Source organism: Somniosus microcephalus, chromosome 28, assembly GCF_052327205.1.
Source record: "Somniosus microcephalus isolate GS21.2 chromosome 28, FLI_Smic_1.0, whole genome shotgun sequence".
Classification (NCBI taxonomy): Eukaryota; Metazoa; Chordata; class Chondrichthyes; order Squaliformes; family Somniosidae; genus Somniosus; species Somniosus microcephalus.
Genome location: NC_141014.1, coordinates 40469445 through 40540218, shown reverse-complemented (window position 1 = coordinate 40540218; position 70774 = coordinate 40469445). Strand labels below are relative to the sequence as shown.

At 49.4% G+C, this 70774-nt stretch overlaps 2 protein-coding genes and 1 non-coding gene across 3 annotated transcripts; all 3 read left to right on the top strand.

Annotated features, from left to right (window-relative positions):
- Positions 1-16768: 16768 nt before the first annotated feature.
- On the top strand, positions 16769-23188 carry rpl3 (ribosomal protein L3). Its single transcript, XM_085968993.1, has 10 exons — positions 16769-16850; positions 17668-17860; positions 19113-19281; positions 19541-19676; positions 20759-20945; positions 21249-21409; positions 22054-22155; positions 22239-22334; positions 22710-22829; positions 23047-23188. Exons 1-10 carry the CDS (start codon positions 16848-16850, stop codon positions 23089-23091), a joined length of 1212 nt encoding a protein of 403 aa, XP_085825119.1. The 5' UTR covers positions 16769-16847; the 3' UTR covers positions 23092-23188.
- Positions 21084-21176, top strand: LOC147099640 (small nucleolar RNA U83B). The gene has a single exon (XR_015074138.1). It is a non-coding gene; the product is annotated as a small nucleolar RNA U83B (small nucleolar RNA).
- A 5170-nt stretch (positions 23189-28358) lies between the features above and the next one.
- On the top strand, positions 28359-43268 carry ift27 (intraflagellar transport 27 homolog (Chlamydomonas)). Its single transcript, XM_085968992.1, has 7 exons — positions 28359-28526; positions 30023-30102; positions 32526-32585; positions 32705-32764; positions 40271-40388; positions 40540-40649; positions 42477-43268. The coding sequence occupies exons 1-7, from the start codon at positions 28493-28495 to the stop codon at positions 42573-42575; spliced, it is 561 nt and encodes a 186-aa protein (XP_085825118.1). The 5' UTR covers positions 28359-28492; the 3' UTR covers positions 42576-43268.
- Positions 43269-70774: the final 27506 nt, after the last annotated feature.

Here is a 70774-nt window from a genome sequence, read left to right as displayed (position 1 = left end):
TGTTGTAAGCGTTACTTGGCTGAGCGTCTTGTTAAAATTCATTCCTTCTCCAACCGCCCCCCACTGAAAATTATCATTCTTCCCTCACCATCTATCGCCCCTCCCGAGCAATTTGCACAGTTGCCTATTTCCATTTTCAATTGCCTCTCCTGTCTTCCTTGAAGACCAGAGATAGAGGCCAGCCGTGATTTAATTGAGGGGATAAATAGCCTACACCTGGCTCACGCCAGGGTACAGCTGCCATGGGTGCAGGCAGCTCTGTACCTCGGCCGGCTGACCGTCTGTGACCTAAACAGGGAGTTGCCGCTGGCTATTCGACTATGGAGGGCAGCACGCCCAAGCCAGATCCTGACCTTGCCTGACATCCACAAATGTGGCCTTTCCCCGCACCCCCCCAGCAGAGCTCACTGGGTAGCAGTCAGGAACCCTGCCTGACTTTCTTCCCTACCTTGACCCCCCCACCTGCCGCCCCCTAACCAAGGTGATGAGGCTAGTGCTCAAACCTGGTATACTCTGGTCCGCATTGCTCAGTGCCACATCCTAAAAGGGGGTTGGCAGGAATGAAAATCATCAGAGAATAAAGGAGGGAAAAGATTATTTCCCCTAATTAGTAAATCAGTAACAAGGGGCCTTAAACTTGGGATTCGCAGCAGAAGGGGAAAAGGGGGAGAGATTAGAAGGAAATATTTTCATGCAGGCAGGATCTAATTACACATTCCAGACAAACTGTAGGGTGTGTCTTATCCTCCAAGGGGACCAATCAGAAATCTGGTGTTGCCAATAGAGGCAGCCGAGATAATTCTGTGGAATCCATTACCACACGGGGCAATTGAAGTGGAATCAAGCGCTGATGTAAAAAAACTACTGAGCCCTTGGTTTGAGTATAAAACAAGGCTTTAATCAACTGTTTCACAACCATGAGATTCTAGTTACATCACTAGTTCCTGGTTACAAAAACGTCCTGAGCAAGCTGGGCCCACGCCCGAGTTGTTATACTCCTTGGACGGCGCCACCAGCTGGCCGCCCAGTGTTATTTCATGAGTCATTTCTCCATGAATGATAAGATTCACGACAAGCACAACATTTAAGAGTGGAGTACATACTGGAAAAGAAGAAAAATATGAAAGAGCGAGGGTAAAGAGTAGAGAAAAGGGGTTAGCGAAGAGAAGTCAGTTGAAGAACTATCACTTCTACGGCATTGGTTTCCATGATTCTGCAGCATGGGGAGAGAGCAGGAAATGGGATTACAGTCCATAGTACAGGTGCACGACCCCTCATCCGCACTTCCGAAAACCGAAAAGCTCCGAAAACAAAAATTTTTTTTGTGGAGCGTCTCTCGGTATTTCCAATGTAAAAGCTTGAGCAGCTTGCACGGGAGGGGCCTGCACCAGCGCGATCAGAGATCGCGAGTGCCGGCAAAAGAGCCCGGCACCGAAAAGAAGTGCCGGGCTCTTGGGACACTGCCGGCACTGCCCGGGGGCTCAGGAGGCCGGGGACGGCGGCGTGAGGAGGTGCAGGCAGGCGGCCAGTAAAAAAGCATTATCCGTTCTGAAATCCGAAAAATTCCGAATTCCGAAACTCAGCTGGCCCCAAGGGTTTCGGATAAGGGATCGTGCACCTGTACTAGAGGGAAAGCTAGCACCAGTTCAGGTGCAATGGGCCGAACGGCCTCGTTCTGTGCTGAAGTTTCTCTGACAGTTTAGTTATAATTTGGTGTCAATGCTTCTAATGATGTATAATCTTTGTGCATCTACAAATTGTGCTTGCTGAATTTTAAATCTTGCTCCATTTGTCATAATGTTTCTGATTCATCTGTAGTGAAAGCAAATTAATAAGACCCTTAAAATGCTTCCCACGCATTCTCTAGAGACAACAGGGCATTTTTTTCCATTACAGTCAAAATATCCTTTGGATTCCTTGAGAATAAGCTCGGTACAAAGGAAGGAAGGAAGGGAGGGAGGGAGGGAGGGAGAGAGAGGGAGAAAGGACTTGTATTTCTATAGCGCCTTTCACAACCTCAGGACGTCCCAAAGCGCTTTACAGCCAATGAAGCACTTTTTGAATTGCGGTCACTGTTGTAATGTAGGAAACGCGGCAGCCAGTTTGCGCACAGCAAGCTCCTACAAACAGCAATGTGATAATGACCAGATCATCTGATTTAGTGATGTTGGTTGAGGGATAAATATTGACCAGGACACCGGGGAGAACTCCCTGCTCTTTCTTGAATAGTGGCCGTGGGATCTTTTACATCCACCTGAGAGAGAGCAGACAGGGCCTCGGTTTAACGTCTCATCCGAAAGATGGCACCTCCAACAGTGCAGCACTCCATGAAGGCAGTAAGTCTGTGTCTCAACTCTGTCTAACCATCTTGACATCCATCTAAATTCCTCTGCTTCCTTCTTTGATGTTGTCAGTCCTGCGAGGGTTTTTCTCCAGCATGACTCTGCCAGTCCTGAAACACCGACCTGCCTTTCTTGCTTCAGTGTGTCAGCCGTGGCTCAGTGGGCAGCGCTCTCGCCACTGAGACAGAAAGTCGTGGGTTTGAGTCCCACTCCAGAGACTTGAGCACACAAATCCAGGCTGACACTCTAGTGCAGTACTGAGGGAGCGCCGCACTGTTGGAGGGGCAGTGCTGAGGGAGCGCCGCACTGTCGGAGGGGCAGTACTGAGGGAGCGCCACACTGTCGGAGGGGCAGTACTGAGGGAGCGCCACACTGTCGGAGGGGCAGTGCTGAGGGAGCGCCGCACTGTCGGAGGGGCAGTACTGAGGGAGCGCCACACTGTCGGAGGGGCAGTGCTGAGGGAGCGCAGCACTGACGGAGGGGCAGTACTGAGGGAGCTCTGCATTGTCGGAGGGGCAGTACTGAGAGAGCACTGCACTGTCGGAGGGGCAGTACTGAGGGAGCTCTGCATTGTCAGAGGGGCAGTGCTGAGGGAGCACCGCACTGTTGAAGGGGCAGTACTGAGAGAGCGCCGCATTGTCGGAGGGGCAGCACTGAGGAAGCGCTTCACTGTCGGAGGGGCAGCACTGAGGGAGCGCCGCACTGTCGGAGGGGCAGTACTGAGGGAGCGCTGCACTGTCGGAGGGGCAGCACTGAGGGAGCACTGCACTGTCGGAGGGGCAGCACTGAGGGAGCGCTGCACTGTCGGAGGGGCAGTACCGAGGGAGTGCCGCACTGTCGGAGAGGCAGTACTGAGGGAGCACCGCACTGTCGGAGGGGCAGTACTGAGGGAACGCTGCACTGTCGGAGGGGCAGTACTGAGGGAGCGCTGCGCTGTCAGAGTTGCCGTCTTTCAGATGAGACGTTAAACCGAGGTCCCATCTGCCCTCTCAGGTGGACATAAATGATCCCATGGCACTATTTCGAAGAGCAGGGGACTTATCCCTGGTGTCCTGGCCAATATTTATCCCTCAACCAACATCACTAAAACAGATTATCTGGTCATTTATCACATTGTTGTTTGTGGGAGCTTGCTCTGCACAAATTGGCTGCTGCGTTTCCTACATTACAACAGTGACTACACTTCAAAAAGTACTTAATTGGCTGTAAAGCGCTTTGGGACGTCCTGAGGTCGTGACAGGCACTGGAGAAATACAAATTCTTTCTGATGGAAACAAATTATTTTGAAGATAAAGGAATCTGACATAAAAACCCCATGAACATTGAGCCTTTTTGCCTGCTTTGGTTGATTTAATATTTCCGTGTGAAAGCATGCGCAACGATGACATCATCGGAAGAACTGCCCTGAAGCATTCGGAGAGGCCCAGAGAGCACGAGGGATTTAAATTAAAATCTGCAGAGCCGACCATTAATCCGACATGCTTCACCGATTGTGTCATTTTAATGGTGTATATATTAATTTAAGTGCCTCACGATATCAGCCTCGATTACTTCGCAAAGCCTGTGCACCCCGAGGAAAGGAGCAGTGGTGTAATTGAAGAGTGTGAAATCACCAAGGCTTCACATTCGTCACTTCGCTGGGACTGATTTCAGTCCCGGGCTCCGCAGCTCAGGAAGGATGTATTGGCCTTGTGGGGGGGCGGGGGGGGGGGGGGAGTGGGTGGCAGCAGATTCACCAGAATGATACCCGGTGTTATAAATCTCATCATCAAGAAACTACTTATGAAATAACGCTGGACGGCCAGCTGGTGGCGCCGTCCAAGGAGTATAAATACTCGGGCGTTGGCCCCAGCTTACCAGGGACATTTTGTAAGACAAGGAACTAGTGAAGTACAACTAGACCTCCATGTTCTGAAACAAGTTGATCAAAGCCTTGCTTTACACTCAAACCAAGTGTGTAGTGAGTTTTATTACATCACCCGGGGCTTAGAGTACAGTTTGCATAAACTAGGCTGCATTCCCTCGCATATAGAAGATTAACGGGTGATCTGATCGAAGTGTTTAAGATGATTAAAGGATACGATAGGGTTGATATTTCCTCTGGTGGGGGGGAGTCCAGAACAAGGGGGCAGAACCTTAAAATTAGAGCCAGGCCGTTCAGGGGTGATGTCCGGAAGCACTTCTTCACACAAAGGGTGGTGGAAATCTGGAACTCTCTCCCCCGAAAGGCTGTGGAGGCTGGGGTCAATTGGAAATTTCAGAACTGAGATCGATAGATTTTTGTTGGGCAAAGGGTATTAAGGGAGACGGAACCAAGGCGGGTAGATGGAGTTAAGATACAGACCAGCTGTGATCTCATTGAATGGCGGAACAGGCTCGAGGGGCTGGATGGCCTCCTCCTGTTCCTAGACCAGAGCAGACTGCCCACTCCACTGTTATCTCAAACCTACCTCTGCTTAATCTGCATCTTGTACATGACCTTAAGGGAGCCCTACCATTGCTAGACTAAGACTTCTGAACAAAGGCCAAAGTGCTCTTTGCCCTTTCTGACGGTAGTCCTCAAGGATTGTGTCAGGATAGCGTTAGTACCTGCCTGTGCTCGAAGCACTTATATGAATCAACAGTGGCAGCAGTACCCCCTGTATCTCCCATTTAGTAGTTTTTGACAAACTCTCAAGCTGTGCAAAGCCATAATGCTGCACTTCAAGACACCCACCATCATATTCCACTAACTATCCGCTTGCTCATTTAAAAAAAAAATTATTCGTTCGCCCATCCCTAATTGCGCTCGAGAAGGTGGTGGTGACCCGCCTTCTTGAACTGCTGCAGTCCTTGTGGTGAAGGTGCTGACTTTGTTGTAGTGGTTTTGTACGACCGAGTGTCTCGCTCGACCATTTCAGAGGGCAGTTAACAGTCAACCACATTGCTGTGGGTCTGGAGTCACATATAGGCCAGACCGGGTAAGGACATAGAAACATGGAAACATAGAAGATAGGAGCAGGAGTAGGCCATTCTGCCCCTTGAGCCTGCTCCGCCATTTAATGAGATCATGGCTGATCATCCAAATTCAGTACCCTGTCCCTGCCTTCTCCCCATATCCCTTGATCCCTTTAGCCTTAAGAAATATATCTAACTCCTTCTTGAATATATTTAATGAATTGGCCTCAACTGCCTTCTGTGGTAGAGAATTCCACAGGTTCACCACTCTCTGGGTGAAGAAATTCCTCCTTATCTCTGTCCTAAATGGCTTACCCCTTATCTTTAGACTGTGGCCCCTGGTTCTGGACTCCCCCGCCATCAGGAACATCCTTCCTGCATCTAGTCTGTCTAGTCCTGTTAGAATTTTATGTTTCAATGAGATCCCCTCTCATTCTTCTAAACTCCAGCGAGTATAAGCCCAATCGACCCAATCTCTCCTCATACGTCATTCCTGCCATCCCAGGTATCAGTCTGGTGAATCTTCGCTGCACTCCCTCCATGGCAAGAACATCCTTCCTCAGATAAGGCGACCAAAACTGCACACAATACTCAAGGTGTGGTCTCACCAAGGACGGCAGATTTCCTTCCCTAAAGGACATTAGCGAACCAGATGGGTTTTTCTGACAATCCGGTACTTTCATGGTCACCCTTAGCTTTTTATTCCAGATTTATTTAATTAACTGAATTTAAATTCCTCAGCTGCCGTGGTGGGTGACATGAATCAGTCATTCATGAAAGAAAGACTTATGAAATAATACTGAGCGGCCTACGGCTGGCGCTGTCCAGGGAGAGTATAAATACTCGGGCGCGGGCCCAGCTTGCGCAGGACATTCTTAACAGGAACTAGTGAAGGACACAACTAGACTTCCATGTTGTAAAACAGTTGATTAAAGCTTTGTTTAACGCTTAGACCAAGTGCCTAGTAGTTTTCTTATGTCAGTGGGTATTTGAACTCACGTTACCGGATCATTAGTCCAGGCCCTCTGGATTACTAGTCCAGTAACATAACCACTCTGCGGACGTACCCCTCATGATAGCGAATGGACTGTCCTAGATCCCGAGGTGAGTCCAGCAACAGCACAGTATCATCTGTGAATAGGAGGGCTGCTACGCTTTCAGACATGCCTGGAGCAGACAATCTGAACCCACCTCTTACGATGCAACCTAATGCATCATTGATGAAGACAGTGAAAATTGGCTCCCGGTGAAGCAGCGCCTCGATTTCAAAGTTCTCATCCTTGTTTTCAAATCCCTCCCTGGCCTCGCCCCTCCCTATCGCTGTAGTCTCCCACAGCCCCACAACCCCCGCCGAGATATCTGCGCTCCTCTAATTCTGCCCTCTTAAGCATCCCTGATTATAATTGCTCTATCATTGGCGGCCGTGCCTTCTGTTGTCTGGGCCCTAAGCTCTGGAATTCCCTGCCTAAACCTCTCCACCTCTCTCTCCTCCTTTAAGACGCTCCTTAAAACCGACCTCTTTCACCACGCTTTTGGTCACCTGCCCTAATTTATCCTTATGTGGCTCAGTGTCAAATTTTTTGCCTTAAAATACTCCTGTGCTGCGCCTTGGGACATTTTACTATGTTAAAGGCGCTATATAAATACAAGTTGTTGTTGTTGAAAAGGATGGGTAGGGCAGGACAACCTAGCCTCACTCTTCTATTGAGAGAAAAAGTTAATTGAGGACCCCGTTTAATTTACCTGGATTTTAGGGGCACTTCAGTTGGCCTCGGGAGCCCAGGGTGAATGAGGGTTCTGCACCCTATTGTTACCTAGTGACCCCTTCAAGAAAATGCGTGTGTGGATTTCGGGTAAGGATGCCCCTTCCCAACTCTTGTCTTTCTATTCACGAACTACAGTCAATGGTAGTTGACAGCCAGTGTTAAGAGCTGGCTAAGAGTGGCCAAGTATTCAGGTTTCCACTCTCCCTGCTCAGTGCCTCCCTCTTTGTGAGTGCGGACCTCGGGTGAGGATAGGATTGAGCCTGGCTGGTATGCCCTACGTGGTTGAATAGCCTACCAATATTTACTCTGAGGAATGGCCACTTGCGGTACTGGGGGCTATGGAACTGTACCCCAGCAGGAGTTGGTGCCTTCAGGAGAGAAAAGGTAAGAAAGTTTCAAAGTATTTACAGCACAGAAACAGGCCAGTCGGCCCAACAGGTCTATGCTGGTGTTTATGATCCACACAAGGCTCCTCCCACCTTAATGAATCTCACCCTATCAGCTTTTCCTCTGTTCCTTTCTCCTTCATGTGTTTAACTAGCTGCCCCTTAACATATCTATGCTAATCACCTCAACCACTCCATGTGGTAGCGAGTTCCACATTCTCATGAGTTAAAGAAGTTTTGTCCTGAATTGCTTATTGGATTTATTAGTGCATATTTTATATTAATTGCCCCTCGGTTTGGTCTCCCTCGCAAGCTTTACCACATCCTTCGCTCTGAAGAAGGTCCATAATGCTCACTTCACACAGTTACACCTAGCCATTCAAATATTCTCTCCTATCCTCCGAACTAATTATTCCGTACATATAAAACACTAGAATCCGAATGCCCATTTACTCCATTGTATTCAGTTCCTGTATAAGCAGCTCCTTCAATTACACAGACCTGGAATTTTACAGCACAGAAACAGGCCCTTCGGCCCAACTGGTCCGTGCCGGTGTTTCTGCTCCACATGAGCCTCCTCCCTCCCCTCTTCATCTCACCCTATCAGCGGATCCTTCTGTTCCTTTCTTCCTGATGTGTTTATCCAGCTTCTCCGATGTAAACTTGAGGTCATCCAAAGCTTGGCTGCCCGTGTTGTAACTCGCACCAAATCCCGTTTGCCCTTCTTCTTCTTCTTAGGCAGTCCCTCTGTAAGGTTCGCAAGAATTTTGGAAAATTTCTACAGCCCCCGAAGATTATTTTTTTGATTAAAGAAAACCTGGGTGGAATATACCTTAAAAACCCAGGGTATCAAAATGGCTGTCAGGCCTCGTGGCAGAAGACAAAGGCAGCCTGCCTGAATATCTCCCATTGCTGGCTGACAAAAGGATTTGAAAACACCAGCCTGTGTGAATTTGTTGAATTACTTGAAACTATCAATCAACTGCAGTTTAGGAAGTTTCACTCACAGGACAAAGGGTTGTTTGTTTATAAGCCCTCTACAATGTTGACTCAAGGGCTTAAGTACTTAAAGCTGTCAATCAGTTGCGGTTGGGCGGTGACCGCAGGACAATGGATTGTTTACAAACCACTTGAGTGCTGTTGACTGAACACTTAAGGATTCAGTGAGACATTTCAAACTGGTCGCAAACCAGTTAAAATGAATGGGTAACACATTCAAACCCATTACAGTCAATGGGGACAGTTCGGTCCCTCTTGTATAGCCCAGATACATCCAGATTTGGGCGCGAAGACAACGGCTCCCAATGGGGTATAAAGATAGTCCCTCAGGAAGCCATTCTCTCTCTGCCGCCTCGCCTCCATGCCCTGCCTACAAGGCAAACAGCTCAACAGCCCGCCCAAAGAAGTGGAATACCAGCAGTTACTTCTGAATTACTGGGGTATCTCTACTTCGGGACGGTGAAGAATCCAAGACAGACCGCAGGGACACGGAGCAGGCGTTTACTGGTGAGCATAAAACTTTCTGGCCCTTTACAAGGCAACCTAGATAGGTATTAGGGGTGGGAATTAAAGGGGGATTTTGTTAAATTGTAATTTTAGTCAATTTTCCCTCGATGTGTCCATTTCTCCTCTCCTATTAAGTAAAAGAGTGCTGTATTCATCATTATTTTCAATTTATTCTTATTTTCAATAAATACTGGTCTTCTTTGCACCCAACCATGAGTCTCGTTTTGTCTACATCGCTACTGAAATAAGTCCGGCAGTCAGAACCAGAAAAGGGGAGCGATTCAAAACCGCACGGGGCTCTGGAGCAGCTCAGATACTTCTGACTGGCCAGAGACAATAACCCCATTACACCAAAAACACCCCCTGTATTTTCTACAAAATGGCGACCGCGGCAGGACTGTTGGCAACAGTATGCGATGTAGCAGACGGTGGTCTTAGTCTGGAGAAAGCAGCAGTTATTGGTTTTCTTTTTATCCCACTGATCTGTTTGTGGTTATGTTCCCGCAAGCTTAGGGAAGTTAGAGCAGAGAGTTGGGATAGGGAAATGGAGATTGAAGAATACCAGGCCAAGATAGAGTGCCTGGTGGACCAGCTTAGCGAGGGCAAAAGCCACACGAGATATGAATTAGAGTACCTGAAATGCCTAGTTGCAGAGGCCAAGAGCAATGAGATGAGGGTGTGGGAGGAGAACGCCCGCCTCATACAAGAAGTAAAAGAGCAGGAGGAAAAGGTTAGGGAGGTAAAGGCAGCATATAAGCTGGCCTGCGACCAAGGGTTTGAGGAAGCAGATCATGGCCCCTGTAGGGAAGAGATAGAAAGCTTGAATATGGCTTTAAAAAGGGCAAAGGGGATGATATGTCTTATCAGCCCGAAGGCAGGTCAGTCGGACTTTACCGGCAACCCAAATAGAACCGTCCCACAGGCAACACCCAGAACAAAGTTGGTCAGGGAATCAGAGGCCCCACGACCGCCATCCACAGCTCCGAGCTTTCAAGAGTTCTGGCAGCAAAGTGGGGTGGAGGATGAGGTGGTAGAGGAAGCACAGCAGGCCCCGCTAGATAGGCCGGGAGCAGGACCAATGTACCCCCTCCAACAACGGAGGTACGGTCTGCCCGTTGATCAAGATGACCCAGGGGCCATCCAGAATCAGTTTGTGGTGCCGTATGGCACCCACCAGCTCAGGGACATGGTTAGCCACATCCCCAAGCTCGCTAAAAAGGGAGACCCCTCACTGCACTTCAGGGAGATAGAACAAGCAGCTTGTGTTAATGACTGCGATGACGCAGAGCAGGCAAAAATGCTGTTGTTTTCCCTGGGAGGTGATCTCCTCCAGGCCCTATCTGGCGAGTGCAAAAGGGGGCAGAAGGATTATGAGGATCTGAGGAATGAGATATTGGAGGCCACGGACTCAATGATTGTAGTCCATTTGCCCGGGTAGAAAGAACGGTGCAGCTCCCAGGGGAGTCCCTGCAGGCGTTCGCAGACAGGCTGTGGCCAGTCTACCGGAGCGCATGCCCGGGAATGCCTGGGCGGGCAGCACTGAACCCAGTCCAATTGACTCACTGGCTCCGTTGTCTTATGACAAACAGCCTACTCCAAATCCAAGCCCAGGTCGCGGCTTGGTTTGACCCCCGAAACCCCCAGACCACCGAAGAAGCGGTGATCCGTCGGCTCACAGTAGCCTTTAGAAACATGAGGTGTATCGAGGCGCCCCAATCCAAGGGAAAAGTCCATGAGGTTAAACCTGGGAGCCAGAGTAAGAGAGAGTGGCACCAGGAGGGGAACCGTCCCTCCCAACCTAAGTTAAATTGTTATGGGTGCGGGAAAGATGGTCACTGGAGAAAAGACTGTAAGAATCCCTGGAAGGATAACAAGGGAAAGGATCCCACAGCCCCAGCCCAAAAGGCAGGGCCAGATATCCCTCCCGCTGCGATCGAGTCATTTTTACAGTCCCTACGGTCTCTTCTGACTGGCCAGGGGAGAGTAGCAGCCACCACCGGTGCTTTGACCCCGTCTGCCCCAACCCACTCCCAGCAATGACTAGAGCCAGCACAGCCTGTTGACCTGTGTCCCCGCGAAAATGCTGAGGGGAGCAGACCCTATGATAAGATGGGGGTGAAGACGGTGCAGGGGAGATATTCGGTGGACACTGGAGCTTCCAGCACGGTGGTCCACTCGGAAGACCTGGCCAATTCACCCCGGTCTAACAAGGTCCCATTTAGCTTAATGGGACCCACAGGGAAACGGGCAGCTGGGATTGAACCTGAGGTCAGAAATCCTCAGCCCGCAGCGGGTACAAGCTCACAGGCTGCACAGGCTGCACAGGCAGGCGCTGTGGCTTGTGTTAGGGGAGAAGCCATTCATGACCAGTGTAAGTTGTTTAAGCAGGGTGACAGGGAAGGAGAGTTCTGGGACCCCTGTAGAGCAGGCCCAGTAGCAGCAATCCGGGACAAGGGAGGCACACAGGGGATAGTTTTGGCCCCGGACCAAAAGCAGGTCCAAGCCCAAGATTCCGCTTTTAAGGCCGCCCTGGTAAGGGAAAAGGATTTAGAACAGGGTTACTGGCAGGCTGCCAGTTATAGTAAACAATGCAGGTTGTTTAAGCCAGAGGCAGGGAAACGGGCAGCTGGGATTGAACCTGAGAATAGAAATCCTCAGCCTGCAGCGTGTACACTCACACAGACTGCACACGCAGGCGCAGTCGCGTGCGTGAGAGGAGAAGTTCCCCAGCACTTGGCCCGAGCGATTCCCCCTCTCTTATGGGACTCCGGGGAGGAGCCTGAACCAGGTTTTAGACCTGAAGGGGAGAACTCTCAGCCACCGGCAGCCAGTGGTGAGGGATTGCCTGTCCCCAGCCCAGGTTTGGGAAGGGAGGGACCCGAGGGAGAAGGTCCCCAGCCAGCAAGGGCTGTGACCCGAGCTAAGGGTCTGCTTGCCAGGGTAGCCCCACCAGCGACACTCCCTAGGAGGTCTCTTCGGGTACCCCAGCCCAAGAAAGTATGGTCACCAGCTTTCCAGTGGAAAAGGGTGGACTCCCGAGTCAGGGAGAAGCTAAAAGACAGAAGTCCCCAACCAGCAGCCATAAGCTGCGAGGGACTAGAAGTTGGGACCAGTCCAGCCACGCCGCAGGGAGCAGCCTGTAACAGTCCAAACAGGGATTAGGCTGGCCGCCCGGAGATGGGCGGCACTTGTATATAGCTTTGTTTAAATAACGTGTATAGAGAATTAAGTTAGAATGTGTTAATTTTAACTTTATATTGCAATTCGGTAGTGTTAATTATTTGAGTATAAGTTTTAAGTATGATACCGTTCCAGAGTGTTGCCCATGTGAGCCGAGGTCGCGGGACCTGATCACATTCCCCTGAGCCAGGGAACCTGGCTAGATGTATTTTTTTAAAGTCTTTTTCAGAGTTTCGGAAGGTGCAGAGGACCATCGTGTCTTTGGATGCTCGGGGAAGGGAGCACCCCTAGCCCACGAAGGGAGGGGTCTGCAGGAGGCAGATGCCCACAGCTATTAAACTGTTATTGGAAATCCAGATTAAGATCAAGAGTTTACAAAAGCTTGTTAATTATTTTATGTTTTGTATTATGTACTGGTCCCAACTCCAAAGGAAATAATGTGTGAATTTAGTTCCTAACTATGAGATTGTACTACTTGTTTAGAGTCAGTTGAACAAATTACATATGCCTATGAATTGTTGTGTCCATAGATTGTGAAAGTTTGAAATACATTTATGGCTGAAGAATGGTGCCATTTATTGAAGTGTCAGACAATTGCATTATAAAAAAAGGAGGCTCGTTTTCTTCCATTTGTATTTTTAACAGATATGTTTTGGCTTGGTGGTAATCCCATTAAAGATGTTGTATCGTGTTAAAACTATGTCACAAGTGGTGCAGGGGCACTGGACCCCCTCTATGCTTGAATTATTGTAACTAATCATGTTTTTCTATCGATAGATGCCTACTGTGTACTGCGATTCTCTCTGGGTAGGGGAGATGGAGGTGTCAGGGGATCAGAGATAGATATAGATAAGTATGAGGGAAGGTTGTTTGTGGGGTTCAGAAATTATTGCTCACCTTTAAACAGGATACTACAAGCAAGTTTTAGTATCCGATGAGGGACTGTAAGGTTCGCAAGAATTTCAGAAAATTTCTACAGCCCCCGAAGATTATTTTTTTGATTAAAGAAAACCTGGGTGGAATATACCTTAAAAACCCAGGGTATCAAAATGGCTGTCAGGCCTTGTGGCAGAAGACAAAGGCAGCCTGCCTGAATATCTCCCATTGCTGGCTGACAAAAGGATTTGAAAACACCAGCCTGTGTGAATATGTTGAAGTACTTGAAACTGTCAATCAACTGCAGTTTAGGAAGTTTCACTCACAGGACAAAGGGTTGTTTGTTTATAAGCCCTCTACAATGTTGACTCAAGGGCTTAAGTACTTAAAGCTGTCAATCAGTTACGGTTGGGCGGTGACCGCAGGACAATGGATTGTTTACAAACCACTTGAGTGCTGTTGACTGAACACTTAAGGATTCAGTGAGACATTTCAAACTGGTCGCAAACCAGTTAAAATGAATGGGTAACACATTCAAACCCATTACAGTCAATGGGGACAGTTCGGTCCCTTTTGTATAGCCCAGATACATCCAGATTTGGGCGCGAAGACAATGGCTCCCAATGGGGTATAAAGATAGCCCCTCAGGAAGCCATTCTCTCTCTGCCGCCTCGCCTCCGTGCCCTGCCTACAAGGGGAACAGCTCAACAGCCCGCCCAAAGAAGTGGAATACCAGCAGTTACTTCTGAATTACTGGGGTATCTCTACTTTGGGGTGGTGAAGAATCCAAGACAGACTGCAGGGGCACGGAGCAGGCATTTACTGGTGAGCATAAAACTTTCTGGCCCTTTACAAGGCAACCTAGGTAGGTATTAGGGGTGGGAATTAAAGGGGGATGTTGTTAAATTGTAATTTTAGTCAATTTTCCCTCGATGTGTCCGTTTCTCCTCCCCTATTAAGTAAAAGAGTGCTGTATTCATCATTATTTTCAATTTATTCTTATTTTCAATAAATACTGGTCTTCTTTGCACCCAACCACGAATCTCGTTTTTGTCTACATCGCTACTGAAATAAGTCCGGCAGTCAGAACCAGAAAAGGGGAGTGATTCAAAACTGCATGGGGCTCTGGAGCAGCTCAGATACTTCTGCCTGGCCAGAGACAATAACCCCATTACACCAAAAACACCCCCTGTATTTTCTACACCTTGGAACCGAGGATGACTTGCTTCCACACTAAAAATGGGTTCTCAGGTGACTGATGAGTCCAATGCGGGACTTACAGTCTCTGTCACAGGTGGGGCAGATTTTGGTTGAAGGGGCGGGTGGGTGGGGTGCTTGGGTTGACGTGCGCTCCTTGCGCTTGGCTTCCGCTTGCTCTCGGCGAAGAAACTCGAGGTGTTCGGCGCCTTCCCAGATGCTTCTCCTCCACTTTGTGCGGTGTTGGGCCAGGGATTCCCAGGTGTTGGTGGGGATGTTGCACTTTTTCAAGGAGGCTTTGAGGGTGTCTTTGAAGCGTTTCCTCTGCCTACCTGGGGCTCTGTTGCTGTGTCGGAGCTCCGAGTAGAGCGCTTGTTATGGGAGTCTCGTATCGGGCATGCGGACAATGTGACCCGTCCATCGGAGCCGATTGAGCGTGGTCAAAGCTTCGATGCTGGGGATGTTGGCCTGAGCAAGAACACTGACGTTGGTGCGCCTATCCTGCCAATGGATTTGCAGGATCTTGTGGAGGCAGCGTTGGTGGTACCTCTCCAGTGCTTTGAGGTGCCTGCTGTACATGGTCCATGTCTCTGAAGCATACAGGAGGGCGGGTATCACTGCTGCTCTGTAGACCATGAGCTTAGTGCCGGCTTTCAAGTCCCTGGACTTCTCTGGACATCAAGACTAAGCTAATCTGTTGGACTACAGTGCAAGGCTCAGCTGCTATGACTCTGATCTTCTATTCAGTTGCTTAAGTTTTAAGTTTTAACCCTACAGAGATCGCCCATCATCCCCTGTGCTCGCTGACCTACATTGGCTCCTGGTTAAGCAGCGCCTCGATTTCAAAATTCTTATCCTTGTTTTTAAATCCCTCCATAGCCTCCTCGCCCCTCCCTATCTCTGTAATCTCCTTCAGCTCCACAACCCCCCGATATATCTGCGCTTCTCTAATTCTGCCCTCTTGAGCATCCCTGATTATAATCGCTCAACCATTGGTGGCCGTGCCTTCTGTTGCCTGGGTCCCAAGATCTGGAATTCCCTGCCTACACCTCTCCGCCTCTCTTTTCTCCATTAAGACCCTCCTTAAAACCTACCTCTTTGACCAAGCTTTTGGTCACCTGCCCTAATTTGTCCTTATGTGGATCGGTGTCAAATTTTTTGTCTTAAAATACTCCTGTGCAGCGCCTTGGGATGTTTTACTACATTCCTCTTTTTGTTAGAACCGATTAACTGTAAATTAACTGTAACTTAATAAAACTTTAACTAAAACTTAACAAATTAAACTAAAATTTGGTTTCCCGGGGTGACGATGCACTCCAGTCCCCGCGGCGGCCACTGGTCTCGGAAGGCCTCAAGTGTGCCAGCGGACACTGCGTGTTTACTACACTAAAGGCGCTATATAATTACAAGTTGTTGTTGTTGTAATTGTTGAATGCATCTATACTATTCGCCTCAACCACTCCCTGTGGTAGCAAGTTCCACATTCTCACCACTCTCTGGGTAAAGAAGTTTCTCCTGAATTGCCTATTAGATTTATTAATGACTGTCTTATATTGATGGCCCCTAGTTCTCCCCCGCAAGTGGGAAACATCCTTAATTGCATCTATGCTATTCTTAGAAGCATAGAAGGAGCCCATTTGGTCCGTCGAGCCTGTGCCGGCTTTTTGCAAGAGCACTTCAGGTTGTCCCACTCCCCTGCCCTGAAATTTTTTTTCCTTCAGGTACTTATCCAATTCCCTTTTGAAAGCCATGATTAAATCTGCCTCCACCATCCTTTCAGGCAGTGCATTTCAGATCATAACCAACCGCTGAATAAACAGGTTTTCCTCATGTCACCTTTGGTTCTTCTGCCAATCTGTGCCCTCTGGTTCTCGACCCTTCCGCCAATGGGAACAGTTTCTCTCTATCCAGACCCTGCATGATTTTGAGCACCTCTATCAAATCTTCTCTCAACCCTTCTCTGCTCGAAGGAGAACAACCCCAGCTTCTCCAGTCTATCCACCTAACTGAAGTCCCTCATACCTGGAACCATTCTTCTAAATCTATTTGCCTCAACTACTCCCTGTGGTAGCGATTGCCACATTCTCATGAGTAAAGAAGTTTCTCCTGAATTCCCTATTGGATTTATCAGTGACTATCTTATATTGATGGCCCCTGGTTCTGGTCTACCCCCACAAGTGGAAATGTCTTCTCTATGTCTACCCTATCGAAAACCTTCATAATCTTATAAATCTCTTATCAGGTCAGCCCTCAATCTTCTCCTTTCTAGAGAAAAGAGCCCCAGCCTGTTCAGCCTTGCATAAAAGTTTAATCTTTATAGCTAAAAGAATGTTAAAGAATGATCTTTTGTAAAATTAGACAATGAAATATGGGATTCTGGCCAATGGGATGTCAAGGAAGGACAACGGAAGTGACGTTGGGCTTAATAGATAGACTTGGAGAGTAAATATTAAGAAACAGAAAAGTAATATTTTTTTCAATGCGAGGGAAATACTTGAAAATTTAAAAAGTGTAATTTATGTTGTAGGATTAGTTTAGATTATGGGATTCATTAAAAACTAAAGGAAGGACTTTGGTTTCCAGGAAGTGACGTCCTCAGCCGTGTATAAAAGGCGAGACGCGGGACGGTTGCGCCCTCTTTCAGCTCAGATTGAGAAATGGTGAGTTGTGTTTTTAATCTGATTTATATCCCAGCCATCCGAGCATATCGGACCTCACTGCAGCCAGTTTCTTATGCAGACCGGTTTTACTGTTCATATAGTTATTATATTGATCGGAATATTTTGAGGATGATGTCGGGATAAGTGATTTAAAAAGTATAACCCCCCCCCATGTATTTTCCCTATCGAATACAAAATGGCGGCTGCCCGGCGACCGCAATCCGAGTAAAATCCGAGACATCCTGCTTGCTCGGCCTCCGCTGTCTGATTATATCCCGGCTGTGTTAGTCTATCTTGAAGTTTATCCGCGTATTTCTCGAGTTCTCTTTGGATAAAAGTGTTCAAATGATTAAGTCACATTTTTGGTTGTTTAGCCGTGGTTCCAAAATGGAGTCCCAGGGAGGTTGTGCATGACCCAGATCAGCGGGCCAGAGTCTGAGGGGCTGGGGGAGAGGCACCAGGGCCACGCATAGATTGGCAAGGCGGCATTTCGGTGGCTGTTTGCTCACAAAGCATATCATTTGCAATTGTAGGTTAATTCAGTAATGCAAAAATTAAATTGTGGAAGGAGTGACAAAAGTCATTGCAAACTGCTGCCTGCAGTTTTCTGGCTCCAAAGTTGCTAACTTCACTTAAAAATAGCTTTTTTTTTTAGCATTTTGTAGCGGCTTTCCCTTTTAGTTTCCAACATGCAATGCGAGTTTGAACTGAATCTGTCCTTTAGTAAACTGAGTTTTTCCAGCATTTTCTGTTACTGCGGATGCTGGAAATCCGAAACATTTTGCTATCGTCTGAATTTTCTCTTCCCCCTCAACAGTCCCACCGCAAGTTCTCTGCCCCCAGGCATGGTTCCCTAGGCTTCCTGCCCCGGAAGAGGAGCAGCAGGCACAGGGGGAAAGTGAAGAGCTTCCCCAAGGATGATCCCAACAAACCCATCCATCTGACGGCCTTCCTGGGGTATAAGGCTGGCATGACCCACATTGTCCGGGAGGTGGACAGACCTGGTTCAAGTGAGTAATGTTTGATTTGCTAGGGAGGGATGCTACTCTTAGGGGGAAACTGTCTAAGGGCCCTCAATTTTCTGAATGATCATTGCACCCCAGACCTGTGCAAGCAGTGGTTCCACTGAGTTAGTTTGTGGGGTAAACACTCCGTCCTCTTCATGCTGTTGTGGGCTGTGTCTGACAGTGGGCAGGGGCTGGTTCTCGTAACCGGAGATGCCTGTTCGAAGGGTAGTTTAGGCGCTGGTGCCTTGTACCTGCAAATGGTGGCAGAGTGTTTGGCAGGGACTAATTGGGTGAATTTTGCAAATAGGCCTGTGCAGTGCTTGGATTGCAAATAACTGAAGCTATGACTTGGATGGGAAGTCCCAACAAAAGTGTCCCCTGACTGGTGCAAGTCATATCATGAAGGGGTGTTTAAAATGTTCAGTTTCTACCACAGGCACAGCATTTCAGGGCCTCTGCTGGCAGTGAAGCAGAGCCTATCTACCCTACAGCTGTATTTGTGGTGTTGGGGTCTGTGACTACACCATCCTAAGCATGTGGCTAGTAGCATGGTTGAGGGGTGGCTAAAAATTTGTTTCATTGGCTGGTCTGAAGTTACAGCCCCATTAAATTCACAGCCAGCTCTCTCTCTCTTTCCCCCCCCCCCCCCCCCCAAAAAAAATCCCAGAGTATACCCAGAGGAACAAGTGTAGACCATTGACCCACCCTCGGGCCAGTCCTGCCATTTAATTAAATCGTGGGGGGCTGCACAGGCTCGTGGTTAGATGTGAGCTTCCACTTAATGACAGCGGCGCTCCATTTGGGGCGAAGCATGTGAAGTGCAGTTTTATAATCTATATAAATGTTTCAATCTGTTAATTGCTCGAGAAACTACACATGATGATACTCTTCGACGGGCGGTCATAAACATCACCACTGGTGGTTTATGCTGAATGTCGAGTTTGCTGACTGTAGTGCAATAAAGATTAGACTAGAATTTGTCCTTTGTAACTGCAAAGATGTCCCCAGCCCCAGGATGGTAGCAAGCTGGTTTGAGTCTACAATTTCTCTTTTTTTGTCCCTACACCAGAGCATGGCAGTAGGTGTGGAGAAGCTTGTCAGTGAAGATAGGCTTGGTGCATGTTCATGACAAAGGTTGCTGCTTAGTCTGTCAGCTAAATCGTTGCCAATTCCAGTAACTTGTTACGCTAGCCAGGCTGATTGTATAGTTGCATTAAAATCCTCAATTGTAAATTTAATATCTGATCTCTTGCAGAGGTGAACAAGAAGGAGGTGGTAGAGGCAGTGACTGTGATTGAAACTCCTCCACTGGTCATCGTTGGTCTCATTGGCTATGTTGAGACTCCCCGAGGTCTCCGTACTTTCAAGACCATCTTTGCTGAGCACATCAGCGATGAATGCAAGCGACGCTTCTACAAGAACTGGTAAATATGCCACACAATTCCAGAATCTGTTTTGTAGCAATAATTTTGAGCTTTGCAGAATGGTGTTAATCTGGATTCGATTATCAGCGGCTCCGCTCGCTTGTGGAAACACAGGCCGATGAGCTCCGGCTCCGCTTGTTGGAGGAAAATATCCTTGGATCCCAACAATGAGCCACCCCTGCTTGGTGGTGCTGATTCCTTCCGCTCGCACAGTGTGTGATGAAGGGTCGCGCCAATGGTCTCTCGTCTCGTTATAAAGGTACAAGTCCAAGAAGAAGGCTTTCACCAAGTACTGCAAGAAATGGCAGGACGAAGATGGCAAGAAGCAGCTGGAGAAGGACATGGGCAGCATGAAGAAGTACTGCCAGGTTATCCGCATCATCGCTCACACGCAGGTAGGCACCAGGACCAGTCATTTCAGGAGTTGCACGGAGGTCTAGCTTGCCAACCTTCTATAGTCCATGTAATTACTTTTGATGCACTTGCACCCAAGATGTTTCACAAAACTCTTGGTAGTAAGGCCAATACGTATTGAGCTTTTCAAGAGAATCCAAGTCTACCAGGAGTGTGACCTTGTGTCTTCCAAGGCTGCATATTGTGGCTAGACCCACCTAGATGAATGGCAGACTTGAACTTTTGTACAGGGTGAGGGGAGGTGAGTCACTCGAGTCCAGCCACTGCCCTGCTATTGGTCCATGCTGCACCCCCCCCCCCCCCCTTTCCCTGTACTTGGTTGAGGTGCCATTGAAGGTACATGGAGGGAGGTGATGACCATTGCTGGGCATTTGGTGCAAGTGTTTACCTGTCCTGGTTGGCCCAAGGCAGGATGTTGTCCAGATCCTGCTGTAGGCTGGCACAGGCTACGTCATCATTCCTGATTAACAGGAGGATTTATTCCAATATTGAGCTGTGGGTGGTTGAGACAATGCTCCTGTTTTTGCCTCACATTGCACTCACTTGTGGCTGGGTGGATCTGGAGGTTCTCCTATGAATCCTTGCCATGACTGGTGAATATTGCAATAGTTTCTTCTGTTTCAAATTCTCAGGATTAAATCTGTACTTCAGCTCCTTGGTTTGAAATCTGGTCTGGTTTTGCTTGGAGAAATTAAAGTACTTTCACTTATATTGCCCCTTTAATGTAAAAACACCCCAGGGTGCTTCAGTGTTATCCAACAAAATTTGAGACTGCCACATGTAGATATTTGGATAAGTGGAGTTGATTTTAAGGAGCACCTTAAATGTGGAGAGGTTTAGGAGGGAATTAAAGAACTTGGGGCCTAGACAGCTGAAGGCACGGCTGCCAGTGGTGCAGTGATCAGAATAGGGGATGGTCAACGGGCTGGAATTGGAGAAGTGCAGAGATGAGGCTGGAGGAGGTGAGGGCTGGGCCCATGGAGAGATTGGAAAACGAGGATGGGAGTCTTACCTTTTTGGTGAGTTGTATCTGTGCTGAATTCGAATGATTTTTCCTCTGCAGATGCGTCTGCTCCCCTTGCGTCAGAAGAAATCCCACATCATGGAGATCCAGTTGAATGGCGGGACAATCGCGGAGAAAGTTGACTGGGCACGAGAGAAACTGGAGCAGCAGGTTGCGGTCAGCGTGGTGTTTGGTCAGGATGAGATGATTGATGTCATTGGTGTGACTAAGGGCCATGGCTTCAAGGGTATGGAACACATTCAGCTGTTTAAGGGGCCTTGATTACTTGTAACTGTGGGTCTTAAATTATATATAACCTTGTGTCTAATATTTGCACAATATAGATGGGGCTTTTGGTGACTGTCCCTATTTGACTCTTCTGTGGAGCATTCTGTGATGATAACATGGGATATGTGTTGGTAACAGCACCTGATTCTGATGAGGAGCCATTCCATGCTGCCTTCCTTCTGAGATCTCTAGTGATGGATTAGTGAAGAATTATATTTAGTTTCCTGGTTTGTTGCTCACAGTTGTCCCTTCTCGCCCCAAGGAGTCACAAGCCGTTGGCACACAAAGAAGCTGCCAAGGAAGACGCATAAGGGTCTGCGTAAGGTTGCCTGTATTGGAGCCTGGCATCCTGCTCGAGTAGCTTTCTCTGTCGCCCGTGCAGGTCAGAAGGGTTACCACCACCGCACGGAGGTCAACAAGAAGGTAAGTTCTTTTAAGCGTGTGATTTGAAATGGCAGAAGTGGAGGAGGCCGAGAGGGACCTTTATTAATTCTTGGGATGTGGGTGTCACTGGCCTTCATCCCTAGTTGCCCTGAACTGAGTGGCTTGCTGGGCCACTTGGGCATTGTGGGCCTGGAGTCTCTCAGGCTGACTGGAAAAGGACAGCTGCTTTCCTTCCCTAAAGGACATTAGTGAACCAGTTGGGTTTTTATGACTGTCCAACAGCTTCATGGTCACTGATGCCAGCTTTTGTGTCTAGATTTCTTTCAACTGAATTTGCATTCTGAAACTGCCCACGGTGAGATTTAAATGTAAGGCCTCATTACTAGTCTTGTAACATTCACTGCACCATTCCTGTAACATCCACTGCACCACAGCCACTGGAAACACCCAGGCCTGCTGGCATCAGCAGGAACAAAACTGTTAGTGTGCCAGGCATCCATTTGTGCAGATGATGGCACTCCTATAATCCTGTACATCAGATTAATTAGTGTGGCTAGCTGTAAAGGAATGCCTTGCCTGACTAGATGTCTTCAGCACCTTGCTGGCTAGCATCTCTAAAGGCACTGCTGTCCTACCAGGATCCCTCCAGGGATGTGTACTAACACTGGGAATTCTCCTCGCAGATCTACAGGATTGGTGCAGGCTACCAAACCAAGGATGGCAAGTTAGTGAAGAACAATGCTGCTACAGAGTATGACCTGACAGACAAGAGCATCAACCCCCTGGTGAGTTTTTAACCAACTACCCAAGGCATTCTATCCTGTGTGGCTCTGGGCTTTGTGCACTGACTGGTTTATTGTCTCAACAGGGAGGATTTCCTCACTATGGTGAAGTGACCAATGACTTCCTGATGGTGAAGGGCTGCGTTATTGGTACCAAGAAGCGTGTGCTCACTCTGCGCAAGGTGACCACTTAACTTTACACTTAAAATTGTATATTGTCAGTCTTTGTGAAGTGCACTTACTCTGCCCCCTTGGTGGGGTGGGGGAAAAGAATGGGGTAGCTACCCTTGAGTTCAGGTTCTAAATGGATGGGCTAGACGGTCTACTGTGATACCCTGTCGCTCTTTGACTAGGTGCCCCACTGCCTGGCCTGAAAAATGGAGCTAAAAAACATAGTGCCCCAAAGGAAACTCCCTGCACTTCCCTGAGCCTGGAGAGCTGGGTGTAAGTGTCAGTCCAGTTTAAAGTTGGTGAGAATGTGTTGACAGGATGAGAGTTGGCTGTGGCAGTTCCCTCTTGTGGTACAGCACACTGAATTGTTCTCTTCAACCCTGCAGTCCCTTTTGGTGCAGACCAGCCGTCGTGCCATGGAGAAGATCGACCTGAAGTTCATCGACACCTCTTCCAAGTTTGGTCACGGTCGCTTCCAGACCATCGAGGAGAAGAAGGCGTTTATGGTGAGTGACTGACTGACAAACGTGACTGTTTTGGTTTTGGCAATGAATCCTTGCCGTTCTGTAAATCGTGACCATGTGAGATGGAGGGTACAAGAATTCACTGAATTGCCATGAACGCATTGCCTCAATCTGTTCTCAGTGGATTGCCTGACTTTGTTCTGACCAGTTCTTGTGCTTTGCCCTTTTATCTGACTCTTGTATCTGGTTTTGCTCGCAGGGACCACTGAAGAAGGATCGAATTGCCAAGGAAGAGGCTGCGTAAACCACAGACCAATTCCATCACTTGTGACACTGTTCCTGCAGTGTTTGAAACTCTTCAATAAATGCTTTTAAAAAAAAATACATATTGCTGGCTTTTATTAGCATTTTTAGTCCACTTGTGTTCAGCAGTTCATGTGACTGAACTGTGCTTGCACTTCAAGTTTATATTTATAATAAACCACATTACCAGAAAGATGTGATTGCACTAGAGAGGGTACAGAGGAGATTTACGAGGATGTTGCCTGGGCTTGGCAATTTTAGCTGAGGAAAGATTGGATAGGCTGGGGTTGTTTTCTTTGGAGCAGAGGAGGCTGCGGGGAGACCTTATTGAGGTGTATAAATGATGAGGGACCTAGAGTGGATGGGATAGGAAGGACCTATTTCCTTTGGCAGAGGTCAATAACAAGGGTGCATAGACTTAAAAGTAATTGGTAGAAGGTTTAGAGGGGAGTTGAGATTTTTTCACCAGAGGGTGGTGAGGTCTGGAACTCACTGCCTGAAAGGGTGGTAGAGGCAGAAACCCTCGTCACAGAAGTGCTGTAACCTGGGAGTTAATGTGCATAGGTCCCTGAAGGTGGCAGGACATAGAGTGGTTAGCAAAGAATGTGGGATCTTGGGTTTCATGAGGTATTGACTACAAAAGTAGAGAAGTTATGCTGAATCTTTATAAAGTGCTGGTTAGGCCACAACTGGAGTATTGCGTCCAGTTCTGGTTGTCATGCCTTAGGAAGGATGTGAAGGCCCTTGAGAGGGTGCAGAGGAGATTTACCAGAATGGTTCTGGGGATGGGGGGGGTGCGGGGAGGGGGACCTGGACCACGCTGCTGACGGAAGTGGTGGAAGCGGAGACACTCAAATGTTTTCAAGGCGAGACTGGATAGGCACTTAAGGGAAATAAACTTGCAGGGATAGAGCAGGGGAATGGGCCTGACTGGATTGCTCTTGAGTGCCAGCACAGACTGGGACAAATGGCCTCCTGTGCCATTATGACTGACCTACAGGACTACGGACCAAGAGCTGGAAAGTGGGATTAGGCTGGAGAGCTTTGTCGGCTGGCGCGGACAAGATGGGCCAAAAGACTGCTACAGTTTCCTGCATTTCTCTAGCAATCGGTTCCCTGAGTGAAGGTGTACCCCATTCCTGTTGGGTATCTTTCAATAGTCTTTTGGGTCTACCCCTCTTGCCATCTGATTTTGCAGCAAAGTGGGGCTTGGTATTGGTGCTTTGTGGCTTTCCCCTCATCAGATTTGTAGTTCATCACTTAAGGATTCTTGTCTTTTGATGTATAGATGCCTGTATTCAGCTTATTGGCTTAAATCTTAGCACAGGAATTGACACAAAGCAACTGAGTTATTGGCAGTGTACAAAAGCTTTGCCAGTGAAGTAGGTTTTAATGAGCCACTTGGAGGGAATTCCAGAGCTTGGGGCGGAGGCAGCTGAAGGCACGGCCGCCAATGGTGGGGGCGTGGGATGCGCAAGAGGCCAGAATTGGAAGTGTGGGGAGATTTGAGGGTTGGAGAGCTTGGGGGAGGTTGGTACTGGGGAGGAGGGATTTGAATATAAGGATGAGAATTTTAAAATTTGAGGCATTGCTGGACCGGGTGCCGATGTAGGCCAGCGAGTGATGGGTGAACAGGACTTGGTGCGAGTTAACGACAAAAGCAGCATTGGCCTCGCAAATGCCATGTTAATTCTTACGCAGTCAAATACAAAAAAATGCACAATAGAAAATGCAGGAAACTCCGCAGGCCAATTGAGAGCTGTCCGCTGATTTAAAATTCTTTAAATTAATTCAAAGTTGTATCTATCCACCTTGTTTGCCTTGCAATGTGATGAGCACATTGGCCTCCACCCATCAGCTCACTCACAACTGACTCATCCATTGATTTTTGAGGGAGTGCCTTCAACATAGTGGAATGTCAGATAACATCACGGGAGTAACGGGGGGGGAAAAAAAAAATGATGAGCTGAAGATGATTGAGACATAACCAAAAGTTGGTTAGAGGTAGATTTTTAGTTTGAGGGGTGGTGAGGCAGAGGGGTTTTGGGAGGAAATACCAGCGATTAGGAATAGCTGAAAGCACAGCCAAAGTAATTTTAATTGGGAATTAGACTCAAACATAGGAGCAGGAGTAGGCCATTCGGCCCCTCGAGCCTGCTCTGCCATTCAATGCGATCATGGCTGATCATCCAAACTCGGTACCCGGTCCCTGCTTTCTCCCCATATCCCTTGATCCCTTTAGCCTTAAGTAATATATCCAACTCCTCCTTGAATATATTTAATGAATTGGCCTCAACTGCCTTCTGTGGTAGAGAATTCCACAGGTTCACCACTCTCTGGGTGAAGAAATTCCTCCTCATTTCTGTCCTAAATGGCTTACCCCTTATCCTTAGACTGACCCCTGGTTCTGGACTCCCCGACCATTGGGAACATCCTTCCTGCATCTAGTCTGTCCAGTCCTGTCAGAATTTTATAAGTTTCAATGAGATCCCCTCATTCTTCTAAACTCCAGTGAGTATAAGCCCAATTGACCCAATCTCTCATACGTCATTCCTGCCGTGGCAGTCGCCGGGTAAGCGCTCTCCGAGTCGGTTGTCCCGCTACAGGCGCTATGCATCGGCGCTGATAAACTTGGCGGGGAGGCAGCAGAAGCAGCAATGGAGGACACGACGACCCGCTGTAGCTCGGAGGTCGAACCGGTAGGAGGGGAGGCGGACTGAGGGCGGGAAAAGCAGGCCCTGGAAGGTCGGACGGCTCGGAGGCCAGACTGGGTGGAAGGAGAGCCAGGGAGAAGCAGGCCCCGGGACGTCGGTACCACGGCGGCTGAAAATTGTCGGGCAGGAGTGCGGGAAAGGTGGAGCGAGGCGAGAGCGGACCCTATTGTGATGGCGCCGATGAAGATGGCTACCGTCCTTGTGGGCTCCGTGCGTACCAGGCAGCTAAGTGCCCTTTGCTGCTTGGTGCGCTCGGCTCGTTAAGAAAAAAGCATTTCACTGGCTGGATTTCACATGTTGTATTTGGTTATGTGACAAATAAAATAAAATTGAAATTGCCATCCCAGGTATCAGCCTGGTGAATCTTCGCTGAACTCCTTCCATGGCAAGAACATCCTTCCTCAGATAAGGTGACCAAAACTGCACACAATACTCAAGATGTGGTCTCACCAAGGCCCTGTACAACTGCAGCAAAACATCCTTGTTCCTGTACTCAAACCCTCTCGCTACAAAGGCCAACATACCATTTGCCTTCTTAACCGCCTGCTGCACCTGCATGCTTACCTTCAGCGACTGGTGCACAAGAACACCCAGGTCTCGTTGCACTTCCCCTTCTCCCAATCTATTGCCATTCAGATAATCTGCCTTCCTGTTTTTGCCACCAAAGTGGATAACCTCACATTTATCCACGTTATTTTGCATCTGCCATGCATCTGCCCAATCACCCAACCTGACCAAATCGTACTGGAGTTTCTCAGCATCCTCCTCACAGCACACACACCCACCCAGTTTTGTGTCGTCTGCAAATTTGGAGATATTACATCTAGTTCCCTTGTCTAGATCATTAATATATATTGTGAATAGCTGGGGTCCAAGGGCCGATCCCTACAGTACCCCACTAGTCACTGCCTGCCACTTGGAAAAAGACCCATTTATTCCAACTTTTTGCTTTTTGTCTGCCAACCAGTTCTCTATCCAAGTCAATACCTTGCCCCCAATCCCATGTGCCTTAACTTTACACGCTAATCTCTTATGCGGGACCTTATCGAAAGCCTTCTGAAAGTCCAAATACACCACATCCACTGGTTCTCCCTCATCTATTTTACCAGTTACATCCTCAAAAAATTCCAGTAGATTAGTCAAGCACGATTTACCTTTTGTAAATCCATGTTGACTTTGTCCGATCCTGTCACTGTTTTCCAAATGCTCTGCTATTACATCTTTTATAATGGACTCTAGCATTTTCCCCACTACCGATGTCAGGCTTACCGGTCTGTAATTCCCTGTTTTCTCTCTACCACCTTTTTTGAATAGTGGGGTAACATTAGCTACCCTCCAATCCATGGGTACTGTTCCAGAGTCTATCGAATTTTGGAAGATGATCAGCAATGCATCTACTATTTCTAGGGCCACTTCCTTAAGTACCCTAGGATGTAGATTATCAGGCCCATGGGATTTATCGGCCCTCAATCCCGTCAATTTCCCTAACACCATTTCCCTACAAATACTGATTTCTTTCAGTTCCTCCCTTTCATTAGACCCTATGTTCCCTGACATCTCTGGGAGGTTATTTGTGTCCTCCTTTGTGAAGACAGAACCAAAGTATGTATTTAATTGGTCAGCCATTTCTTTGTTCCCCATTATAAATTCCCCTGATTCTGACTGCAAGGGACCTACGCTTGACTTCACCAATCTTTTTCTCTTCACATATCTATAAAAGCTTTTACAGTCAGTTTTTATGTTCCTTGCTAGCTTACTCTCACATTCTATTTTCCCCTTCTTAATTAATCCCTTTGTCCTCCTATGGCACTATTTCGAAGAAGAGCAGGGGAGTTCTCCCTGGTGTCCTGGACAATATTTATCCCTCAATCAACATCACTGAAACAGATGATCTGGTCATTATCACATTGCTGTTTGTGGGAGCTTGCAGTGTGCAAATTGGCTGCCTCGTTTCCTACATTACAACAGCGACTACACTTCAAAAAAAGTACTTCATTGGCTGTAAAGCGCTTTGGGATGTCCGGTGGTGAAAGGCGCTATAGAAATGTAAGTCTCTCCATTGAAGTCAAGCCAACTCAATATAGGTGTCCACATCGTTTGCCTGACCCAATAAAAAGAAAGCTGAGCAACCAAATTATTTCAAATTCAAAATATAATCTTAATAAATAATTTTTATTTTTAAAAATAAAAATATTACCCATTCCCTTCGCAAACAGGCATTTGAATGAGCCACTATCCTTCCCGAAGGACCAAGGGGCGGGTAGCAGGGGGGGGGGATACCTTCTGTTTTGATTGGCTCGCGAGATGACCCAATCAGACGGCAGCCAATCTGATTGACGGTCAGCTAAGCCAATTAGAGAGGAGAATGGGAACCGACCCAATCAGACGGTGGCGAATGTGATTGACGGCCTGCTAAACCAATCAGAGAGGAGCAAGGAGAGCGATCCAATCAGACGACGGCGAATGTGATTGACGGCCCGTTAAACCAATCAGAGCGAGGAGAAGGGGCGGGAACGGCCGCCAAAGGGGCGGGGCGTAGCGGGGCGGGCGTTGCCACGGAGCGGTAACCATGGAGACTGGCAAAATGGCGGGCGGCAGCCAGTGGGTGTGAGGGCGGCGGCCGGGCCGGGTTATTGACCAACCTGACTAGTTAATGAAGGTTGGTGGGTTAGTAACAGAGCGGGAGCCATGGTCAAACTGCGAGCCAAGTGTGTGCTGGCGGGTGAGTGAGAGAGCAGCAAAGGAGAGGGAGATCCTGTATTTACATATCGCCTGTCACCTCCTCAGGGCACCCAAAACCCAAAACGGTTCACAGCCAATGAAAGACTTTCTGGAGTGTGGTCCCTGTTGTAACTTAGCTTATGCACAGCAAGCTCACATAAACAGCAATGTGAAAACAGCAGCGCTCCCTCAGCACTGCCCCTCCGACAGTGCAACGCTCCCTCAGTACTGCCCCTCCGACAGTGCGGCGCTCCCTCAGTACTGCCCCTCCGACAGTGCGGCGCTCCCTCAGTACTGCCCCTCCGACAGTGCGGCGCTCCCTCAGTACTGCCCCTCCGACAGTGCGGCGCTCCCTCAGTACAGCCCCTCCGACAGTGGAGCACACCCTCAGTACTGCCCCTCTGACAGTGCAGCACTCCCTCAGTACTGCCCCTCCGACAGTGCAGCGCTCCCTCAGTACTGCCCCTCTGACAGTGCTGCGCTCCCTCAGTACTGCCCCTCCGACAATGCAGCGCTCCCTCAGTACTGCCCCTCCGACAGTGCGGTGCTCCCTCAGTACCGCCCCTCCGACAGTGCAGCACTCCCTCAGTACTGCCCCTCCGACAGTGCAGCGTTCCCTCAGTACTGCCCCTCCGACAGTGCGGCGCTCCCTCAGTACTGCCCCTCCGACAGTGCTGCGCTCCCTCAGTACTGCCCCTCCGACAATGCAGCGCTCCCTCAGTACTGCCCCTCCGACAGTGCGGTGCTCCCTCAGTACCGCCCCTCCGACAGTGCAGCACTCCCTCAGTACTGCCCCTCCGACAGTGCAGCGTTCCCTCAGTACTGCCCCTCCGACAGTGCGGCGCTCCCTCAGTACTGCCCCTCCGACAGTGCGGCGCTCCCTCAGTACTGCCCCTCCGACAGTGCGGCGCTCCCTCAGTACTGCCCCTCTGACAGTGCGGCGCTCCCTCAGTACTGCCCCTCTGACAGTGCGGCGCTCCCTCAGTACTGCCACTCCGACAGTGCGGCGCTCCCTCAGTACTGCCCCTCCGACAGTGCGACGCTCCCTCAGTACTGCCCCTCCGACAGTGCGGCGCTCCCTCAGTACTGCCCCTCCGACAGTGCGGCGCTCCCTCAGTACTGCCCCTCTGACAGTGCGGCGCTCCCTCAGTACAGCCCCTCCGACAGTACAGCACACCCTCAGTACTGCACTGGAGTGTTAGACTGGACTTTCGTGCTCAAATCTCTGAAGTGGGGCTCGAACCCACAACCTTTTGACTCAGCAGCAAGAGCGCTACCCACTGACACTCCCGATGCCAGATTGGTATTCCCAGATTTTTAAAACACAATTCAAATTTTCAAACGTAGTGAGATTTGAACTCGCATTCATACTGAATTATTTGTAGTCACCTCTGGATTACTAGTCCAGTCACATAGCCACTACACCGTGAGCTGTACTCTTTGTCTATATTTTTTTGGTTCTGTCACAATGTTCTTGTTTTACTCTGTTTCCTCCAGGTGACTCCACTGTTGGGAAGAGTGCATTGGCGCACGTGTTTCGCAGCGAAAGCGCTCACTTTCTGAAAAATTATACCCTGGTATGTCTATTGATCTGTGATTCTGCCTTGAAAAGAGGCAATGGAGAGGTGTATAAGATATTTCAGTGGTACATAAGGCAATAAATGGTATATAAATTGGTAAGTGGGCAATAAATGTCAGCCTTGCTAGTGACGCCCACATTCCGAGAATGAATTAAAAAAATTGGTACTCTACTACAACAACAAGCATTTCTATAGCGCCTTTAACATAGTAAAAAATCCCAAGGCGCTTCACAGAGGCATATGACACTGAGTCACATAAGGAGATATTAGGACAGATGCAAAAGCTTGGTCAAAGAGGGAGGTTTTAAGCAGCGTCTTAAAGGAGGAGAGAGAGGTGGAGAGGTTTAGGGAGGGAATTCCAGAGCTTAGGACCCAGTCAGTTGAAGGCACGGCCGCCAATGGTGGAGCGAAGAAAATCGGGGATGCACCAGAGGCCAGAATTGGAGGAGCGCAGAGATCTCCGAGGGTTGTGGGGCTGGAGGAGGTTACAGCGATAGGGAGGGGACGAGGCCATGGAGGGTTTTGAAAACAAGGTTGAGAATTTTAAAATCGAGGCGTTGCCGGACCGGGAGCCCATGTAGGTCAGTGAGCACAGGGGGTGATGGGCGAACGGGACTCGGTGCGAGATAGGAGCGTTATCAGGCAAAATTTCATACCGAGCTACATGAGATCAAAAAGTGACCAATAGCTTGGTTAAAGAGGTAGGTTTTAAGGAGCGTCTTAAAGGAAGAGAGAGAGGCGGAGAGGTTTAGGGAGGGAATTCCAGAGCTAAACTGTGAGACTACAAAAATCTGACTGAAGTGGTTGATAAAGGTAGTAAAAGGTATGTGGGTGATGGCTTAATCGCTCTCCCTGCGCTGGGACAAGGTGCGGACTGAGATTAGGAGTGGAGGTGCAGGAAGGTGCAAACCAGGCTGGAGCAGCTGATGGCCTCCTAGCAGTCGTTGAGCAAGATGGACAAGACTTTGAAACTTGGTGTCAACAAAGTGTGGACCTGGTGTTTGCCTCGTCCACACGCTGATGATCGGGCTGTCAGAACTGTGCTGGCTGAAGAAGCAAATCGCATCAAAAATTATCAGTGAGACTAAGTCAGGCAAAGGTGGGGGTGGTGGCTGTCTAGGGTCAAACTGGAAAATGCAAATTGAGGAGACTTCATACGGAGTGATCAACACGTGGACTGGAGTAGTGGAGGCAGAAATCCGAGACACATTCTGGCTCGTTGGGTGATGTCAAGATCCCTTCGAGGGGAACGAGCTAGGATTGGCTGAAGGGTCGTCTTCATTTGTGTCGATTTTGTCAAGGTGTAACCCTTTTCACTGCTGTGATTGTACCCTACCTTTTTCCTGGGCCTTTCTAACCTGCTTGCTGATGATCTGACTTTTCCCCCAAATTCAGGTTTAATAAAAAAGTTGGGTGAAATTAGCTGCGAGGTAGTACATACTGTTTGGGGGTCAGAATTATAACACAAAATGTTGGGCAAAACAATCTTGGAAGGAACTTTAATTTAACAGTGAATAATAAACTCGAGACCAAGGCTTAAAGGGTTACATTATAAGGACAGGTTGCATAAACTTGGGGTTGTATTCCCCTGAGTTTAGAAGTTTGAGGGGTGATCTGATTGAGGTGTTTAAAGTGATAAAAAGATTTGATAGATGCAGAGAAACTATTTCCTCTGGTGGGGGGAGTCCAGAACAAGGGGGCACAATCTTAAAATTAGAGCCAGGCCGTTCAAATCAAATCAACTTTTATTGTCATTGTTAGTGCACAAGTGCAGTACAACGAAATGTAGTACGTGATGTCAGGAAGCACTTCTTCACACAAAGAGTGGTGGAAATCTGAACTCTTCCCCCAAAAGGCTGTGGATGCTGGGCGTCAATTGGAGCTTTCAAAATGGAGATCGATAGATTTTTGTTGGGTAAGGGTATTGAGGAATACGGAGCAAAGGCAGGGAAACGGAGTTGTACAGATCAGCCGTGATCTGATTGAATGGCGGAGCAGGCTCCAAGGGCTGAATCCCCTGTTCCTACAACTGTCTTTATAAAGTTTCTCAAAGGAGGTGACGGCTGATAGCTGCTGCACCCTCGTTGATCCTTGTTCAGCTCTCTGCACACAGCACGGGTGACTGAAGGTGCACCCGGGCCATTACCGTCCAGAGAGGAGATGGAGCGTTCTTCGCACCAGTCGAGGGACAGTGGCCACACGTGTTGCTGCAGAGCGCCAACGCTGACGTTTCTGCGTTTCATCCGGTTCAGTACCCCAATCTTGGGCATCCCTTGGGGCATTTGGTGGGGTTTGAATCTTGCAAGCAGAACATTTATTTATTGAGTTCTAGTCATCGAGGTTACAGAGTGGGGCGTTGTTTTTTTTATTTGGGACGTGGGTCCGAGAGTGGAAGTACTAACTCTCCTTATCCCGTCTAGACAACTGGAGTGGAAGTCTTTGTAAATCCGATCCCCATCCCAGACACCTCTGACTGCGTGGTGAGTATTTGAGAAACGCGCGTCATCGTTCTGAAACTGCGGCTGAGAGTTACGAGAGGCTTTCGGCGAGTGGATGTTGATTCGGTGTCTTCTCTCTCTCCCTCCCTCCCTGTCTCCAGGAACTCTTCTTATTCGATTCGTCAGGGAAAGAAATCTTCTATGACATGGTCGAAAGCCAGGTACGGGGATCGATTAGTGGGTGCTTTGTTTCTTTCAGAGGCTTAGTCTGCTTCATTCTTTGAAGATATTTTCTCCCTTAGCCCCCCCCGGCAGGGTATCCCCGCTCTCCGTGCCGGAAAGGGCGGGCAGGATCATTTCATGCCCAGGCCTCCGCCATCGCCACTCTGAAACTAACAGCTAGGCAGCGTGTGAAAGCATACCCCAGGGATGACTCTCCCTGTTATGGAGTGTAGTGGCTATGTTACTGGGCTAGTTTGAAACCCACCGCGGCAGTTTGAGATTTTGAATTTGGTTATAGGGGAATCGGTAAAAGTCCCCACGAAGCTGTTGTGGAGTATTTTAAACCAACACTCGACACCAGGTTTTAGATCGATAGTCAAGTTGCCTTTATTGCACCGGTGGGGAGACAGTCTGCTCTGTCTTAGCCAGACTTCTCCAAATTGGTACAGCAAACACTACATTTTTATACACTACAATAAGCATGGCAGCCTCGTGCACAATTCATTCCTGCCACCTGATTGGCCCGCATGCATCGTCACTGATTGGTTGCCTATGCCGCGTTACATTAAAGTACCGCCTTTATTATCGGAAAAGTATATGTCTGTTATCCCCCAAGCTGTTGTTGCACCTATGACCTTTGTTTATGCCGAATGGGGTCTCATCAACATTGTACTTCTGACTCATTGTCCTCCCTTCCTGCCTCTCCCGGCCTCTTTACTTCCAACTCATTGTTTTACTTTCCTGCCAGAACAGAACTTACATCCTCTTAGGCCTCTTATGGTTCCACGTCCGGCTAGGTTATCTCCACTGACAGCTCAGCAACTTAGAAAAAGCTTACTGCTGAGATTATTGTCTTTATTACACCATTCAGTGAAACTGCCAGCGATGTCAGTTTAACTCTTTCCCCACTGCAAAGCTGTCGTAAAAACCACTTTAAGGAAGGAAACCTTATCCGATCTGGGCCTACACTTGACTCCAGCCCTCCACCAACATGGTTGAAACTTAACTGCCTTTGGGTGGGGCACAGAACGGGCGGCTGATCCGGTATCGACCGTTTTACGCGCCCGCTGAATCAGAGAAATTTACAGCACAGAAGGAGGCCATTCGGCCCATCGTGTCTGCACCATGTCGAAAAAGAGCTCTCCAGCCTAATCCCGCTCTCCAGCCTAATCCCACTTTCCAGCTCTTGGCCCGTAGCCCTGTAGGTTACCGCACTTCCAGTGCAAAACCAGGTACTTTTTAAATGTGATGAGGGTTTCTGCCTCTACCACCCTTTCAGGCAGTGAGTTCCAGACCCCCACCACCCTCTGGGGGAAAAAAGTTCTCCTCAACTCCCCTTTAATCCTCCGACCAATTACTTTAAATCTATGTCCCCCTGGTTATTGACCTCTCTGCTGAGGGAAATAGGTCCTTCCTATCCACTCTATCTAGGCCCCTCATAATTTTATATACCTCAATTAAATCTCCCCTCGGCCTCCTCTGTTCCAAAGGAAACAACCCCAGCCTCTCCAATCTTTCCTCATAGATAAAATTCTCCAGTCCTGGCAACATCCTCGTAAATCTCCTCTGTACCCTCTCTAGTGCAATCACATCTTTTCTGTAATGTGGTGACCAGAACTGCACCCAGTACTCTAGCTGCGGCCTAACTAGTGTTTTATACAGTTCAGGCATAACCTCGTGTAAAGTCTGTGGGTTGTGCAGTTAATAACGACACAGACTTCAGGAGTAACAAACAAACAGGACTTTACTATTCGAAGGTCAGGGCGAATCTGCCCAAGGAATCCTACCACAACGCTTATATACTGGTGTGGTCACTGTCAGTATTACAGTATACAGAAGCCAAACAAGTAGTGCCACACCTAAAGTAGTTCTCTTAAAGGTGAACGGTTACATACAATAGTTTCCTTAAAGGTAGACGGGTACATACACTACAATCCTCCCTTTTTAGCTTACAACATACTGATTCCTTAGTAAACATACATTATAACATATATGCAGCTTATGTAAGACAGTTCATAGATTCAGTCTTTCTGGAGGTTTCCGGATTCTGTCCGGATAACGCCGCAGTGGTGTCGTCATTCCCGGCGGACTAGTATGTTCTTCTGGCAAAGTCGATTCGGCTTGAAAAACAGTGTCAGGTTCATCTGATTCCAGTATTACCAGATCGGAAGTAGGTGTTCTGGGTATCTCAGTTTCAACATTACCCGGGTAAGGTGGTGAAGTCGGTTGCCCATTTGTGGCGGACCCTATGATCTGGTCCACATGGCGCCTTATTATATTGTCCCCAATGTCCACCGTATACATCAACGGCCCTAGCCTTTTTCCAATAGTTCCAGGCTGCCATTTCTCGGTACGGTAGTCCCGGGCCAAAACTCGTTGACCGATCTGGAAAGATCTAGTGGCCCTTTCATTCATGCCTTGGAATTGCCGGTTCTCTACGTCCCTTCTGACATTTGGTTTGAGTAAATCCAGCCGGCATCTTAGGCATCTATTAAAAAACATCATGGCGGGAGTTTGATTTGTGACCGCATGTGTTGCATTCCGGTAGGCCAACAAAAAGCTATCCACCTTATGTTGTAGATTTATGTCTTCATTACCCATGGCCTTTATGGCCTTCTTGAAGGTCTGGACAAACCTTTCAGCCAATCCATTGGAGGCGGGGTGGTATGGGGCTGACGTGTAGTGCTTAACCCCATTGCTCTTTAAGAATTTCTTGAATTCTTCGGACACAAATTGCGGTCCATTATCAGAACAGATCTGTTCCGGCAGGCCATTCCTAGCAAACATAGTCCTTAACACTGTGATGGTTTTTTCCGTGGTGGTGGTGGTCATCTTAATTACTTCCGGCCACTTGGAGTGGGCATCCACCGCTATTAGAAACATCGAGTCCATAAATGGACCAGCAAAGTCGATGTGTACTCTTTGCCAAGGAGATGAGGGCCACTCCCATGGATGCAGAGGAGCCTGTGGTGGCGCGTTCTGAACCCTCTGACATCCTAGGCAGTTCTTAGTGATCTCTTCGATGTCTCCATCAATGCCTGGCCACCACACAAACGCTCTTGCTAGGTTCTTCATCTTCACTCCACCCAGATGTCCTTCGTGCAGCTCCTTTAGCACCTTCTTTTGGAGTTTGGGTGGAATCACCACTCTAGATCCACACATCAGGGTTCCTCGACACACTGACAGTTGTTCTTTCCTCTGTGAAAATGCTTGCAGTGTTGGTTCGCTCTGTGCTGGCCATCCCTCCACCGTTAAATCATAGACTCATGAAAGAGTCGGGTCATTCCTTGTCTCATTCTCAGTCATTGAGTTTGTTATCGGTAAACACTCCACTATGGATGAGTGGAACATCTCTACTGGGTCCACTGTACTCGCTTCTTCTACCATCGGTAATGGCAAGCGCGATAACCCATCAGCATTTCCATGCTGTTTGGACCTTTTGTATTCGATGTCATATTGGTGTGCCCCAAGTAACACGGACCACCTTTGTAACCTTTGTGCTGTCATGGTGGAAACGGCCTTGTTTGGGTTAAATATGGACACCAACGGCTGGTGGTCTGTCAGTAATGTGAACTTCTTACATTGCAGGTAATGATTGAATTTCTTCACGCCCCACACCAGACTGAGGGCCTCCCTATCTATTTGAGCATAATTTCGCTCTGCGGGGGTCAACGATCGGGACGCGAATGCCACTGGCCTTTCCGAGCCATTTGGTAGCCTGTGCGACAGTACTGCTCCAATTCCGTACGGGGAAGCATCACAAGCTAGACGAAGGGGTAACGTTGGGTTGAAATGAGCCAACACTTCTTCAGAGGTAATCAACTCCTTGCTTCTGCGAAAAGCCTTTCTGCATTCCTCACTCCACTTCCATGGTGTATCTTTCCGCAACAGAGCATTCAGCGGATGCAGCACCGTGGATAAATTTGGCAGAAACTTGTGATAGTAATTAATCAACCCCAAGAATGATCTTAACTGTGATACGTTTCCTGGAGCGGGGGCCTTCACGACCGCTTCTATCTTTTCAGGTGACTTGTGCAGTCCCTCTCGGTCAATGACATGACCGCAGTATGAGATCCGTTTTTGGAAGAACTCACACTTCTTGCGATTAACCCAAAGGCCATACTCCTTCAACCTGGTGAGTACCAGTTTCAAATTTGTGAGGTGTTCTTCCTCGTCTTTTCCCGTGATCAGAATATCATCTAAGTAGCACTGCGTGCTTGGAATTCCTTGTAATACCTGCTCCATGGCCCTCTGCCAAATTGCTGGTGCCGAAGCTACCCCAAAGACCAGTCTATTATAGCGATACAAGCCTCTGTGTGTGTTGATGGTGAGGTACTGGCGTGACTCTTCCTCGACCTCCATCTGTAAATATGCCTGAGCCAGGTCTATCTTGGTGAAGTGCTTCCCTCCAGCCAACGAAGCAAAGATATCTTCAATCCGCGGAAGCGGGTATTGTACCGTGTGAAGCACCGGATTCACTGTGATCTTGAAATCTCCGCAGATACGGACCTTCCCCGGTCCCCCTGGCTTATTACTTGGTGAGGACTTCATGACGGGAACAATGGGCGTGGCCCACTCACTCCAGTCCACTTTTGACAGGACCCCTGATCGTTCAAGTTCTTCCAGTTCTGCCTCCACAGCTGGTCGTATTGCGTAAGGTACCGATCTGGCCTTAAAAAACTTTGGGCTTGCATGTTCTGCAATCTTAACCTTTGCTTTAATTCCTCGCAGTGTTCCCAGTCCTTGCTGGAATACCTCTTTAGCTTCGTCCAATATTCTGGACAACCGTTCAGGTTTGACATCCTCTTTTCCGGAATCCACCGTCATGGTGTTTAGTGAATGCCAGTCCATCTTTATTTTTCGGATCCACTCCCGTCCCAGAAGTGGTGGACCTCCCTCAGGCAACACATACAGGTCCAACCGGTGGTGATCTTTATCCTTGTATCTCACCTTGACTTCTATCTTTCCGATGGGGAATACTTTGTGCCCCGTGTATGTCTGCAGTACTAGTTCCGTATCCCGTATCCCGTAGTGGAATATGCTTGAATAACTTTTTATAGTCATGCTTATTCATGACCGTCAACGCCGATCCGGTGTCCACTTCCATTTTTACTTGGACTTTGGCAATCTGTAGCGTGATCCAGATAGTCTGTCGGTCAGCTTCATTACTCACATTGTGAATTCTTAGACTGTCCAGTCCTTTGCAGTTGGAGTGTGAGTCCGACTTCTGTTCCTTCAGACTCTTCCTAGTCACCTCTTGTACCTTTCTGTACCATTTTTGTGGTGACTCATTATTGTTGTACGTCGTTCCTGACCGGCATACCTTAGCCATGTGACCGAGCTTGCCACATTTCCTACATTCTTGTTTTTTAAACCAGCATTGGTTCTGGTCGTGTGTTGTCTTCCCACAACGATAGCATTTCGTTGTACCCGAAGTAATTTGTTGTACCCTGAGTGCCGCTGCCTTTAGCTGCATTTCCGCAGTTCCTTTCGCTGCGGCTTCGTTTGATGCTGCGATAAGGACAGCCTTATCCAGTGGAAGATCGTTCTCTTCGAGTAGTCGCTTTTGCGTCCCTTCCTTGGACAATCCGCATACGAACTTGTCTCGCAGTGCCTCTGTCAGATTCCCTCCGAACTGGCAGTGTTTCGCTAGCCTACGCAGTTCGACCAAGTATTCCGCGTTGCTTTCGTCTTTCCGTTGCGTTCTTGCATAGAATTTGAATCGTTCAGCCAACATCAACGGTGCGGGGTTCAAGTGATCCTTCAGCACTGCTACAATATCATCGAAAGTCTGATCCGCCGGTTTAGCTGGTGAGAGAAGATGCTTCAACAACCCGAATGTTTTCGCACCCATTATGTTAAGTAAGGTTAAAGCTTTTTCATCCTTTGCTATTTTATTAGCCTTACAATGTATCTCAATACGTTCCACGTACGTGGTCCAGTCTTCTATCTCAGAATTAAAATCGTTGATGTCCCCACGCTCCGGCATCTTCCTTTCCTTGGGAACAACACAAGTATTTCTTTAAATTATTATTATTATTTTTTTTTTTTTCTAAGATGGCGGCTTTTCCCGCGAAAATGGCGGTTTCCCGCTCTTTCCTTCTCTCCCCGCCCCTTCAATGGCGGTTTCCCGCGTCTGTCGTCTTCTCCGCCTAATGGCGGCTTCCCGCGTTTCTTCCCTGGTGGGAGGGGTACGCTTTCCCCACAGCGGACAGGTTCAGCCGCTGGGCTGGCTCTCGCACAGTTCCCCTTACTCGGCTCTGTCTCTCTCTCCCGCTCGCACGGCTCTACCGGCTCTGGGTACACCCCGTTGACGGAGAACAGTTCAGCCGCTGGACTGGCTCTCGCGCAGTCTCTCTCTCCCGCCTGCTCGGCTCTACCGGCGCTGGGTACTCCCGTTGGCGGAGAACAGTTCAGCCGCTGGACTGGCTCTCGCGCAGTCTCCCTTGGTCGGCTCTGTTTCTCCCGCACGCTCGGTTCCCATTCGCCTCCCAGCCCTCTCGCAGTCCGGTGCTTCCCTCCCCGGCTGCGGCTGAGTTTCTCTCTTCCCGCGCCTACGCTCCCGGTCTCAGCGCTTTGTGGCTTCGGTCGCTGCCCGGCTTTCCCGCCGATCGCGGTCTGGCTGTCTCACGACGCCGTTGGACCCGACTTTCCGTCCGGCTCCTTTCCCCCTCGACCGTGGTCGAGTGCACAGCCCTTATCCTCCGGATATTCTTTACACTTTCCCTTACTCACAGTCTCCGTGGCCGCCTTGCTTCCTGCTGATCGGCTCACTCCGCACCGTGGCAGAAGGGACAGTCAGTGCCTGTTGCTGATGGAAGCTTTTGTTGCTAAAGTCTTCCTCCTTTCTATTGCTGCAGCCTCGTGTTTTCTCCCAGCAGAACGACGAGGGCGGTTGCCTCTCTTCGACGCTCTTTAGTTGCTTTGGTAGTCTTGCCGCAGGGTATGATCGGACTCGTCGCCACTGTAAAGTCTGTGGGTTGTGCAGTTAATAACGACACAGACTTCAGGAGTAACAAACAAACAGGACTTTACTATTCGAAGGTCAGGGCGAATCTGCCCAAGGAATCCTACCACAATGCTTATATACTGGTGTGGTCACTGTCAGTATTACAGTATACAGAAGCCAAACAAGTAGTGCCACACCTAAAGTAGTTCTCTTAAAGGTGAACGGTTACATACAATAGTTTCCTTAAAGGTAGACGGGTACATACACTACACCTCGCTGCTGTTAGGAACTCGCTTTCTCTGGATTAATAGTCCAGGAAGTTGAAAGCTCTGCCCAGTGGTTTTCTCCAGTGCTGCCGTGTTGTCTTTATGGTGATTTGGAACTTGCCATCAGCCTCTCTGACTCGGATGTCGTGCTGAAATGGAGCCTGAGCCGGCGAGATGATTCTCAGCTGATCAGAGCTCGCCTCTGTGAATCTCCGCAGCCTGCAGCAGGATAACGTGCGCGCTCTCTTGCTCTTTTTTTTAAAACCCTTGTGTTTCCTTCATTCAAACAGTGGGAGCTTGCAGGCGCCGTTTGCCTTGTGTATGACATCACCAACGTGACGTCCTTCAACAGCTGTACGAAGTGGCTGGAAAGGGCCCGAGCTCAGGCTCCTAGTGGCCAGCTGGCAGGTCAGTGCTCCTCTGGCTCTGGAAATGTAGCGCAGAATGTAGGAAAAGGTTGGGGGGGGTGGGGGCGCAAAATAAAGGGGGAAAGTTGCAGACTTTCTGGTTCTGGAAAATCTGGGACCTCAACCAGTCATTGCCTTTGGTTGGTTTGCAGGAGTTCTTGTGGGCAATAAGACGGATTTAGGCTGCAGACGTACTGTGGAGTATGCACAGGCACAGGAATGGGCGGTCAGCCAGGGCCTGGAGTACTGCGAGACCTCTGCGGTAAGTGAAGGGAATAATCCCTGCTCTCTCTGTTTCTCTCTCCCTCCTCCTCCGCCCCAAGGCACCGACTCGCTGGAGTCCAGCTCTTGTGAATATAGACAGACGTCCAGTGCCTCACCCAGTGACCATTCTAAGAGTGAGACAGGAAGTGTCAGCAAGACCATGGAGCGCCTTTCATCACCTCAGGACATCCCAAAGCGCTTTACAGCCATTGAAGTACTCTTTGAAGTGTAGTCGCTGCTGTAATGTAGGAAATGTGGCAGCCAATTTGCGCACAGCAAGCTCCCACAAACGACAGTGTAAGATATTGGTTGAGGGATAAATATTGGCCAGGACACCGGGGAGAACCCCCAGCTTGCTTCGAAATAGTGCTGTGGGATTTTTTATGTCCACCTGAGAGAGCAGACGGGGCATCGGTTTAACGTCTCATCCGAAAAACAGCACCCCTAACAGTGCAGCACTCCCTCAGTACTGCCCCTCCAACAGTGCAGCGTTCCCTCAGTACTGCCCCTGCAACAGTGCGGCGCTCCCTCAGTACTGCCCCTCCGACAGTGCGGCGCTCCCTCAGTGCTGCCCCTCTGACAGTGCGGCGCTCCCTCGGTACTGCCCCTCCGACAGTGCGGCGCTCCCTCGGTACTGCCCCTCCGACATTGCGGCGCTCCCTCGGTACTGCCCCTCAGACATTGCGGCGCTCCCTCGGTACTGCCCCTCCGACTGCGACGCTCCCTCGGTACTGCCCCTCCGACAGTGCGACGCTCCCTCGGTACTGCCCCTCAGACAGTGCGGCGCTCCCTCAGTACTGGCCCTCTGACAGTGCGGCACTCCCTCAGTACTGCCCCTCCGACATTGCGGCGCTCCCTCGGTACTGCCCCTCCGACTGCGACGCTCCCTCGGTACTGCCCCTCCGACTGCGACGCTCCCTCGGTACTGCCCCTCCGACAGTGCGGCGCTCCCTCAGTACTGCCCCTCCGACAGTGCGGCGCTCCCTCAGTACTGCCCCCCGACAGTGCGGCACTCCCTCAGTACTGCCCCTCCGACAGTGCGGCGCTCCCTCAGTACTGCCCCTCCGACATTGCGGCGCTCCCTCAGTACTGCCCCTCCGACAGTGCGGCGCTCCCTCAGTACTGCCCCTCCGACAGTGCGGCGCTCCCTCAGTACTGCCCCTCCGACAGTGCGGCATTCCCTCAGTACTGCACTGGGAGTGCCTGCCGAGACTTTGTGCTCCAGTCTCTGGAGTGGGACCTGAACCCACGGCCTTCTGACTCAGGCGAGAGTGCCACCCACTGAGGCACGGCTGACACCTAAAATGCAGAAGAAATAACAAAGGTGGCTACTGAGGAGTTGAAGAGCTCTCCTGAGTTGGTAAGTGCACTGAGCCATTGGGCGAGGAGGGCTCTAGGTTCTAGCTCCAGTCTGTGCTGAGGTAGCAGCCCTCAGCCAGGGTGACAGTGGAGGGAGCTACATCCGGTCTCGGTGAAGATAAAATCAGCGAAGGTTCCTGTTCCCGGTCGTGACCTAGACACCACCTGCTACTCCCCATCCTGTCGGCACGCTGATTGTGAACTGTAACACGACTGCACTGAGCGTGTAACCCATGCTGACGATCCTGTGAAGGAGGTGGAGGGCAAAAATGTACAACTGCAACAGCTTAGAAACTGAAGGAAAAGTAAGAAGGAGAGATCTGTGCAGCACATCGACCAACAGGGATTGGGGCGGGCCTGGGGTTCGATGGACAGTGGCGTGCACCGGGAGGGTGGCTGTACGGGATTGGCTTTCTTGTGGCACTTTGGCCTTAAGCAGCTTCTTCCATTCTGTGTGTCTTTCCAGAAGGAGATGGAGAACTGCGACGCTCCATTCCTGAGTCTGGCCAGAGCCTATCACCGCATGTACGAGGAGAAGTTGGAACACATCCGATCCATCGTGTGACCCGCGCACATCACCCCTCTCGCAGCCCCTGCAGAGCGACTGTATTATAACCAAACCCCACCCCTGTCCCCCCTATAAACTACAAGAAGGCATCCTCGGCTTACACTCTGGCTGAGGCAAGGGGTGATATCATTCCGTGTTGACTCTCTTATATTCCCCCCCCCCCCTCGCTGTGACGTATCCTGCCCCTGGTCTGAGCTGGGCACCTCTCCGTATTCCTCTCTCTCTCTCTCTCTCTCTCTCTCTCTTCCCCCCCCCCCCCCCCTTCCCTCTCTCTCCCCCCCGTATCATCGGCCAAACAGAAGATATGCCTGGAAGACGTGCCACATGTCCCACTGCGCCGGGACCAGATGTGTTGTGAGCAGCGGTAGGAGGCCAGTAAAAGCTTCAGTTCAGGCGGGGCGGTTGGGGAGGGGGGTCCTGTAACAGCTGGGTAAGGGGCTTCCTGTAATGCAGTTCAGTTTGTGCGTCACTTATTCTGTCTGCATTCCACTGCAGACGCTCTGGTTGGGAGGCGATGAGGTTCTGATTTCCATTCTTCCGAGGTGCTCTGAGTCAGAGTGGAGGGAGCGGCCTGCTTCCATCAGCTGTTTCTATATTATTATATTTAAGGCTCCTGGCCCAGTTATGTGGAGTAATTTTACTTTTGTAAATCAGTTTATTAAAAAAAAATTGCATCCGCTTCACAATGTTTAGTTGGCTGTGTTTCTCTTCACTTTTTTAACTAACTCAGTTTTCTTTTTGGAATATCCCCTGGAAACGGAAGGAGACCTCCTCGGTAAACCAAGGAAGCTTGGTTGCAAATTACTGAGGAGGTGAGCTCGAGGTCTGTGTGCAGACGCACATGGGTTCAGTGTGGAAAAAGGTTTAATGATCTGAGATCACCTAAAGTGTGGCCTGTGTGTGCTGGGAAATGGAAGTTCAAGAGTGAGGGCTCAGGGTGATTTCCATGTAGAATGATGGTGGTGACACTGAGCGCAAACCACCGTTTATTGGACAGATGATGCCTGGGGTTTTGAGAATGTCGGACTTATATTCATCTCCATGTGCCAGCCACCTGTGGTTGAAGCGTAAGGTTACGCGAATCTGGCATGGATCAGTGCATCCCTTGCCTGACGGCCAGCAATGTGGACACCTGCTGCTGGATTGGCCACATCCGGCGCCGCAAGGCATCACTCCCCATCCTCCTCCTTGTCCTCCTCCTCGTCCTCTTCATCTTCCTCCAAGGAGGCTGTGTGCTGAGCCGCTTGTTCATCCGGCAGCACTAAGCCGCGCTGCTCTTCTTCCGAATCTGACGACCAGGATGAGAGGATGATCCCGTTGTGATAGATTTCAGTTAAGGCAAGACGCTTGCAAGTGCACACTCAAAGTGGCCTGAAATTATTCCAATCAGTTCAAACAGCAGATGGGTGTCAGCTTGACCAGTCACAAGGTCAGTAGATTTGCAAATTCTTATCCCAAACCTCCAACAACAAAGTTGTTGCCTTTGAATGCCAGCCATGTGAAGGAGCGCTTTTAAAGTTCTGCACCAATAATGACTACAGATCATGTCCCCCAGCAACTTGTCTCCTTGCAGCAGGACTGTTTCTGACAAGACGGGAAACAGGAGCCAGAGGCAGGAAAATGGGAAACGTCTGTCAAAATAGGATTATCAAGGCAGTTAACAGGCTCTTAACTACCTGTCCCACCGGTTGGAGTCAGGTCAGTTTGGGAGCAGCTGAACAGACACTCACGAAAATTGGGTGGGGGCGGGATGGGTGTCTGAAGCCATTTTTTCTGATTTTCACAGCTGACCCGCCTCAGAGCAACAGAGGGATCTGAGGTTACAGATACACAAATCCCTAAAAGTAGCAACGCATGTTAATAAGGCCATAAAAAATGTTAATGAAGCACTGGGGTTCATTTCTAGAGGGATAGAATTGAAAAGCAGAGAAGTTATGTTAGACTTGCAGAGAACCTTGTTTAGACCACACCCGAAGCACTGTGATCAGTTCCCCATATTATAAAAAGGACATAGAGGCACTGGAGCAGATGCAAAAATGATTTACTAGAATGATACCAGAACTGAGAGGTTGTACCCATCAGGAAAGATTGAACAGGCAGGGGCTCTTTTCTCTAGAAAAGAGCAGATTGAGGGGCGACCTGATAGAGGTCCTTAAAATTATGAAGGGGTTTGATAGGGTAGACGTAGAGAAGATGTTTCCACTTGCAGGACTAGGGGCCATCAATATAAGATAGTCACTAATAAATCCAATAGGGAATTCAGGAGAAACTTCTTTACCCAGAGGGTGGTGAGAATGTGGAACTCGCTACCGCAGGGAGTGGTTGAGGTGAATAGTATAGATGCATTTAAGGGGAAGCTGGATAAACAAATGAGGGAGAAAGGAATAGAAGGATATGCTGATAGGGTGAGATGACGAGGGGTGGGAGGAGGCTCGTGTGGAGCATAAACACCGGCACAGACCAGTTGGGCTGAATGGCCTGTTTCTGTGCTGTAAATACTTTGTAACATCACTAAAACAGATTATCCAGTCATTATCGCATTGCTGTTTGTGGGAGCTTGCTGTGCGCAGATTGTCTGTTGCGATTCCCCACCTTACAACAGTGACTCCACTTCAAAAAGTACTTAATTGGCTGTAATAAAAACAGAAAATGCTGGAAACACCCAGCAAGTTAGGCAGCATCTGTGGAGAGAGAAACAGGGTTAATGTGTTTCAGTTCACTGAGCTTTCATCAGATCTCATTGGCTGTAAAGCGCTTTGGGACGTCCTGAGGTCATGCAAAGTGCTATTGAAATGCAACAACTTTCTTTTTACCCAATGGATCAGATTTTGAGTGAGGGGCTGGGTTTTGCCATGGCCTGTGGAACAGTGCCCCAGTAACGAGTCAGCGCCTTCAGGGAGAGTCGGCAAGGCAACTGGCAAAGCGAAAACACACGTTCTGATTGTGAACCGGTTTTAAACAGGGCTGGTTGAGCATGGCCTGCAGATGGCAGCAAAGAGCGTGCTTTAAGCTCTGGGTGCCCTCAAAAACAGAAACACCCACACACACAAGCTGCAACAAATATAGGCCTTGAAATTAGCCTGTGCGGACAGTAAGGAACAATCACGTAACATGCTTCTACACAATTCATTTGTCCCTTATTTTAAATGGAACTGCTAACCCGTCAAACACTCCCTGGGCAGGTACAGCACGGGTTAGATACAGAGTAAAGCTCCCTCTACACTGTCCCATCAAACACTCCCAGGGCAGGTACAGCACGGGCTAGATACAGAGTAAAGCTCCCTCTACACTGTACCATCAAACACTCCCCGGGCAGGTACAACACGGGTTAGATACAGAGTAAAGCTCCCTCTACACTGTCCCATCAAACACTCCCCAGGCAGGTACAGCACGGGTTAGATATGGAGTAAAACTCCCTCTACACTGTCCCATCAAACACTCCCAGGGCAGGTACAGCATAGGTTAGATACAGAGTAAAGCTCCCTCTACACTGTCCCATCAAACACTCTCAGGGCAGGTACAGCATAGGTTAGATACAGAGTAAAGCTCCCTCTACACTCTCCCATCAAACACTCACAGGGCAGGTACAGCACGGGTTAGATACAGAGTAAAGCTCCCTCTACACTGTCCCATCAAACACTCACAGGGCAGGTACAGCACGGGTTAGATACAGAGTAAAGCTCCCTCTACACTGTCCCATCAAACACTGGTGTGGAGATGCTGGAGTTGGACTGGGGTGGACAAATGTAAGAAGTCACACAACACCAGGTTATAGCTTGTGATTTCAAATAAAGCTGTTGGACTATAACCTGGTGTTGTGTGACTTCTTACATTTGTCCATCAAACACTCACAGGGCAGGTACAGCACGGGTTAGATACAGAGTAAAGCTCCCTCTACACTGTCCCATCAAACACTCCCAGGGCAGGTACAGCATGGGTTAGATACAGAGTAAAGCTCCCTCTACACTGATCCAACAATATGCCTTCGCCTGCCCCCTCCCCCACTGTAGAAGTGTGTTCCTATTGCGCTAGTCTGACATTGTTCCACTTACCACAACAGTCATTCTGAGGCCTCTCTAAGTGAGACGGACGGTTTAGTGCCATTTTGTGCCTGTGCCCACTGGGCTGAGAATGTCCAAAGTAATTGCATGCGGGGGAGTCGCACAAAACCACGAGAACAACAGCCCCCCCCGTGCGGGAAGACGTCACAATGCACTTTACATGAATGCGGAAGAAACAGTGCATGTTCGCAGGAGGGGGAAAGGGGGAATAGAGAGGGGTGGAATGTTTGGCAAAGGATGTGGATACAGCTGAGCCCAGGTTCCACAATTCCCGACTCAGCCTGGGAGTTCAATGGGACAATTGATAGTCGTTTGGCACAAATGTTTCGATCAAAGCCCTGGTTTTCACACCATTTCCTGGAGCTGTGAGTTCCCCTTGATTTCACCCTGTGGTGTCCTGGTTTCTCACAAGAATCATTTTTTAAAAAGTTATTTTTAAATGCAAACCATGCGATCTGTGAGGAGCCTCTGTGCTGACCCACTGACACTGCAGCACTTTACTGCTGAGATAATAGTTATCTTACCTTCTCCTTCCTCGCTGCATTGCTGGGATCCCCCCCCGCTACCCCGGTCAAATTCTCTGTGCTACTACCCCCCTCCAGCCTTTATCAATCACTGGTTTGTCCCCAGCTGGAGTATTGTGCCCAATTCTGGGCACCGCACTTTAGGGAGGATCTCAAGGCCTTGGAGAGGGTGCGGAGGAGATTTACCAGAATGGTACCAGGGGATGAGGGACTTCAGTTACGTGGAGAAGCTGGGGTTGTTCTCCTTACAGCAGAGAAGGTTGAGGGGGGATTTGATAGAGGTGTTCAAAATCATAAAAGGTTTTAATAGAGTAAAGAGAGAGAAACTGTGGCAGGAGGGTCGGTAACCAGAGGACACAGATTTAAAATAATTGGCAAAAGGACCAGAGGGGAGATGAGGAGAATTTTTTTTTTTTTACACAGCGAGTTGTTGTGATCTGGAACGCGCTGCCTGAAAGGGCGGTGGAAGCAGATTCAATAGTAACTTTCAAAAGGGGAATTGGATAAATACTTGAAAAGGAAAAAATTGCAGGGCTCTGGGGAAAGAGCAGGGGGTGAGTGAGTCTAATTGGAGAGCTCGTTCAAAGAGCCGGCACAGGCACGATGGGCCGAATGGCCTCTTTCTGTGCTGTCTGATTCTACGATAACCTGATTGAAATGTTGGATCATCGGACGGTGGTGAGTCAGTGAACCGAATACCCACACTGATGCTCTTGAGAGGTGCAAACCTTTTAAGTTCTCGACAGACGCACCTGCAAGGGTGGTAAAACATGTCAGAACTCCAATTCTGACCAACTGTGCTCGGTATCGGGGGTGGGGGGGCCTTTATACTCCACCTGCCCATAGGCTTTGAGTTCCTGTTCCAGCACAATCCATTGTTGCAAAGCGTTGAAGTGGCTGGCAGTTTTCCCACCCGTAGGGAAGGGAAGCAAAATATTGGGATGGACTCTGTTCTCCCCCCACACGTTGGACTGTTGTCGGGCAGCTCCTAGTGACTGGTTTGGAAGCAGCATTGACGGGGAACTGTTCACCCACGGGGGGCCACATGTGGTGTTTGTAGATGCATGAAAGAGGATTGGAAGGAAAAAAAGACTGACGAGCATTTCGCCAGGGCCTTTCACAACCTCAGGACGTCCCAAAGCACTTCACAGCCAATGAAGTACTTTGGAAGTGTGGTCACTGTTGTAATGTAGGAAACGCGGCAGCCAGTTTTCTCTATTCTCTAGACTTTAGAAGAATGAGCGGTGATCTCATTGAAACATATAAAATTCTTACAGGGCTTGGCAGGGTAGATGCAGGGAGGATGTTTCCCCCTGGCTGGAGAGTCTAGAACCAGGGTCACAGTCTCGGGATAAGGGGTCGGCCATTTAGGGCTGAGGTGAGGAGAAATTTCTTCACTCAGAAGGTGGTGAATCTTTGGAATTCTCTACCCCAGAGGGCTGTGGAGGCTCAGTCGTTGAGTATATTCAAGGCTGAGATCGATAGATTGTTGAATATTAAGGGAATCAGGGGATATGGGGATAGTACAGGAAAGTGGAGATGAGGTAGAAGATCAGCCATGATCTTACTGAATGGCGGAGCAGGCTTGAAGAGCCAAATGGCCGACTCCTGCTCCTATTTTTTATGTTCTTATATTCTTATAATTTGCGTACAGCAAGCTCCCACAAACGGCAATGTGATAATGACCAGATCATCTGTTTTATTGCTGTTGATTGAGGGATAAATAATGGCCTCGGGGAGAACTCCCCTGCTCTTCTTCGAAATAGTTCCATGGGATCTTTAATGTCCACGGTTTAATATCTAACAGTGCCATTTTTCGGATGAGACGTTAGACCCACTGAGCCAAGGCTGACACCAAAGACAGAGGAGGAGGCCTTTCGGCCCATCTATCTGACCTCCCAGGGAAACCCGCAATTCCCCCATAACAGCTAACCGCTTCTTGAATAACTGCAGAGTTTTTGTCTCCATTCACCAGGCCCATTTCAGTCATTAATCATTCTGTGTGTGAAGGGCTTCCTGACATCCTTCCTGAACCTGGCGTTTCCCAGATTGTCCCGCAGCGGTGGGGTAACTGGAAATGGAGCTGAGGATCAACCCGTCCTATTTATGTGGCTAGCACTCTCTCACCTGAGTCATGAGATTGGGGGTTGAAGTCCCACTCCAGGAACTTGAACTTATAATCCAGGCCGACGCTCCCAGTGCAGTACTGAGGGAGCGCTGCACTGTCGGAGGGGCAGTACTGAGGGAGTCCCGCACTGTCAGAGGCAGTGCTGAGGGAGCACTGCAGTGTCGGAGGGTCAGTACTGAGGGAGCACCGCACTGTCGGAGGGGCAGTACTGAGGGAGCGCCGCACTGTCGGAGGGGCAGTACTGAGGGAGCGCCGCACTGTCGGAGGGGCAGTACTGAGGGAGCGCCGCACTGTCGGAGGGGCAGTACTGAGGGAGCGCCGCACTGTCGGAGGGGCAGTACTGAGGGAGCGCCGCACTGTCGGAGGGGCAGCACTGAGGGAGCACCGCACTGTCGGAGGGGCAGTACTGAGGGAGCGCCGCACTGTCGGAGGGGCAGTACTGAGGGAACGCTGCACTGTCGGAGGGGCAGTACTGAGGGAGCGCTGCACTGTCGGAGGGGCAGTACTGAGGGAGCGCTGCACTGTCGGAGGGGCAGTACTGAGGGAGCGCTGCACTCTCGGAGGGGCAGTACTGAGGGAGCGCCGCACTGTCAGAGGCAGTGCTGAGGGAGCACTGCAGTGTCGGAGGGTCAGTACTGAGGGAGCGCCGCACTGTCGGAGGGGCAGTACTGAGGGAGCACTGCATTGTCGGAGGGGCAGTACTGAGGGAGCGCTGCACTGTCGGAGGGGCAGTACTGAGGGAGTGCCGCACTGTTGGAGGGGCAGTACTGAGGGAGTGCCGCACTGTCGGAGGGGCAGTACTGAGGGAGCGCCGCACTGTCGGAGGGGCAGTACTGAGGGAGCGTTGCACTGTCGGAGGAGCAGTACTAAGGGAGTGCTGCACTGTCAGAGGGGCAGTACTGGGGGAGAGCTGCACTGTCGGAGGGGGAGTACCGAGGGAGCGTTGCACTGTCGGAGGGGCCGTACTGAGGGAGTGCTGCACTGTCGGAGGGGCAGTACTGGGGGAGAGCTGCACTGTCAGAGGGGGAGTACTGAGGGAGTGCTACACTGTCGGAGGGGCAGTACTGGGGGAGAGCTGCACTGTCGGAGAGGCAGTACTGAGGGAACGCTGCACTGTCGGAGGGGCAGTACTGAGGGAGTGCTGTACTGTTGGAGGGGCAGTACTGGGGGAGAGCTGCACTGTCGGAGAGGCAGTACTGAGGTAGCGCTGCAGTGTCGGAGGTGCCGTCTTTCGGATGAGACGAGCTCTCTCAGGCGGACGGAATAGAACGCATGGCACTAGAAGAGCAGGGGTGGTCTCTCGTCCGGCAACACCTCGATTTAAAAATTCTCATTCTTGCGTTCAAATCCCTCCATGGCCTCGACCCCTCCCTATCTCTGTAACCTCCTCCAGCCCCACAACAGCTCCGAGATCTCTGCACTCCTCCAATTCTGGCCCCCTTGCGCATCCATGATTTCCATCGCACCACCATTGACGGCCATGCCTTCAGCTGTCTCCCTCCCTAAACCTCTCCGCATCCGTCTCCTCCTTTAAGACGCTCATTAAACCTACCTGTTCAACCCAAGCATTTTTTTCACCAGTCCTAATATCTCCTTATGTGGCTCGGAGTGAAAATCCTGTTTGATAATCGCTCTTTGAAAGTGCCTTGGGAGATTTATTACGTTAACCGCGCTGTATCAATGAACTCCGCGTTACGCACAGCGCTGAGGGAGCGTGAGCTTGCTACACACCCTGCTGGGAGGAGATGTGAGTCCAACACTAACAGCCTGCAGAGCATTGCCATTTCTTTAGCCCGACGCAGTTTAGAATCCGCAGCTTGCAAGGTGTCTTTTTAAATGGTTTCTAGGGCAGCAGGGAGAGTTGGGGATACAAGGTGGGTGGGGATTGCGGGGGGTTGGCGGGGGGCGGTGGTGTGTGGGGGGGTGAGGGAATACAGTACAATCTGACAACACTGACAAGCAGAGCGTTCCATGCATTATAAATGAGATAGTTCCTTTAGCAGGCCCTCCGAGCTCGAATTCTAACATCCAATTTTAAATTAAATACATGTGTAGCATGCAAAGTGCTCTCAATTTTTTTTTTCCCTTAACGAGTGGGGCGACTCACTGCCAATTTTCTCTGACCTGTTCCCTCCGTCCCCGGAATATTGGTTGCATTGGTGCTGGCTGCTCCCTCTCGCACTGCGCCCCAACTGCGCATCATTCACATGCGCATCTTGTAGGAACCTGTCCTCCGCCCATTCCCCGCTGTGGTGGTGAGGGTGTGTGCCCAGTTCTTTCCTTGCCCGACGTTACACGCGCCAGGGCCGGAATCCCGTGGAGCCCGACGTCCCAGGGTGACCTCCAGCGGCGGTTGACCCCGCCAAAACCTGCCCCTCTCAGGTGGACGTAAAAGATCCCACGGCCACTGACATGAATCTTGTCATTCATGTGAAAATGACTTATGTAATAATACTGGGCGGCCTGCTGGTGGTGCTGTCCAGGGAGAGTATAAACACTCGGGCACGGGCCCAGCTTGCTCAGGACATTCTTTAACAGGAACTAGTGAAGGACACAACTAGATCTCCATGTTGTAAAACAGTTGATTAAAGTCTTGTTTAATACTCAGACCAAGTGCCTCGTAGTTTTCTTACATCAGCCACTATTTAGAAGAAGAGCGGCGGGGGGGGGGGGGATTCTCTCTGGTGTCCCGGGGCCAATATTTATCCCTCAACCAACATCACTAAAAAAACAGATTTTCTGGTCATTCTCACATTGCTGTTTGTGGGATCTTGCTGTGCCGAAATTGGCTGCCGCGTTTCCTACCGTACAACACTTTTAAGAAGTACTTCATTGGCTGTAAAGCGCTTTGGGATGCCCTGAGGTTGTGAAAGGTGCTATATAAATGCAAGCACTCCCTATCTTCTTTGCTATCCTCATCCTGCCTTCTTCACATGTCGCATCCTCTGTGTCATTCGTGCCAAGGATTTAGGTTCCTTGCGTCACGTCCTGCGCGCTTTCTTTTACTCGACCTGCATTCTACTGTCCTCCATTGCTCCTCCCCAGGCCCAAGCCCACCTCCCCTTCGAGCCCTAGGCCCAACCCTCTCAACCCGTGGGCCTTGTCCCAGCCCCCTGACCCTGCACTCTCTCCCAGGCCCAGGCCCACCTCCCCTTCGAGCCCTAGGCCCAACCCTCTCAACCCGTGGGCCTTGTCCAAGCCCCCTGACCCTGCACTCTCTCCCAGGCCCAGGCCCAGAGCCAAGGCCTCTGTCAGCCCTGAGCTGTAGCGCCCCCCCCTTGTTCATTATTCCCCGTATTGCTTTCTCTCGACATTACGAGACACAGATCACGTAAGAACAAAGGACGGCATCAGCTCCCGAAGCCTTGTCACCATGGAAACTACCTTTATTGGTGTTATTCCTCAAATACAAAAATAGTTCAATAAAATTTCTCCCTCAGTACTGGCACTGGGAGTGTCGGCCTGGATTATGTGCTCCAGTCTCTGGAGTGGGGCTTGAACCCACGACCTTCTGACTCAGAGGCGAGAGTGCTGCCCACTGAGCCACGGCTGCCAGGCCCCAACTAACAACTAGCTGGCATCTGTGCTACATTGCATGACTTGGGTGATAGCTACTCCTAGAATCAGAGACTGATACAGCACAGCAGGAGGCCATTCGGCCCATCATTTCCGTGCCGGCTCTTTGAACGAGCTCTCCAATTAGTCCCGCTCCCCCCTGCTCTTTCCCCCGTAGCCCTGCGAATTTTTTCCTTGTCAAGTATTTATCCAATTCCCTTTTGAAAGTTGCTATTGAATCTGCTTCCACCGCCCTTTCAGTCAGCGCGTTCCAGATCACAACAACTCGCTGCGTAAAAAAAATTCTCCTCATTTCCCCTCTGGTTCTTTTGCCAATCACCTTAAATCTGTGTCCTCTGGTTACCAACCCTCCTGCCACTGGAAACAGTTTCTCCCTACTTGCTCTATCAAAACCCTTCATGATTTTGAACAGCTCTATCAAATCTCCTCTCAACCTTCTCTGCTCTAAGGAGAACAACCCCAGCTTCTCCAGTCTCTCCACATCACTGAAGTCCTTCATCCCTGGAACCATTCTAGTACAGGAAACTTTGCGATATCCGGCACTGACGGGACCGGCGTGATGCCGATCTATGAAAACTTCCGGAAAGACCAGCGCTAATGTTGAAGGATATGGAGGTTTTCATCTCCGTATCTGCCAACAAACACTGTTGCTTAGCAACAGCTTGTAAACAGTCGGCCCGTACCTTGGAAGCATCTCTGTAGCTTAGCAACAGCTTCAGAGAGGCTTTCCAGAGACGGACTGTTTAAAAAAAATGCTAGGAGAAGGAAAAAAAAGAAAAAAAACCTAACAAAACGGCTGCTGATTTCTGCCGTTAGATCGAGGTTTCCGGACGTATAACCTCCGGATAAACCAAAGTTTCCTGTAAATCTCCTCCGCACCCTCTCCAAGGCCTCAACATCCTTCCTAAAGTGCGGTGCCCAGAATTGGACACAATTCTCCAGCTGAGGCCTAACCAGTGATTTATGAAGGTTTAGCACAACTTCCTTGCTTTTGTGCTCTGTGGCTCTATTTATAAAGCCTAGGATCCCGTATGCTTTGTTAAGTGTACGAATCGGAGACGTTCATCCTGATGCAGCCGCTGACCTTTGGCTGGGTTATGGTCCACAGGTACAGGCTGCCCTCGCACCCTCAACCAAACGGCCGTCATTCCCGTGTCGGCAAGCTATTTGACCGGGGGGAGCATCGCCAGAGTCCAACCGCAGGTCAAACGCGCCTTGTGCCAAATAACAGGTCCCGACTGACTCAGTGTGCAATTCCGTTCACGCCAGCTGACAGGAGTAAAGTGCATTCGCAGGTTTCTTCGCTTGGTGCTTGAAGGCACACGGGCTGCGGTTTCTTCTGTCTCCTGGTTGATGGACTTTCTCTACTGGTTGGTACTGACCTGGAGCAGTGCACCACCTTCTCCTAATCAGGCCACCCCCTCCCCCTCCCCTCCCCCTCCCCCTCGCCCCCCCAACTGCCAGCGCTTTGTTTCAAGGGCCATGTATAATCTTGGCACACCGGTTAAATCTGCTCACACTTTCTGCTATGTTGTGTGGCAATGTTCCCAGAAGCTGGCAACTAGATTAAAAGGGAACATAGAATCATAAAATCATACAGCACAGAGGGAGGCCATTCGGCCCATCGTGCCTGTGCCGGCTCTTTGAACGAGCTCTCCAATTAGTCCCACTCTCCTCGCTCTTTCCCCACAGCCCTGCAAATTTATTCCCTTCATTTATCCAATTCCCCTTTTGAAAGTTACTATTGAATCTGCTTCCACCGCCCTTTCAGGCGGCGCGTTCCAGATCACAACAACTCGCTGCGTAAAAAAAAAATTCTCCTCATCTCCCCTCTGGTTCTTTTGCCGATGACCTTAAATCTGTGTCCTCTGGTTACCGATCCTCCTGCCACTGGGAACAGTTTCTCCCGACCTTCTCACGTTTCCCTACATTACAACAGTGACTACACTTCACAAAGCTCTTCATTGGCTGTAGAGCGATTTGGGACGTCCTGAGGTTGCGAGAGGCGCTGGAGAAATGCAATTTATTTATTTAGTTATTCCTTCCTTTTTTTTTTCCAAAACCCCTTTATGATGTCGAGCACCTCCATTAAAGCTCCCCTTCCACTGCACGGAAGGCGAATCCATTCTGTCTCTGGCGCTTTTGGCCATTTCTGTGTTGCTGCTTTCTTGCGTATTGGACTCTGTCCCCGATAACCCCGCTGTCATAATAACACGGTCAGTCACTGGTGACTTGTTGAGCGCCAGAGTGTGTTTACTCGAGGGCCATTCTGGGCCAGGCAACATGGACTGATGGCTGTCGTCACACGCTCAGCCCCTGCGGTGCCACCCTGGGCCATTGGTCATTGGGCAGCAAGCTCCTTCCCATAGAGGAAAGGAGAGAGAGAAAGGACGGACAGGACTGATAATTCTGGCAGAGTCACAGGTCCGAAAGCTTGCATACACGACAAGAATCACTACAACTTCATAGATTAATCTGCCATGCAAAGCGCTTTTTCTGAAACTGTGCTCATCAACATGAGGACTGTTAGTGCCGGGAAAATGGAACACTTTCATAGGAACATTAGGAGGCCATTCAGCCCCTTGAACCTACTCCACCATTCCATTAGATCGCGGCTGACCTGCACCTCCACTACAATTTACCAGCCTTAACTCCATGTCCCTGGCCCGACATAGAAACATAGAAACATAGGAGCAGGAGTCGGCCATTCGGCCCTTCGAGCCTGCTCCGCCATTCAATATGGTCATGGCTGAACCTCTATCTCAATACCATATTCCCGCTCTCTCCCCATACCCCTTGATGTCTTTTGTGTCTAGAAATCTATCTATCTCCTTCTTAAATATTCAGTGACTTGGCCTCCACAGCCTTCTGTGGTAGAGAATTCCACAGGTTCACCACCCTCTGAGTGAAGAAATTTCTCCTCATCTCAGTCCTAAATGTCCTACCCCGTATCCTGAGACTGTGACCCCTCGTTCTAGACCACCCAGCCAGGGGAAACATCCTCCCTGCATCCAGTCTGTCTAGCCCTGTCAGAACTTTATACGTTTCAATGAGATCCCCTCTCATTCTTCCAAACTCTAGTGAATACAGGCCTAGTCGACCCAATCTCTCCTCATACGGCAGTCCTGCCATCCCAGGAATCAGTCTGGTGAACCTTCTCTTCACTCCCGCTATGGCAAGTGTATCCTTTCTTAGCTAAGGAGACCAAAACTGCGCACAGTACTCCAGGTGTGGTCTCACCAAGGCCCTGTACAACTGTAGTAAGACATCCTTGCTCCTGTACTCAAATCCTCAGTAAGACATCCTTGCTGCTGTACTCAAATCCTCAGTAAGACATCCTTGCTCCTGTACTCAATCTCAGTGTTGGGAAGGACATGGAGGAGTTAAGGACAGTTAGAAGGTGACCACATTCTGCTTCTTCAAAGCCACATTTTGATCCATCGAACAGAGTCAGACTGCAGGTAGCCCGCCTGAAAGCTTTGCTGTGCTCTCAACGGGGGCTGTAGGGCTTTGATTCTGCTTTCTGATCTCGGATTTTAGATCCTAGCACGCTCTAGTCTGGAGCCTGATGCCAGCACCAACAATTCCAAATATTTATCGATCTGTCACTTGTCGGTGAGTTGATCGCAGCGGTTTTCCATTCACTAAGATGAAGAAAGGAATTTGAAGAAAACGTAACAGTGAATTAAGTGTTAGCCGTGGCTCAGTGGGTGGCACTCTCACCTCTGAGTCAGAATGTTGTAAGAACTGATTTAATTCAAAGGAGAGACTTGCATTCCTCCAGCGCCTTTCACCACCTCAGGACGTCCCAAAGCGCTTTACAGCCAATGAAGTACTTTTTGAAGTATAGTCACTGTTGTAATGTACGAAACACGGCAGCTAATTTGCACACAGCAAGCTCCCACAGACAGCAATGTGATAATGACCAGATAATCTGTTTTAGTGATGTTGATTGAGGGATAAATATTGGCCCCGACTCCCCCTGCTCTTCTTCCAATAGTGGCCTTGGGATCTTTTACGTCGACCTTAGAGGGCAGACGGGGCCTCGGTTTAATGTCTCATCTGAAAGACGGCACCTCCGACAGTGCGGCGCTCCCTCAGTGCTGCCCCTCCGACAGTGCGGCACTCCCTCAGTGCTGCCCCTCCGACAGTGCGGCACTCCCTCAGTACCGCCCCTCCGACAGTGCGGCGCTCCCTCAGTACCGCCCCTCCGACAGTGCGGCGCTCCCTCAGTGCTGCCCCTCCGACAGTGCGGCGCTCCCTCAGTGCTGCCCCCCCGACAGTGCGGCGTTCCCTCAGTACTGCCCCTCCAACAGTGCAGCATTCCCTCAGTGCTGCCCCTCTGACAGTGCGGCGCTCCCTCAGTGCTGCCCCTCCGACAGTGCGGCGCTCCCTCAGTACTGCCCCTCCGACAGTGCGGCGCTCCCTCAGTGCTGCCCCTCCGACAGTGCAGCGCTCCCTCAGTACTGCCCCTCCGACAGTGCGGCGCTCCCTCAGTACTGCCCCTCCGACAGTGCGGCGCTCCCTCAGTACTGCCCCTCCGACAGTGCGGCACTCCCTCAGTACTGCCCCTCCGACAGTGCGGCACTCCCTCAGTACTGCCCCTCCGACAGTGCGGCGCTCCCTCAGTACTGCCCCTCCGACAGTGCGGCGCTCCCTCAGTACTGCCCCTCTGACAGTGCGGCACTCCCTCAGTACTGCCCCTCCGACAGTGCGGCACTCCCTCAGTACTGCCCCTCCGACAGTGCGGCACTCCCTCAGTACTGCCCCTCCGACAGTGCGGCGCTCCCTCAGTACTGCCCCTCCGACAGTGCGGCGCTCCCTCAGTACTGCCCCTCTGACAGTGCGGCGCTCCCTCAGTACTGCCCCTCCGACAGTGCAGGCGTGTTGCGGCCCGATGACATAATTGAGGCCCAACTGTAATTTTAACTCAGGCCTGAGCGGGGAATCCGCCTGGGGTTAAAATCGGGGCACTCTGAAGCAAGCAGTTCAAGTGTTGGTCATTGGAGACTGAAAGAAAGAACTTGCATTTCTCCAGCACGTTTCACATCCTCAGGATGTCCCAAAGCACTTTACAGCCAATCAAGTACTTTTTTGAACTGTTGTAATGTAGGAAATGCGGCAGCCAATTTGTGCACTGCAAGATCCCACAGACAGTGTTATATTTTGTTTTGAGCAAATATTTTTTTATGATTGGGGAGGGATCAGGGTTTTTCTTGTACAAGATTATGACGGGTTTGGATAGGCTAGATGGGGAAAGGCTGTTCCCACTAGTTGATGGTACAAGGACTAGGAGGCACAGATTTAAGGTTTCGGGCAAGAGATACAGGGGGCGATGTGAGGAAATACTTTTTTACGTAGCGAGTGGTGAGGACCTGGAACTCGCTGCCGACGGAAGTGGTGGAAGCGGAGAGACTCAATGTTTCCAAGGGGAGGCTGGATAGGCACTTGAGGGAAATAAACTTGCAGGGCTACGGGGATAGAGCGGGGGAATGGGACTGACTGGATTGCTCTACAGAGAGCCGGCACGGACTCGATGGGCCGAATGGCCTCCTTCTGTGCCGTTATGACTCTGTGGCCAATCCTGCAGGGTTGGCGACTCTGCTCGAAGGGTCCAGGTTCGGTGTCTTGCTGCGCGCCAAGTTTCTTTAGGTGTAATTTAATAATGAGTCACAGCGCTGTCGCTGGGAGGCGATCTATCTGCCTGTTGTCAGTCTCCTGCCACAATGTGGCAATGGGGGTCTGGGTCATGAGCTCCGGAATGTGACATTTACCTTGGCTGGGGATTACCAGCGAGTCGGCAACATTACTCGAAACTCACCCTGATTAGACAAACAATAACAGATTAGTGTTTGCAACACTCAGAACAGGGTCATTAATCTGCAGTCTAAGTGTGCAATGGCTACATGAATCGCACAGCCACACACTTTGGAGCACATTACCCTCTTGATGTGCGGCGCTCCCTCAGTACTGTCCCTCCGATAGTGCAGCACTCCCTCAGTACTGCCCCTCCGACAGTGCGACGCTCCCTCAGCACTGCCCCTCCGACAGTGCGACGCTCCCTCAGTACCGCCCCTCCGACAGTGCAATGCTCCCTCAGCACTGCCCCTCCGACAGTGCGACGCTCCCTCAGTACTGCCCTTGGAAAGCAGTGACACACTTGGAAAGCAGTGACAGGATCGGACAAAGTCAACATGGATTTACAAAAGGTAAATCATGCTTGACTAATCTACTGGAATTTTTTGAGGATGTAACTGGTAAAATAGATAAGGTAGAACCAGTGGATGTGGTGTATTTGTACTTTCAGAAGGCTTTCGATAAGGTCCCGCATAAGAGGTTAGCGTGCAAAATTAAGGCACATGGGATTGGGGGCAAGGTATTGACTTGGATAGAGAACTGGTTGGCGGACAGAAAGCAAAGAGTTGGAATAAACAGGTCGTTTTCCGAGTGGCAGGTAGTGACTAGTGGGGTACCGCAAGGATCGGTCCTAGGACCCCAGCTGTTCACAATATATATTAATGATCTGGACGAGGGAATTGGATGTAATATCTCCAAATTTGCAGACGACACAAAGCTGGGTGGGAGGGTATGCTGTGAGGAGGATGTCATGAAACTCCAGTACGATTTGGACAGGTTGGGTGATTGGGCAGAAACATGGCAAATGCACTATAATGTGGATAAATGTGAGGTTATCCACTTTGGTGGCAAAAACAGGAAGGCAGATTATTATTTGAATGGCAATAGATTGGGAGAAGGGGAAGTGCAAAGAGACCTGGGTGTTCTTGTGCACCAGTCGCTGAAGGTAAGCATGCAGGTGCAGCAGGCGGTTAAGAAGGCAAATGGTATGTTGGCCTTCGTAGCAAGAGGGTTCGAGTACAAGAACAAGGATGTCTTGCTGCAGTTGTACAGGGCCTTGGTGAGACCACACCTTGAGTATTGTGTGCAGTTTTGGTCACCTTACCTGAGGAAGGACGTTCTTGCCATGGAAGGAGTGCAGCGAAGATTCACCAGGCTGATACCTGGGATGGCAGGAATGACGTACGAGGAGAGATTGTGTCAGTTGGGCTTATACTCACTGGAGTTTAGAAGATTGAGAGGGGATCTCATCGAAACCTATAAAATTCTGTCAGGTTTGGACAGACTAGATGCAGAAAGGATGTTTCTAATGGCCGGGGAGTCCAGAACCAGGGGTCATAGTCTAAGGATAAGGGGTAAGTCATTTAGGACTGAAATGAGGAGGAATTTCTTCACCCAGAGAGTGGTGAACCTGTGGAATTCTCTGCCACAGAGGGCGGTGGAGGCCAATTCATTAAGTATATTCAAGAAGGAGTTGGATATATTTCTTGAGGCTAAAGGGATCAAGGGATATGGGGAGAAGGCAGGGACCGGTACTGAATTTGGATGATCAGCCATGATCGCATTGAATGGCGGAGCAGGCTCGAAGGGCTGAATGGCCTACTCCTGCTCCTATCTTCTATGTTTCTATGTTTCTATGCCCCTATGACAGTGCGGCGCTCCCTCAGTACTGCCCCTCCGACAGTGCGGTGCTCCCTCAGCACTGTACTGGGAGTGTCAGCCTAGATGTTTGTGGTCACGTCTCTGGAGTGGGATTTGAACCCACAACCTTCTGACTCAGGCAAGAATGCCACCCACTGAGCCACGGCTGACAGGGAGATAAATTGGTCCTGGGTTCAACACCCAATTTGTCTGGACCGGGCAGTACTGGCTGATTTTCCCCCTTCCTTGTTGAGTTGGCCTCAGTACCCCGGGCTTGTGGAAGGGGCAGTGTTCCTGTTCGGTGTCGCTTGCTGAACGTGGACATAAGCTAATGAGAGGACTGGTCTCAGTGTTGATGCCATTCTCGTTTGAAAAGCTTGTCGTCAATTTCTGTCTAGTTTCACACCTGACGAGTGGTCCCTTGGGCGTGGTACTAAGGACCAACAGATCCCATGGAACCGTAGCCCAGACAGCAGTCAGCTCCTTCAGGGGAGGACAGTAAACGCTGGGGGGAAAAATAATTATTCAATAATGCAACACTGAACACACGAGCGCTGGTGAAGAAAGGCTGAGTGATTGAACAGCTAATGCGTGGCCAAAGGAGAATGGAAGAGGTGAGAGAATACAACACCCTAAAAGTCTGGGCTGTAGGTAATTGGTTAGAACAGGGCATTAGGAGACTGGGGACTGGGTTAGAATCCAGCCCATACAAATTGCCTGAGATTATTGATCTGTTTCCCTTGGTGTCGCTTTCTCTCCCTCTCTCTGACTGTTTCTCTCTCCTCTCTGTCTCTCACCATCTTTCTCTCTGTCTATCTCTCTTATTCTGTCTCTCCCTCCCACCTCTCTGTCTCTTCCTCTCTCTGCTCGCTGTCACTCTCACTCCTTCATTCTCTCTCTCTCTGTTCTGTCTCTCCCTCCCTCACTCCTTCCTTCTGTCTCTTTGTTTCTCTGTCTCTCTCTCCCTCACTCTCACTCCTTCCTTCTCTCTCTTTGTTTCTCTCTCTCTCTCTCCCTCCCTCACTCCTTCATTCTCTCTCTTTGTTTCTCTCTCTCTCTCCCTCCCTCACTCCTTCCTTCTCTCTCTTTGTTTCTCTCTCTCTCTCTCCCTCCCTCACTCCTTCCTTCTCTCTCTTTGTTTCTCTCTCTCTCTCTCTCCCTCACTCTCACTCCTCCTTCCTGTCTGTATCTCTTGCAGCTGTTGAATGACCTGATTAAGAGGAGTTTCGGGAGCTTTAATCCAGTCCCCAGTGGGCATGTGTCTACAGCACTGTAACCATAATTCAGCAACAATTAGCAGTACCTTGGCGAAATGTTTCAGAGGGCATAAGGATTGCTGGTGTCGGAGAACACAAATGTAATATCTATACAATGAAATGCCTTACATTTAGCACCACTCACAATATCACACTTCTGATGGACACCACGCGGCAGAAATTGTGACTGGATTAACGAACTATCTACTATTTGTTACATTAGCAATGCTGATTGATTCAAATCTCTCATTGACTAAATAAGGAGCAATCAAAACTAGATCCATTCTAGAATGGTACCAGGGTTTTGCAAATTCAGTTATGTGGGGAGACTGGAGAAGCTGGGGTTGTTCTCCTTAGAGCATACGAACATACGAACTAGGAGCAGGAGTCGGCCCCTCGGCCCCTCGAGGCTGCTCCGCTATTCAATAAGATCATGGCTGATCCGATTACTCCACATTCCCGCCTACCCCCGATAACCTTTCACCCCCTTGCTCACCAAGAATCTATCTACCTCTGCCTTAAAAATATTCAAAGACTGTGCTTCCACCGCCCTCTGAGGAAGAGAGTTCCAAAGACTCACCACCCTCTGTGAGAAAAAAATTCTCCTCATCTCTGTCTTAAATGGGCGACCCCTTATTTTTAAACAGTGACCCCCTAGTTCTAGATTCTCCCACAGGGTGTGCACCTAGAGCAGAGAAGTTTAAGAGGAGATTTGATCGAGGTGTTCAAAACCATGAAGGGTTTTGCTGGAGTAAATGAGGAGAAACTGTTTCCACTGGCAGGAGGGTCGGGAACCAGAGGGGAGATGAGGAAACTTTTTTTTACGCAGCGAGTTGTTGTGATCTGGAACGCGCTGCCTGAAAGGGCGGTGGAAGCAGATTCAATAGTAACTTTCAAAAGGGGAATTGGATAAATGAAGGGAATAAATTTGCAGGGCTGTGGGGAAAGAGCGAGGGGGGAGTGGGACTAATCGGAGAGCTCGTTCAAAGAGCCGGCACAGGCACGATGGGCCGAATGGCCTCCTTCTGTGCTGCTTCATTCTATGAGTCGATGATTCGTTCACTAAATGGAGTCAAAACTTCCAATCAGCAACCAGCAAACATGACAAGACATCAAATTACTCAGTTTTCAAAGCCAGCAATCTAGAACCAGCAAATACCAGCAAACAAGTCAACTCGTTCGCTTAATTCATTTCCTCACAATGTCTCGTGCTGCCAGTTTTGGTCCGCTCAGATGTAAATGTAAAAATAACATTTCTAGCATCCTCAGGATGTCCCAAAGCGCTTTACAGCCAATGGATTACTTTTGAAGTGTAGTCTGTGCTCGCTGACCTACATTGGCTACCGGTCGACCAATGCCTCGCTTTCAAAATTCTCATCCTTCTGTTCAAATCCCTCCATGGCCCTCGCCCCCTCCCTATCTCCGCAACCTCCTCCAGCCCTACAACACTCCGAGATATATGTGCTCCTCTAATTTTGTCCTCTTGCTCATCCCCCACTCCCTTTGCCCCACCGTTGGTGGCCGTGCCTTCAGCCGCCTGGGCCCTAAACTCTGGAATTCCCTCCCTAAACCTCTCCGCCTCTCCCTCCTCCTTTAAGACGCTCCTTAAAACTGACCTCTTTGACCAAGCTTTTAGTTAATCGTCCTAATTTCTCCTTTGGCTCGTGTCAATCTTTGTCTGATCACACTCCTGTGACGTGCCTCGGGACGTCGTACTATGCTAAGGGCGCTATATAAATGCCAGTTATTGTTGTTATTGGATCCATTGGCAAAATTTGCAAAAATTGCAGCCAATTTGCGCACAGCAAGGTCCCACAAGCAGCAGTGTAATAAATGACCAGTTAATCTGTTTTGGTGGAGTTGCTGGCTGAATACTGGCCAGGACACCAGGAAAGCTCCCCAGCCTCTTCTTTGAATAGTGCCACAGGGAGCTCAATGTCATAGAAACATAGAAGATAGGAGCAGGAGTTGGCCATTCGGCCCCTCGAGCCTGCTCCGCCATTCGATGAGATCATGGCTGATCATCCAAACTCAGTACCCGGTGATGCGCCATCAATTACTCAAAAGACTGAGGTTGAGCGAGTAACAATCAGGCTTTCATTAACTAAAGAATGAAGGTCTTGTCTCGAGTGGTCGACCCGTCCAGAATACTAAGAGACTGGGAGGTAGTCACTTATATACCTGGAATAGTGGGAGGAGTCAGCCGAGGCATGTCCAGACCTGTACCTAGTGGAATACACATACAGGCACAGACAGGTATAACAGTGGTTTACCACACCCGGCCCCTGCCTTCTCCCCATATCCCTTGATACCTTTAGCTCTAAGAAATATATCTAACTCCTTCTTGAATATATTTAAAGACTTGGCCTCAACCGCCTTCTGTGGTAGAGAATTCCACAGGTTCACCACTCTCTGGGTGAAGAAATTCTTCCTCATCTCTGTCCTAAATGGCTTACCCCTTATCTTTAGACTATGACCCCTGGTTCTGGACTCTTTGATCATCGGGAACATTCTACCTGCATCTAGTTTGTCCAGACCTGTCAGAATTTTATAAGTTTCGATGAGATCCCCTCTCATTCTTCTAAACTCCAGCGAGTATAAGCCCAATCGACCCAATCTCTCCTCATACGTCATTCCTGCCATCCCAGGGATCAGCCTTGTGAATCTTCGCTGAACTCCTTCCATGGCAAGAACATCCTTCCTCAGATAAGGCGACCAAAACTGCATACAGTACTCAAGGTGTGGTCTCACCAAGGCCCTGTACAACTGCAGCAGGACATCCTTGCTCCTGTACTCAAACCCTTTCGCTATGAAGGCCAACATACCATTTGCCTTCTTCACCGCCTGCTGCACCTGCATGCTTACCTTCAGCGACTGGTGCACAAGGACACCCAGGTCTCATTGCACTTCCCCTTCTCCCAATCTATTGCCATTCAGATAATAGTCTGCCTTCCTGTTTTTGACACCAAAGTGGATAACCTCGCATTTATCCACGTTATATTGCATCTGCCACGCTTCTGCCCAATCACCCAACCTGTCCAAATCATCCTGGAGTTTCTCGATATCCTCCTCGCAGCATACACGCCCACCCAGCTTTGTGTTGTCTGCAAACTTGGAGATATTACATCTAGTTCCCTTATCTGGATCATTAATGTATATTGTGAATAGCTGGGGTCCAAGGACCGATCCCTGCGGTACCCCACTAGTCACTGCCCGCCACTCGGAAAAAGACCCGTTAATTCCTACTCTCTGCTTTCTGTCCGCCAACCAGTTCTCTATCCAAGTCAATACCTTGCCCCCAATCCCATGTGCCTTAACTTTACACGCTAATCTCTTATGCGGGACCTTATCGAAAGCCTTTTGAAAGTCAGGTGGATGGAACCGCGCTTTAACGTTTCATCCAAAAGATGGCGTCTATGCCAAAGCAGCTCTCCCCTCAGCTCTGCTCTGGAGTCAGTGGCAAGGGGCTTGCACCCACAACCTTCTGACTCAGCGGCCAGAGGGCTACCAACCGAGCCAAGCTGCCACTAGCCTGGTGGCGTTCAGTGCCTAGGTTCGCGACTGAAGATGGGGCGTTTAGTGCCACGGCACCAGAGAACACCCTCTACAACAGTCAGCACCCTGGAGGCAAGAGCAGAGAAAATGTGACTGGGGAGAGAAAAAGAATAACTCTGCACAGATAGTTACACCGAGTGACATCGAGTGTACAGCACAGAAACAGGCCATTCGGCCCCACTGGTCTGAGGAAGGATGTTCTTGCCATGGAGGGAGTGCAGCGAAGATTCACCAGACTGATACCTGGGATGGCAGGAATGACGTATGAAGAGAGATTGGGTCGATTAGGCTTATATTCGCTAGAGTTTAGAAGAATGAGAGGGGATCTCATTGAAACTTATAAAATTCTAACAGGACTGGACAGACTAGATGCAGGAAGGATGTTCCCGATGGCGGGGGAGTCCAGAACCAGGGGTCACAGTCTAAGGATAAGGGGTAAGCCATTTAGGACTGAGATGAGGAGGAATTTCTTCACCCAGAGAGTGGTGAACCTGTGGAATTCTCTACCACAGAAGGCAGTTGAGGCCAATTCATTAAATATATTCAAGAAGGAGTTAGATATATTTCTTAAGGCTAAAGGGATCAAGGGATATGGGGAGAAAGCAGGGACAGGGTACTGAACTTGGATGATCAGCCATGATCGCATTAAATGGCGGAACAGGCTCGAGGGGCCGAATGGCCTACTCCTGCTCCTATCTTCTATGTTTCTATTCGGCCCAACTGGCCCGTGCCGGTGTTTATGTTCCACACCAGCCTCCTCCCACCCCTCTTCATCTCACTATCAGCATATCCTTCTATTCCCTTCTCCCTCATGTGTTTATCCAGCTTCCCCTTAAATGCATTTATACTATTCGCCTCAACCACTCCCTGTGGTAGCGAGTTCCACATTCTCACCACTCACTGGGTAAAGAAGTTTCTTCTGAATTCCCCATTGGATTTATTAGTGGCTATATTATATTTATGGCCCCTAGTTCCGGTCTCCCCCACAAGGAAATATCTTCCCTACGTCTACCCTATCGAACCCTTTCATAATCTTAAAGACCTCGATCGGGTCACCCCTCAGCCTTCTCTTTTCTAGGGAAAACAGCCCCAGCCTGTTGAATTGTTCCTGATAGGTAGAACCTCTCAGTTCTGCTATCATTCTAGCAAATCTTTTTTGCACCTTCTCCAGTGCCACTATGTCCTTTTTGTAATACGGAGACCAGAACTGTGCGCAGTACTCCAAGTGCGGTCTAACCAAGGTTCAATGCAAGTTTAACATAAAATCTCTGCTTTTCCATTCTATCCCTCTAGTTCTGGTCACCCCCACAAGTGGAAACACTTTCTCTATGTCTACCCTATCAAACCCTTTCATAATCTTAATGATCTCTACCAGGTCACCGCTCTGCATACTTATCCAGCTTCTCCTTAACTGCATCTTAAACGCAGTCTCTGCGTTTTGAATGTTTCCTATTTACAAACTTGCCTTAGATTGGCTTTTGTTGTTGATGGAGCAGCTTGTCTACATAAGAACATAAGAAATAGGAGCAGGTGTCGGCCAATCGGCCCCTCGAGCCTGCTCCGCCATTCAATGAGATCATGGAAACATAGAAACATAGAGATAGGAACAGGAGTAGGCCATTCGGCCCTTCGAGCCTGCTCCGCCATTCAATGAGATCATGGCTGATCTTCGTCTGAGATCATAGCTGATCTTACCAGTTCAGTACCCCGTCCCCGCCTTTTCTCCGTAACCCTTAATCCCCTTAGCCTTCAGAAATATATCCAATTCTCTCTTGAAAATATTTATTGAATTAGCCTTCGCAGCCCTCTGTGGCAGGGAATTCCACAGGCTCACCACTCTTTGAGTGAAGAAATTCTTCCTCATCTCTGTTTTAAATGATTTGCCCGCTATTTTTAGACTGTGGCCCCTGGTTCTGTGCTCCCCGGCCATTGGAAACATTCTCTCTGAATTCAGCCTGTCCAGGCCTGCCATAATTTTATATGTTTCGATGAGATCCCCTCTCAATCTTCTAAACTCCAGTGAGTACAAGCCCAAACTATTTAATCTCTCTTCGTAGGTCATTCCCGCCATTCCAGGTATCAGCCTGGTGAATCGCCGTTGCACTCTTTCCATGGCAAGAACATCCTTCCGCAGATGGGGCGACCAAAACTGTACACAATACTCCAGATGCGGTCTCACCAGCACCTTGTACAGCTGTAGTAAGGTATCCCTATTCCTATACTCGAACCCCCTTGATATGAAGGCCAACATACCATTTGCCTTCTTAATCGCCTGTTGCACCTGCATGCTCTCCTTCAGTGACTGGTGCACAAGAACACCCAGGTCCCTCTGCACTTCCCCATCTCCCAATCTATTGCCGTTTAGATAATAATCTACCCTCCTGTTTTTACCCCCAAAGTGGATAACCTCGCATTTATCCACATTATAGTGCATCTGCCACGTATCCGCCCATTCCCCCAACCTGTCCAAATCGCACTGTAGCCTCCTGACATCCTCATCAGAGCCCACCCCTCCTCCTAGTTTAGTGTCGTCAGCGAATTTGGAAATATTGCATCCAATTCCCTGATCCAGATCATTTATATATATTGTGAACAGCTGGGGTCCCAGGACAGATCCTTGCGGCACCCCGCTGGTCACTGCCTGCCACTCCGAAAACGAGCCGTTTATTCCAACTCTCTGTTTTCTATCCGCCAGCCAGTTCTCTATCCACGTTAATACTTTGCCCCCAATCCCATGAGCCTTAATTTTGCATGATAATCTTTTGTGTGGAACCTTATCGAAGGCTTTCTGGAAGTCAAGGTACACCACATCCACTGGCTCTCCCCCATCTATTTTACCAGTTACTTCCTCAAAAAATTCCAGCAGATTAGTCAAACACGATTTACCCTTTGTAAATCCATGTTGACTCTGTCCGATCCTTTCCCCATTTGTCAAGTGCTCCGCTATTTTATCCTTAATAATGGACTCTAGCATTCTGCCCACAACCGATGTAAGGCTTACTGGTCTATAATTCCCTGCTTTCTCTCTACCCCCCTTTTTAAATATTGGGGTAACATTAGCTACCCTCCAATCCATGGGTACTGTTCCCGAGTCAATGGAGTTCCGGAAGATGATCCTTAGAGCATCTGCTATCTCCAGGGCCACCTCCTTAAGTACCCTAGGATGTAGTTTATCAGGCCCCGGGGATTTGTCGGCCTTCAGTCCCCTCAACTTACCCAGCACCATATCCCTAGAGATACTAATTTCTGTCAGCTCCTCCCTCTCATTAGTCCCTATGTTTGCCGATATTCCTGGGAGGTTATTTGTGTCCTCCTTTGTGAATACAGAACCAAAGTATGAGTTTAATTGGTCTGCCATTTCCTTATTCTCCATTATATATTCTCCCGAATCGGACTGCAAGGGACCGACTTGGGATTTTACCAGTCTTTTCCTCCTGATATACCGATAAAAGCTTTTGCAGTCTGTCTTTATGTTTGCTGCAAGTTTACTTTCGTATTCTATTTTCCCCTTCCTGATTAATCCCTTTGTCCTCTTTTGCTGTATCTTGTACTGCCCCCAATCTTCCGGTCTGGTGCTTTTTTTTGCCAGTTGATATGCCCTTTTTTTTGATTTTATGCTGTCCCTAATTTCCCTCGTTATCCACGGTTGAGTCACCTTTTTAGGTTTATTTTTGTGCCAAACCGGTATAAACATGTTCTGGAATTCTTCCATTCTATCTTTGAATGCTTGCCATTGTCTATCCACTGTCAATCCCCCCAGAAACACCACCCAATCAATCTTACCCAATTCCCGTCTCATACCCTCGTAATTCCCTTTATTTAAGTTCTGGACCTTAGTCTCTGATTCAATTTCCTCACTCTCCATCTCGACTGAGAGCTCGATCATATTATGATCGCTCTGACCCAAGGGGCCTCGTACAAGAAGATTGCTGATAAGTCCCTTCTCATTGCACAATACCCAGTCTAAAATGGCCTGATCTCGAGTCGGCTCCTCGACATATTGGTCCAGATAACCGTCCCGAAAACATTCCAGGAATTCCTCCTCCTCAGAATTTTTACTAGTTTGGGTAGTCCAATCAATATGTAAATTAAAGTCACCCATGATGACAGCTGTGCTCTTATCGCACGCTTCTCTAATTTCCCTTTTTATGCCTTCCCTCACCTCCATATTACTATTTGGAGGCCTATATATCACACCCACTAATGTTTTCCTCCCCTTGCTATTTCTCATTTCTACCCATACAGATTCCGTTTCATCCGAGTTAATATCCTTCCTTTCCATTGCATTAATCCCCTCCTTTACCAGCAATGCTACCCCACCTCCCCTACCTTTTTGCCGATCCTTCCTAAATATTGTATATCCCTGGATGTTAAGTTCCCAGCCTTGCCCACCCTGCAGCCACGTTTCTGTAATCCCAATCAAATCATACTTGTTTACCTCTATTTCCACAACTAATTCATCCACCTTGTTCCTAATGCTTCTAGCATTAAGATACAAAGCCTTCAGGCTTGCTTTTTTCACACTCTCATTATGAATTAGTTTGGCCCTTTGTGTTTCTCTCCTTTGCTTATTGCTTCTCACCTTTCTACCATCTATTTCTGACTTCATATGACTTCCCTCTTTTCCACTACCTAGGTTCCCATCCCCCTGCCAAATTAGTTTAAATCCTCCCGAACCGCCCTAGAAAATATTACCCCGAGGACATCGGCTCCCTCACAGTTCAGGTGTAGACCGTCCCCTTGGTACAGGTCACTCCTCCCCAAGAACTGGTTCCAATGCCTCAAGAATTTAAATCCCTCTCCCTTGCACCACTGCTCAAGCCACGTATTTAGCTTATCTATCTTACTCTCTCTAAACTTATTAGCTCGTGGCACTGGTAGCAATCCAGAGATTACTACCTTTGAGGTCCTACTTTTCAATTTAGCTCCTAACTCCCTAAATTCAGCTTGTAGGACCTCCTCCCTCTTTTTACCTACATCGTTGGTACCTACATGTACCACGACAACTGGCTGATCCCCCTCCCCCTTCAGAATGCTCTGCACCCGCTCCGAGACATCCTTGACCCTTGCACCAGGGAGGCAACATACCATCTTGGAGTCTCGGTCTCGGCCACAGAAACTCCTGTCTATCCCCCTTACAATTGAATCCCCTATCACTATAGCCCTATCCCTCTTTTTCCCGCCCTTCTGTGCAGCAGAGCCAGTCATGGTGCCCTGAACCTGGCTGCTGGTGCCTTCCCCTGATAAGTCATCTCCCCCAACAGTACCAAAAACGGTAAACCTGTTTTGGAGGGAGATGACCGCAGGTGACTCCTGCACTACCTTCCTGCCTTTACCCTGCCTTTTGGTCACCCATTTACTGTCTGAGCTAGCCTTTACCTGCGGTGTGACCAACTCACTGAATGTGCTATCCACAAGATCCTCAGCATCGCGTATGCTCCAGAGTGAGTCCATTCGCAGCTCCAGCGCCGCCATGCGGTCCGCTAGGAGCTGCAGCTGGACACACTTCCTGCACACATAGTTGTCAGGGACAGTGTCCCTGATTTCCCACATGGCACAGGAGGAGCATGACACGGGTCTGAGCTGCCCTTCCATGACT

Bases quoted from the DNA above. Each gene is read 5' to 3' on its own strand.
- ift27 (XM_085968992.1), top strand. From the start codon at position 28,493: ATGGTCAAACTGCGAGCCAAGTGTGTGCTGGCGG. The intron at 32,765-40,270 runs GTACGGGGATCG...TCATTCAAACAG, and splicing joins ATGACATGGTCGAAAGCCAG to TGGGAGCTTGCAGGCGCCGT. The intron at 40,389-40,539 runs GTCAGTGCTCCT...GTTGGTTTGCAG, and splicing joins TCCTAGTGGCCAGCTGGCAG to GAGTTCTTGTGGGCAATAAG.
- rpl3 (XM_085968993.1), top strand. The intron at 19,282-19,540 runs GTAAATATGCCA...CTCGTTATAAAG, and splicing joins CGACGCTTCTACAAGAACTG to GTACAAGTCCAAGAAGAAGG. The intron at 19,677-20,758 runs GTAGGCACCAGG...TTTCCTCTGCAG, and splicing joins GCATCATCGCTCACACGCAG to ATGCGTCTGCTCCCCTTGCG.